Genomic DNA, 72,089 nt, shown 5'->3' on the forward strand with positions numbered 1-72,089 from the left:
ACTTTGGCTTCAGTGTTAATTAGGAGATGTAATCATATTTTTGCCCCCCACCATCAGAATAATGCATAAAATCTATATTGTACAGTGCATAAATCCAGACTACTCTTTTCCCCAGTGGAAATTTGCTCTTTGGCTACAAATCTGTCTTTGAAAAGAAATTGCATAACTTTTTTCATACATACTTTTAGTGGTGCTAAATAATTCTTCAAGAGGACCTGGTCTTTAATTCATGAACTTTGCTTCTGAGAACTGACTGATAACTTTATCTGGAAGCCAAACAATAATTTGCATTGGAGGAGATCACTATAGCCTTTTGTCCATCAGAAATATGTTTTTCTTGATTGTAGGAGTCAAGCAAGACCTTTATTGTCTTCTCATCTAACCTGTGCCCAGGAACCCCACATTCTTTTAGCCACTAATATGGATATATGGTCTTCTTGCTATTGTTGCTATTTCCTATTTTATTTCCATTATGATTATGTCTTCATAGTAAGATGGCCAAAGTGGTTTACAGAGGAGAGCAAAGTCTTACAGGCTATAACAGTGGTTCTCAACCTCCTAATGCTTCGACCTCTTAATACTATTCCACGTATTGTGCTGATCCCCAACCATGTTTCTACTTCATAACCGTAATTTTGTTACTGTTATGAATCATAATGTAAATGTTTGATATGCAGATGGTCTTAGGTGACTCCTGTAAAATGGTCATTTACATTCCTGAAAGGGTCAGGAGTCACAGGTTGAGAACAGCTGGAGTAGATTGAAAGATCTATGGCCTTCTAACTAAAACTGTCCAGAGTTGAGCTTAATTCAGTCTTGCTAATGAGACCTGATAGGACAAAATAGTGTCTCTGTGGGATTTACATACAATACTGAAGTCTAAAAGCACAGAGAAGGAGATGGTAGTGAATACATTCAAGTTATGCTGTATAACATGGTACTTATAATTAACAATAGGATATTGTGTCTTGAAAATCCTGAAAGGGAAGAGCTCTCATGTTACATTTTCCTTCAAGTAAATAATACATAGAGAGGAACACAAGGAAACTTTAGAAGGCCTTAGATGCTTCTATTCTTGTGATGGAGGCGAGGGATCCACAGAGGCTTGTGTTGAAGCTCATTATGCCTTCACTACCCACAGCTTTTTGTTTAACAAATAAATATACCTCAATAAAACTATAAAAGTATGTCCAATCAACAAAATGGAAATAACAGGAATGTTTACATGATTTTAAATTAATTTCTGATCATAACGAAAACATACGGCTTTCAAAAGAGACCACTATTCTGTTGTAGCTACAACATAATTTTTAAAATACATTTTAAAGTTTTAAATTTTTTTAGCAAAATTGAATCCATACAATAATTACTAAAGGAAAATGCTAGTTCTTGGTAAAGTGCTTCACCTGAAATCTTACATTCGTTATATTTTGGATTTTGGAGAGTAAATAAAAGTAGCAGGACCACAGAGATAAGTCAGCATCTAAGAGCACTTGCTGCCCTTGCAGAGGACAAGATTTCTGTCCCAGCACCTACATCATACCCCTCACACTAAGTATAACTCCAGTCCCGAGGGATCCGACTCCCACCTCACGTTTTCTCAGACACTGCACACCCATAGCACACATACAGACAGGAAGGCACACACAATACACATAAATAAAAATAATCAAAATTACCTTCATAAGGCCTTCACTACCATAGTATATTTATATGTAAGAAACACTTCATAGAAAACCAGAAATTTTTATTTGGAAAGTATTTTTATTTATATTCATTCTAATTCACAGTCATGTGTCCAAGGTGCAATAGGTATATTATAGCATCATTTTGAAATTGATTTGGAAAAATAGACTTGTCCTACCAAAATATATGGTACGTGAGGCAAATTACTGATTTGTAAGAAGACTAAGCATTGTCAAGTGCTTATGGCAAAGATGCCATCTGTGAACACGTGCTGCTATGCTTTCCACAGATGAGCACACTGATGCCTTGAGAGGCTAATCCCCTCACACATAACCACACAACTAGCGATGAGCAATATAACCTGAATTGATGGAGGGGCTAAGTTCTGTACATAATTACGCAGTTGGCAGCAACCAAGCAATTTGGACTTGATGGGGAGACTGAGTCCCTCACATGTATCCAGGCAACTGGTAACAAGCAGTGACTCTCCTGGTGGAGAGTTTGAGTCTTTTGTGGCAACCAAGTAGCTAACGATGAGGGGCAAATCCTGAATTCGTGATCTGTACAGCCTCTGAATTTCCCAAATCATCTTGATATGGTTCTGTCTTTTTTTGTTACTTTTTGACAGTTTATTTTCTTAATCGATCTCTTTACTTTAGAATTTTACATGGAGGAGCAACAAACCATCAAGGACACTAATAACACAGTTCTCAAAAAGTACCCTTTGCCCCACTGGCCAGCACCCGCTAAGCCCTTTCGTACTCAGTAATTGTAAAAGTCCTCTGCTAATTCTTCAAGTTCCTTGCTAATAATGTGCTTCTCAAAATGCGATTCAATCCTGCCCAATTGTGCCCCTGTGCACCAAAGCTCTTCTTTCCTCCAATTAACTTTAACAGTTCTTTATTTCCTTCTGAGCCTCTAAGGGTAGTACTTCTTATAACCAGGTTTTATTTCAACCAACTAACTTTTTATGGCAATGTACACATGTTTCAAGGGGACACATATAGTTGGCTCTACTATGGTGGTCATTTCCTTCTGTTCTCACATAGAATTAATAGTATTTCTATTGTGGACATAACAAATTTTCACTAGTTTAGTGGCTTTAGGAATGCATAATTTTTCTAACCTGTAGGTTTTAAGTCCAACAAAGATTTGACTGGGCTAAATCCAAGAAATTTATAATTTATATTATTTATATTATATTATATTAATTTATATTCTATCTGGAAGCCCCAGGGAAACACATTTCCTTGATGTGGTCATTGGAATGGGAATGTACCTCACAGGCTCAGTCATCTGCACAAACAGTCCCCTGAACTGTTTGGAAGGATTAGGAGGTGTGGCCCTGTCGGAGACCAAATTCTTCTGTCAGCTTGACATTTAGCTTTCCCTCCTCCAGCACAGTTACAGTGGCCTCTGAATGCCTAATTGGGTGACTTGAAAAGTCATTTCTTTTTGGTGGACTTGTCTAAGCAGCATACTCTGCAGTGCTGTTTTCTTTCGAAATGAATGTCTTTTAAATGGATTTTCATTTGTGGAGGCTGGAGCATCCCCCAAGCGGCGTCTTGTTCTCAAGTCTTGCTATCAGCTTCATCCGAAGGGCACAGTTTCTTAGTAGTGGCACTGAACTCTTGAACGCCATAGGCATTTCTCTGTATCTACTTCGCCCACAACTTGCCTTCACTTATCTATTGACTTGAGATGAAGCCTCCCTCTGTAGTTTAGGTGGCCTGGGGTTCGCCGTGTAGCCAACAATGAACCTGACCCTGTGCCAATCTGCCTGCTCCCAAAGCACATTCACTGTTTAGCAAATGTACCATTCCCACATCATCCTGTTCTGCCTTCTGTGCTGGATTCTCACTGTGCACATGGCTAAGAGCACTGAGAAACAATTATACCAGGATTTGAGTGTTCTTTTCAGGGTATGCACAGAAAGGAGCCACATTAATGGGCATCATATAACACTAATGTCTTCTAACAGAGTTCCCAATACAGTCCTGTTCCTCTCTGAAACCTATTAGTCACAGTCTGTCTGCATTTCCCTCAGCATTCTGGTCTTTCAAGCTTTCATCAGAATGACCCTCTTAAACTCTGCTCTCAACGTTCTAGGTATTTTCTCCTCCATAGCTGCTGTAAGGAGCAGAGGAAGCCCTGGGTGTGTGAAGCCTTGCATGGATGTGTACTTGATGTGGGCATTACCCCTTTTTAGGACTGCAGGAATCAAACCCATTAGACATTTGGCAAAGCCAAATAGTTCCTTATATGGGGTAGGCTCAAGAAGGGTGGTAAAGTTCTCCTTGGGAGTCTGTGTGTCCATGAACAACTGATCAGTGTATGCAAACACTGACAACTGCAGCTTCTTCTCTGTGTAGCCAGAGACTGCTTGCCTACAATCTCTTCTAGTCAACCCCATGTTGAGGTTCCAGATTACAGCTGTTAGAGAAGCCCACCCAATCCTGGCATTACTGTGCCTGTGTTTATGTGTCTGTCCCATTTTCATCCCCTCCATATCCCTAGTCAGGGTTCCAGGGTTCCAAGTTGCACAAGGCATGGCAAGTTTCAAGCTGGTTCATAATGCCATTACATACCAGTTCCAAAGGCCTAAAACCACACAGCCAGGTTTATCATAAAAATTACTCCACTTCTCAGTACCATTTTGTGTGTCAGGTGCCTTTTTCATCATTGTGATTAAAGTACCTAATAGAGCATCTTAAGATTAAAAAAAGGCTTATTTGTGACTCACAGTTCCAAAGGTTATAGTTCATCATGGTAGGAAAGACATGACGTCTAGAAATGCTTAGTCCACAGTGGCAAGACCTTGCTGTAGTGTTTGTTGACACCTTGTTGGATCAGGCAGCAGAGAGCAAGGGGCCAGAAGCAGAAGTGCATGCCATCTTCAAGGCTTCTTCCCAGTGACCTACTTCTGCTCCACAGCCTATAGCCTGAAAACTCTCTCAACTTAACAAGACATCATAAACATCGTCATGGGGCCAAGTATTCAAACACACGAGCCTGTGGGAAACATTAACCCCTCACATGCATGAGGTAATACATTTTCACCAAATTGATTAGAAAGGAAATTTTTGTCTAGAAAACACAATATTTGAGAGCATATGTGGATAAATTGTCTTATAGCACAGATGAATATAAAGTGTTTCTAAAGAATTAAACAGTATTTTATAGTGAACATTAAAACATTAAGAAATGCATTTTAGCCAGGCAATTTCATGCCTTCTAGGTCTATTTTGAGCTGCCACAATATTCTTATTGTTATGAGACTTTTACATAATTACACACTTTACAAATTAAGACTTTGGTGATATTTCCAGATAAAGAGACGCTTAGTAAATAATGGCGTGCCATTGAAATTAATAAACTATTTGAGAGACCCTTAAACAACATTGAAACATACCTATGATACATTCAACTAATAAAACAGCTAGAAAAACATACATCATAGACTCATATCCTTATTAATGAAAGCATGCACATGCCCCAAAGTGACAGAAACAGTGATTTTTGACATGAAAACAGCATAAGGAATGATTCTTATTTTACCTAATTTGCATTTCTGCATTACCTAATGTTTCTGTTGCATTCTGAGTTTCTTTCAACAATGGAAAATAAAATATGGCTGGTACATAACTAATAAACAAAAAACCCATAAGGTATGTGTAGCTGTTTATGTCTCAACATATATTCATCATGTATCTATTGTGTGCCAAATACCCTCTTAAGGACCAGGAGTAAAATGCGGTATGAGATAAAATCTTAGCTTTACATTTACTGTTTGGTAACATATATAGATATTGCACAAGTATATAAGTGGAATTTCACAACAATCAGAGATAATGAGATTTACAGCGGGGGAAATGAGCAGGTGAGAGTTGAGCTGAGTCCTGCGGGGAGAGAAGGAGCCAGCATGAGAAGGGAAATGGGATGTGTGCATCATCAGAAGACAGAGGAGGAAACCAGAATCAGCAGAGGATGAGGGGAGAGAGGAGCCAGCCAGTCAGCCAGAGCAATGTGTGATGGTTTCCAGAGGTTAAGCGGTTGCTAAGGACAAAAAAAGTAAAGACATGCATGTGTTTGTAAACACTCCATTCTTTTCCAAGTTAAAAGCAACAACAATAATGAAAATTAAACAGTGATGTTTCTGCTGCAATGAAGTGTGTATTTTAATTTAAAAAATTAAAATAAAACTCTTCCTGTTATTGAGGACTGGTGTAGATAAGACACAAAAGGTACAAAGAAATACGTGAAAAGACAAAACTAATTCAGGAAGTGGGTCAAGGAATCGGAAGAAGAAATTTAAGTTAGAAACAAAGAACAATGTTCGACTGCACTGGCTAGTAAGCAGAGCAATGAACTCAAAGTTGTTCTCACTTCTTAGGGTCTCAAAGTTGAGGAAAACAATTGAGTGTGTGCTGAGGTTGCTTGGAGACAGCCATGAGAGAGTGTGAGCTGTGCACAGATAACTTCCCTACTGTTTCAAGTGTGTCTGCCTCATACTTCCCCTATTGGAATTGTCCACCTCACCATTCCTCAACGATGTCAGGTGTCTACTGCTGATGGACATGCTAAGCCAAGGGCTGGCTAGAATATGTCTTTAAATGGTGGTTCTCCTTTATGAAAGGAAAGACAGATGTAACTAATTCTGTTCTTTTTACCACTGTAATTCTCCAAAACTCCACAAATAAAAACTATTCATTGTACAATCAAAAGAATAGCTGTTGAAAAGCTAGTTATGGGTGAGTTCAAAACAAACTCACTATAATAATAAAGAGATGAGATAACACTGGGGAAAATGTTAAATATTTTTGAATTATATATTCACTTCCCAATTTTTTTTATTTATTTTTGAGATTTTAGGAACATGGATTTTAGAGATAGTTCAGGAGTTAAGAGCACTTTCTGCTTTTCCAGTGAACCTGAGTTTGGTTCCCATCATCGACAGCACATGGTTTGTAACCACATATTAACTGAAACTTCAGGGGATCCAGCAACCTCTTCCAGGCTCCATGCAGACACTACATACATGTATCATGCCCTTCCTATAGACGCTCAAACACATACATATTTAAAAAAAAAGAATTTGGGAGAACCAGAACTCATTGCTGCCCTCTGAAAAATGGAGACACGATATACCTCAGAGTACTTTGTGAGGCCTAAAGTACATTTTGAAAATTGTTTTACATGATATTAAGGTTATTGTACTACTGTGTTATTTATTATAATTATATAATCAAAATAAGCAATGCTTTTCCCATAGTAAGTGATAACCACTCTACTCTTTATTTTACAAGCGTGTCTCCTTCAACACTTGATATTCACAGAATAGCAAATGCATAGAACCACTGAGATTGAAGTCTTGCAAATACAAAATTTAGCTAATAGAAAAATGTATTTGTCAGAATTCTTAACCCAGCAAATGTAATCATACCCTGCTATGATTCCCTAATCCAAAGAGTACAAATGCTTGGACATTTTAGTGTTCTCCACCCTTCCCTTTGATGCTCCCAGTTACTCTTATCTGTACATCATCAATGTGCGTTGGAAGAATGATAGAGTTCTTTCACATCATCAATGCATGCTGGAACGATGATGGAGTTGTTTGCACTAAGAATGTAGATAGACTTCCTGAGGAGGCCCTTTTGGACAGATGTTAAATAATGGTAACACAGGAAGTCAAAACTGAAAAGTATAGAAAATAAAAGGCATGTAACAGTCTAGGCTCAGCACCTTGGTTTGATATGAGTTTATGAAATATTCCTTATCAGAGATACAGAGAGTAGATGTAGGGCAGAACTCGGCTAGCATGGGGCCCATACATGTTTAGATGGAGTGTCCAAAAGCATTTTAGAGTGGAAAACAAATTACCTGTCTACTTAAGGAAGATGATTATGCCAACTGTAGAGAGAGCTGAAAGTGCCAAGACCATAGCAGGACATAATTCAATAGTGAGTACCACAACCTTTAAGGAAGAGTCACTGAGGAAATAGAGCTGTGGACACGTGGGAAGATGAAAGCTGGGGGCTTTGGAAGTGTTCTGAGTACTAGACAGCAAAATGTCCATCTGGGTCACAATGAGCAAGACATAGTCCCTAGTGAATAATTTGTAATGTTCAGTTTTACTGACAATAAGCAGAATTTTAATAAATCAAGGCGAAAGGGAGAAATTCCTAACCTAAAGGTTCAAAGGATTGGCCACTCTGATGTCAGGAACAGGCCATAACTCAGTTCATATCAGACATCAATAATTAACTCTTGCCAGACTGTTGAAAACCTTTCAACCTGAACTACAGCAATGACTGTAAGGACTATTTCAATGTCTTGTCTGTAAGGAATATTTCAATGACTGTAATGCTATTTCAATATCCAGATTTATTTTCATTTTCCAAGCAAACTATGTAGTTGTAATGATCTACTTTCTGGGAATCTATCTTACCCCAGATAAACTTGCCACTTGAAGTCATTAATCTGCATGATGGTAAAAGGGGGTTATTAAGTCTCTTTTATACCTTAGGGCTGACCTATTGATTTACGTGTGACATTATCAAATATTGGTTCTGGTAGAAAGTTTGGAAAAGAGTCCTTGCTCTGTCTATATGCCAGGGGACTCTTAGGATAACAGCTGAGCAGTTCTGATGTCCCTTTTTAAAAGAGAAGGGTGGTACAAATCAATCCAGTCTTATCTCCTTATACAAAGCTCAAGTCCAAGTAGATCAAGGACCTCCACATAAACCAGATACACTGAAACTAAAAGAAGAGAAAGTGGGGAAGAGCCTTGAATACATAGGCACAGGGGAAAATTTCCTGAACAGAGCACCAATAGCTTATGCTCTAAGATCAAAAATCGACAAATGGGACTTCATAAAATTGCAAAGCTTTTGTAAGGCAAAGGACACTGTCAGTAGGACAAAATAGCAACCAAAAGGTTGGGAAAGTATCTTTACCAATCCTACATCCAATAAAGGACACCATGTGGGTAAAGATAGTCAATCAACAAGAGACACAAATGGGCCTGACCACTGAGCCATCTCTCTAGCCCTAGCAATAACTTCTATTGAGTATTATTTCTCTAACTTTACAGTTTTCAAAGGAACAAAAACCTTTTAAATTGTAAGAAATACAATTTCCCTTCCTTGGTACTGAAGGTCTAACACATAAAGTGAAATGGCGAGGGACATTATTACTGAAGGGCTTGCAGTATCTTGCTTTAAGAGTAATCCAGATTGATCATGAGGAGTGAGAAATCAGTAGCAAAAACTTCAGGTAATGCAATATTTTTCATAAAAGGCTGAGCCCATTTCAAAAGCAGAGCACATTAATTTCAAATACAAGATCAATTATAATTGGCAAAATGAACTTCCATACAAAGTATATCCAGTGCAATTTCGGGAAACATGTGTCTTGAACCAGTGGTTCTCAGTGGCTGTCAACCTTCCTAATGCTGAGACCCTTCAATGCAGTTCTTCATGTTGTGGTGACCCCAACCATTAGATCATTTTCATTGCAACTTCACAACTGTAATTCTGGTACCATTCTGAATGTAATGTAAATATCTGTGTTTTCTGATGGTCTTAGTGACCCCTATGAAATGATCGTTTGGTCTCCAAAGTGGTCATGACCCACAATTTGAGAACCACTATTTTAGATGGGTAGAGGATGGAGGATAGAAGGAAAGCTAGATGGTTAGAGAGACAGACAAAATGACAGACTTACAAAAACAAACACATGTGCTTGACTTATTTGACTCATAAAATAAATGGTTAAAATGGAAATGGTCTGACGTTGAAACATTTCAGGCAAACACGAAAGTCGCTGTGTATGTCATGTACCATAAGGCTGGTTAGAAAGACCACTTTCATACTTTTATTTTTGACAAAGAGGGCCTTCAGTAAATGTTTTCATCAGAATATGAGAAATGGAAAGCCACGACAAGCCACCATATTTAAAGACACATTCACACTCGTATGCTATATAACATTGGATAGCATACTATCTTTCTAAGTCTCAGTACTGTTGGTAGCTTCTCCCGTTTCCTCCATCAAGGATTCCTGTGTGGGATTGTCTGCACTTTTTCTACATCCCAAGTTTTCCCCACTTGGGTTTTGAGATGCAGGTTCATGGACCAACAGGCCAGATGTGTTTATGTCCAGGTTGCGTTTAGCTCTTAGGCCATAGGCTTCCTGGGGTTTGACTTTCTTTTGGCAGAACTGGAAAGCATCTTGGAAACCACTGCGAAAATTTTCATTAAAGAAACCATAAATGATGGGGTTGACACTGCTATTGCAGAAGGCGAGCCAGTGGGCAAAAGGGTAGACATAAATATTGATGACACGTAGTTTGTTAGGTGACAGGTCAGCATAGTCTGAGAGCATCATCAGAGTCCACAGGGGAAGCCAGGAAAGGATGAAAAGGAGGGCCACAGTCAGCAGCATCTTGATGACCTTCTGTTTCTTCTTGGATACATGCCACTGCTCCAGGCGCTGCTTACCTGTGCTGTGTGCTGAGGTCTTGAAGAGGGAAGCCCCAATCCTTGCATACATGATAACAATGAGGGAGAGTGGAGCCAGGTAGATAGTGGCAAAGAGCACGGTGGTGTAGATCCTCCTCATTTCCTGGTTTGGCCAATCCTCCCGACACCAGTAGACTGTGCTGGTTTTATTGTGGGAGCTGAGCCTCACACGGTAGTATTTTTCTTCCTGTACATGTAACATGATTGCAGATGGGGTCATAATGGTGATGGCCAGGCCCCAGATGATCACGATCATGACAAAGGCTGTCTTGACAGTGAGCTTGGGCTTAAAGGGGTAGACCACACACCGGAATCTGCAAGGAGAGGTACATGTCAGTGAGGCACTGTGCCAACAAGTGTGAGGACATCCATCTACATTGTCTTCGAAGACACAGGAAGTTGGCACCTGAGGTAATGCAGCGCAGCTCGCCAACCTATGTAACTGACAGAAGATTATGCTTTAATTCAGAGAAAACGAATGCTGTTTCATTTCATGAGATCTCATAAATGCAAATAACCACTCAGATGCTATTCATGAGGAAAGGCGGGAATCGTATCACATTGGAATATCTTGACTATTTTATATTTATCTATAGACAGCCCCTTAGAACTCTGTCATAGACTTAGTGCCATGGGCTTGCATGAGATGTTCTTTGAAATGTTAACATCTAATATTTAAATAACAAAATTAAAGTGTGAAGATGTGGAGTCAGGGAAGGTTACAATCTTGCTTATTGTTATGCATTATTTCAACCCAAGCGGTTGGATTCCAGAGAGATAGGTGCCGCGGACAGCCAGATCTACTGCACTGCTGTAGAGAGCTCATCAGTAGCAATCCATGAACTGATTCCCCCTCGGGTTCCTAATGTTCCCAATATTTCATTTCTGGGCTTGGCCATGGAGTGTGCTCTGACATTAACAAGACTGTACATCGGGGCTGTCCTTTTGGATGCCTCTTCTGCAAACACAGCTTCCAGGTTCTAAGAAACTTAAATTGGATGAGAAGCACATGGGGATAAGGCTCTGGGGAACATTAGAGACAGCAGTCTCAATTTAATTCAGAGTAACCCTACAGCGTAAGTGACCTAGGGAGCAGGAGACTAAGAGTGAAGCCCACTCAACCCCTAGAATCACAAGAGTAATACATTATTCATCTAAAAACACCAAAAGGTGGTTTTAGATATTTCACAATTACATGAATCTGAGAAGCACCATTACGAAATCTGATGGGGACTCCTGCTATATTCCCCATTGAACATGGCAATTCAAAATCTGTTAAGGAATTAGACTGCTTTTGTTATTGTGATTCTTATTATTGTTATGTGTGCATTATAAGGAATTGTAATGTGCATGTGCTTGTATGCAGTATTATCATTTTAGATATGATCACCTATGTAATATATGTTCTGGTTTTGTGAGATTCTGAAGTAGATTGTATAACTTGGCAGACAGATGTGGAGATAAAGAAAGCAAGGGCTGAATAGAAATTCCCAATTAACTTCTGTGACACACCCTCAGAGCATCCCTATACAATGATAGGATAAGACTCTGTTGCTGAAGATGACGTATACCTTACATGCAAGATAAAGAGAAATGAGGCTAGAACAGATCCGATGCTTCCTCCCTTCTGGATAGCTTACACAGTGCCAGATGGTACTCTGCAGGGAGCCAGAGGAAGTTAGGACCTAAATGTTCTCACTTGGCTGTGAACGTTATTAATCAGTCTGCCAGACAAGATGTGCTCATTGGTAAAACCGTGACACAGCTGGTAGGGGTGAAACCAGTTCCCCTCTGGAACGGACTCTGAAGTCTGTTCCACAAGATGGAACCTTGCCTAGAACCAGGTTCCCTCTGGAACTGACTTTGAGGTCTGCTTCACCAGACAGAACCCTTGCCTAGCACCAAGTCAAAAACTCTGCTTAGAAAGGTTGCAGGCCCAAGGGAGGAACCTATTAGTGCTGCTTAGCTGAAGTGAAATAGTATCAAGCATCCTTTTGAATACCTTCATTTACAACCACAGACAATGGCTATCCTCAACCTTAACTTTAGATAAGGTTCTCTTCAATGAATGTCAATGAACTCAGATAGCCATAGCTTCACAAGATGCTAAGAATAATTGATAGACTCAGACCTAAGAAGACCTTTGCTTTATCCCCTTAAGGCTGAGGAGACATAGAGAAAGGCTGTGAAATGCCATTTTCAAAGCATGATATAGCCACAGCAATTAGGAGCTCACAGCAGCTTAGTCTAGTAGCATCGGACCTGTACAAGTTTGACCCATCCAGCAATGAGCTGTGCATGGAGAAGGGGCTCATGGGGCCATGTGACTTACTGCAGAACATATTCTACTAACATGTTCTGGAAACAGGGAGAGTTGGTATCCACTTGTAAACCCACTGGTGAGCCTACAAGGCTCTAAGATAGTTGCAAAGCCATGGTCGCACAGTCTCGTCAACACAAAACAAAACAAAATAGCATGTCGCAAGTATGGCAAAGAGATTTGTATAAGATTATTTGTCTAGAAAAGAAGAAACGGATGCTGGTAGTGGTGGGAGCAGAGATAAGAGAGGCTTGTGAGTGAGAGTCATCAGAATAAATTATATGCATGTATGAAATCATCAAAGACTAAAATATATTAATAAAGTAAGGGTGATTTAATATTATTATGTAATGTCGGTACCTTCTCTTGATTAATAAAAAATGAAATGAATGAAACTAAAGCTATAACTATAAAAAAAGTTAGGATTTCTATTGACATGATAAAGATAGTGACCAGGACAGGCCATGGTGGTGCATACCTTTAATCCCAGCACTCAAAATGCAGCAGCAGATGGCTCTCTATGAGTTTGAGACTAGCCTGGTCTACATAGTTAATTCCAGTCCATCCAAGGCTACCTACTAAAACTCTGTCTCAAAAAGTAACACAGCAGACAAAAAAAATCACAACCAAAATCAATTCAGGAAGATAGATTTATTTCAGCTTATAATTCTCAGGTCACACTCCATAACGGAGGGAAGTCAGGACAGGAATCCTGGAGGTAGAGGCCGTGGAAGAGTGCCGCATATTGCCTTAAACATTTTTTTTCTTAATCATCCCAGGATGACCTACTCAGGGATAGTACCACCCACAATGGCCTGTCCCCTCCACATCAATTATTAATCATGAACCCCCTCACACAGACTTGCCTACAGGCTGAGCTTATGAAGGCCCTTTTTTTCTTAGTTGAAATTCCTTCCTCTCAGATGTCTTTGTTAGCTTGTGTAAGGTTGACAAAACATTACACGGAACACACATAAAATACACAATCAAAAAGTCAATAACTTGCTGAAGATCAAGGCACCGTGCCATGCGAAAGAATAAAACAACGTTGCATTCATTTATTAATTAACCTCATTAAACTTTCACGCATTAAAAGTGGAAGAAAATACATGGTGTCCTTCAGGGGCATTGTTCTCCAGACCAAACAAATGTTATTTCTCTTCTCTCCAGCATGCTGTCTTGCAGCAAACATTACAGCTGTAATGTCCTCTTGGCAGCCCCCAAATTCACTTATCTTCCTGTTTGCAGAGACATTCTGATGTTGCTAGTCACCCCTCCTGTATATGCATTTCTGCTTTTCCAACATTGGTCTGCATCTGGAATGTTTGAGATTTCACACTGTGGCACTGGATTGTGGGTATGATTGTGCAATCTCTCAGGCAGTATATGGTTTTGAAATGTACACCAGTTGAATCACTGAATTATGTGGTCCTGCTTCATTCATTTTAATTTCCCTATCATTACCCACTAAAAACCAGCACAAATTGCTTGATTTTAATCTCATTTAACTTTGAAAATAAAGACTTTTCAAGGTCTTTTAAATGACTTTTTAAATTTTTTTTCAAGCGTCATGTCATAAACATTGCTCAAAGCATTTAAGGACATTTAAGTACCAATTGTAAGTGGGAGTAAATTTTTTAAACTTAAAGATGAAGTAGAAATACAGATAATAATATAGCTCTCATTCACTGTAGAGATCCCTAATCAATATAGAACATTCACTTGTAGGGGACGCCCTTGTTTTTAATGTGTTTCTTAAAAATGTGATGTATATTTTGAGTGAGCACACACACAAAAACCATGAATCTCTTACCAAAAACCTGATGTGGTTTATAACTACAAACATGGAAGGACCAACTGGCCTTGTTATATAATTTTTGCAAAGACTAGAAGCAATGTATCAGTGAGTCTAAAATTAAATACCCAATAAATTCATATTCCCAAGCTGTAACTGCATGGAAAATATTAACCATTTAAGAACTGAAAAAAAAAATGTAACTACATGAATTACATAATTTTTTATAAATATTTGGTGAAGCAATAAATTTGGGTGAAGCAATAACTCTGAGTTGCAGTAGTACCAGCAGGTATGCAGTTGCATGAGCATGCTCAGGACCATTTAGAAGTGGTGACAAGATGTAGGAACTACAGATTAGATTTAGAGCTGACTTACCTGTCCACGGCTATGGCAACCAAGGTGAAGACAGAAGCGGCAACCGATATCCCTTGCACCAGCCCGCTGATCTTGCACATGCTGCTTCCAAACGGCCATCCTAGATTGGGGATGGAATAGGTTTTGACTCAATTCTTTCACCTCACTATACGGCAAATATTAACAAAAGACGAGAAATGAAAGCAGCCGTGGAGTAATACATCCCAGCATGCTCAGTGATTTCTCCACACAGAATGTGCATCCTCAGAGCAAGACTTCCGCAGCAAAGCTTACATACATCCCAGGGACTACAAGAAGTACTTCACTCCTGGTACTATATTCAATCCCCGGGAGAAGATTCTGAACGCTCTGTTCTCTAAATCGTGGCAGCTCTACACAAGGATAAAACCAGAACTGTACGCCTTGCTCCAGTCACCTTAAAAATATTTAAACCTAGGTAAGTATCTAGAGTGCACACCATCAAACCTTATGCTGCAATGCCTTAAACAAGTGGTTTCAACCTTCCTAATGCTGTGACCCTGTAACACAGTTCCTTATGCTGTGGGGAACCAACCATAAAATTATTTCCATTGCTACTTCATGACTTAATTTTGTTACTGTTATGAGTTATAATGTAAATGTCTGATATTTCTAATGGTCTTAGGTGACCCCTATGAAGAGTTGCTCAATCCTTCAGGGAGGTCACGGTCCCCAGGTTGAGAAACGCTGCTTTAAATGACTAGAATAGCCAGGATATTAATTTACTAATTTGGAAATACATGCCATAATTTGTGAGGAAGTGGGAATTACATATGATACAAATACACACAGTGCATGACCACTGTGATGGTGACACCAGAATGGAGACACCTTGGCATGAATGACAGTCATCTATTTCAGTTACTTAACTAAATCTCAGGGACCAGGGCATTTCTCTGAGAAATCAATACTATCAGAGCTTTAGAATACACATTTGCTATTAAAAAAAAATAGCTTCTCCTAACCGCTGTTTTTGTTTAGATCTTAAAGTATATTTTCTGTTTAAACAAAAACACCTATAGTTTCTTTAAAAAAACCAACTATTCATATCTGATCTCAATTAGCACAAAATACCACAAATGAGTGTATTTTAACAGCAACCCTATTTGAATTTCTCACTGTTTCACTTTGCTCTCAGAGACAAGGTCTCACCATGTTCTTCAGGCTGGCCTCAAACTCACACCTCATTACTTCAGCCTCTCAGGCAGTCTAGATCATGAAATGAGAGTCCTCGGTGAGTCTATAGAACACATAGGGGTCCTCACTAAATGGTCCTTAATACTAAGGAAGTCTCAAATATAAATGAAAGGGAATATAAGGACTGCGTAGTGGAAAACTCACACAGAACCGGAATGAAGATGTTACTAGCAATCTCAAAAATGTAAAATGATAGCAGATACACATGCAGAAAACAAACAAAAATAAGGCTAAGTAATCTAAGATAGTAAAACGGAAGAACCCAAGGTGAAAATTGAGGAAACCCTTGTCTGCCACACTGTCTGCACTGACCCCAGGACTCCATACAGGCTGGGCAAGCACGCTGTCACTGAGGTACGTACTTAGCTCTTAGATTAAAAGAAAGATTTATTATCATTTTAAAATCACGAATATGGGTGTGTCTATGTATAGGTACACATGGGTGAGTTCAGGTGCCCATAGAAGCCAGAAGAGAACATCAAATCTCCTAGAAGCTAAAGTCATAGGCAGTTTTGTGTCATACAACAGTGGGTGCTGGGAACTGAAACTAGGTCCTCTGGAACTGCTCTTAACCATTAAGCAATCTGTTTAGTCTCAAATCCTTGGATTTTGGGTACAGTGGCTTTATGGCTTTATGTAAACTAGGCTAAACTTTAACTTGCAGTTCTCCTACCTGGACTGCTAATGTGCTGATATTATAGTTATATACCGCACTCCAACAGACAGACAGACAGACAGACAGACACACATGCACACACGCACACACACACATACACACACACACACTCACACACTCACACACTCATCTTTGGAAAACAAGAGGCATAGATTGAATGAGACATAAGAAAGGGGCCCCCTAATCTCTTCTGTGTTAAGAAAACATCAAAAGAAGAAGGGAAAAGACTTTGCCAAGAAAAATTCTCCAAGATTAAACGCATTGGTTTTCATATTGAAAGAAGCAGTTTGTATGCAGTACAGTAAATAAACTCCCAAAAAGCAACCTCCAACCCTAATTTTATAACATTCAGAACTCCGGGGGAAATAAAGAAAACTCAGCAAGCTTTTAGGATGAAAAATATAGAACCCAAATAAAAGACAGCAAGAGTCAAATTTTTCAGCAGTTACTCAAACATTTCCCAGAAGTAATAAGAAAGCAATTCCTTTAAAATCATGAGAGAAAAAATGTCCAGCCCCGAATGGTTCACACAGCGAACTATAATCGAGTGTGGGAGTGACAGAAAGATGTGTAAGTTCTCAGAAATGGTTCATCACGATGCACTCTTGCTTGGGAGGGAATAAAGTAGAACAAAGTTGTGCATCCAGAAAACACAGGACCAAGGACAAGGGGAAGTGAAGAGCCCTGAGAGTTAACAATCACCAAGCGAGTTCCATTCTGGACCAAGAGAGGCCGTGAAGCTTGTGAACGCATGTTTGCGTTTGTGTGGTGTAAAGTGGATTACCAAAATGAAATTTCTGTCTTATGCAGCTGAGAAACATAAAATTACACTAGTTGCATGTTTACTTAAATTTATGGTCCTAATTACCAAAACTTAAGGCAGGAGGTTCTGCAAGTGGCCTACCATTGGGAAACAAAACCAAGGGCATGGTGAGGTGAGTTATGTGCAAAATATTAAGGTAGTCATTTAATGCAAAGTAAATATGGCAGAAAAATGAGTGTCGTGAGCAGATATGAACTTTGATATGGCCTGTCCTACTTTGAATAACTCTAATATGCTGAGATGATTTAATTGTGAACATATCAAAGGTTGTTTCACAATTAATACCACAATGTTAAATCAATGAACACCTTACTGGGTTTAGGAACTACACTCCCCCTGCACCTCTAGAAATGTAAGGTGAAAGAAAAGATAACATGGGCTCAGACGCGTCAGAGAGAAGTTCTTATTCTCAAGCCTATATGTATATCTAGGTGTTTATTACATGTTTTGTTTAGAATATTCATCTTGTGAAGATAGGTATGTGGAACACTTCTGGGAACTCAATAAGCATGTGCGAGTGAATGAATGACTCCACTCTGACTCTGGGTATATGTGGGAAACGTTATCATCTTTATACAAGACACAAGCCAACATACCTGCTATGATGTTGTCCAGCAATGTGATAGGCATGCAGAATATTCCAACCAGTAAGTCACTTATTGCGAGGTTGAAGATGAAGAAATTAGTGACCGTGTGCATGTACCTATTCCTTATTACAACAAAGCAAACGACAGTGTTTCCCACCATGCACAGGAAGAAGATCAGGAAGTAGGAGCTAATGAAGACAGCTGTCACGTGGGGCTGGTGGAGATAGTAGTTCATGTATGTGATGTTGATATCTGAATACCAAGGATGCTGTGTGTCATTGCCACTCCAGATGTGATCCCAGCTTCCTGAAGAGTTTGAGTCCCATCTCTTGCCCATGGTGGACCTTATCAAAGGAGAGGCTGGAAAAAAATCAACGAAATATTGGTAAAATGTAACATCTGTGTTTACGTTTAATAAGAGAATCCATTTCTCAACATCACTGAATTTCAATGAGTTCTCAGAGTCCATCAGTTTTAAATGGACCTGAATTTTAAGTATGGTACTTGTCTTATTTGGATTTCTACTGGAAGCATTTGAAATTACTCCTCTGTGCCATACATAATGATCATTACAGTTGCTTCCCTGACATACGATATATTTCACTTCTGAACATAGTTGATCTGTCAAAACCCACTTGTTCTTGTAAGACAGGAGGACATCAGAAGAGCATCTATGTTGTCTAGTAATCTAACAAGGGATTATTTCTAAGTGTGTTTTGAAAATTCAGAGCCACCTCTGTATTCCAATTATTTTATTTAAACATAAAATTAAGTTCCTATATTCCCAACTAAGAGTAATGTTAGGAATTTTATGTTGGTAGATGTAAATTTAAGTGGATCAACAACTAAGCTGATAGAATCACATTTTGAAGACCTTTGAGTCAATTAGTGACTTCACAGTCTCTTCTGGATGTTTAGCAAGTATATGTGTTGTACTATGGTGAGGCATGTTGGTCCTATAAATATTACAGTAAGAACTGAGTTATGTATTACATATCTGATGCTTGATTTTGAATGATATTCATTTGTGTGTTCTTTAACTAAGCAATCCTGTACTTTCACTTGCCTCTACTTAACTCTGAACCAATTCTGATTTGAGAGTCACACGGAACTTAAATGAATAAGCTACTTATTCATTTCCTAACGGAGCTTTGTTACTGGCGACACTTCTGAATGAAATCACTGAATGGGTGAGATCCTGTTAATCGATTTCCTTGGTCACCCAAAAGAGATGTAGCTTTTTATGGCTTTCAGGAAAAGGGTGTATTTGTAAATAAGCTAACATTTGTACAATAAAGTAGTCTTAGGAAAAGAACCAAAATATATAAGATATAACAGCTTGTGTGTGTGTGTGTGTGTGTGTGTGTGTGTGTGTGTGTGTGTTTGTATGTAAGTTTTTTTGTAGTTTAAAGCTTATGCCTTTATCTGGGACTGTCTCCAGCTAGTTCATTTAACCCTACTATGACTATCTTGTCTACCATCTCACAGCTAGCTCTACGCCTTTCTCTGTTCCTCTGTGGTCTATGTCTGCTCCCCTCTGTGTCTGCCCTCTGAATCCCCAGCTTCAACTTTCTTCCCCTGCATCACTGTCATTCTCTCTGCCCAGAAGTTCTACCCTCCCCTTCTTGCCCAACTATAGGCTGTCAGCTCTCTATTATAACCAATCAGCAGTGAGACAATCTCAGATATAACTCTAGACTGATTGCCTTAGGCAGTTGAGGAAGAATCAATATTTACAAAAATAAAAAACCCAATGATGAGCCATAGAAATGACAATACCAAAATTCTGCCAGCATTTAGTTCTCTGCTGATACAGAGGTTACAATTGAAAATACAAAGACACACCTCCCCACGGTGTGAAGAAGAGTTACCCCAATACTTCACATTAAGATTAGGAAAAGAACATGGTAGCCCATCACTTAAATGAGCGCTTCCTTAATACCTGCATTTGGCAGGCGCTCCTTAGCTTTAGATTACACACACTAGAGTTTATCCAAATCGTACCTAGTACCTATCCATAAAATGTGTGAACTGAGTTTATAGTTAGTCCATTTTAGACAGTTCGAAATGAGCGCATTAAATCTAATTAATTATATTCTTTATTTATTTTACAGATGCAGTGATATGGAGAGGTTGGAATGTTGCAAGTTCAGAGATTAATTACATTATCCTGGACTGGGTTGAGCCTCATGGATAGCCATTCTTTGCCCATAAAACTTAGAAACATTTGGAATCATTTAACTGAGAGCCCCAGTTTATCAATCAAACACCTAAAAATATCACTAAATACCACCTGAGGCCTATAGAAAAGTGTCCCCCATTTTGCCGTACCCACTTTTCTGATGTGCTCACCAATGTGTTTAAACATACATTGATTTACTATTTTGTTCTATATTATTAACACTATAAAATTCTACTGGAGTTTCCACACTGGAACAATGAATTTGAGATAACCTAACGCTCTGATTCCAGAGCCATGGCCACTCAAATTTGGCTCTAGGATAAACTCTCAATTCCCTTTAGGGTACTGTGCCTTGTGTCTCCATACACCTAGCAAGTGTGATGATTCCAAAGCAGAAACAAAGTCAGTAGAAAAAAGACATTGCTATGAGTATTCCACTCTGCTATTTCATTCCTATTTAATAGATGTGCAAATAAACTCAGCATACTAAATCATGTGTTTTTGGAATAGTATAGCTGCATTGCCCCTATAAATATTGAGACTCATCCCATAGTATAATGGCCAATTTCAGTGACTGGCTCGAACATGGGTAATCTCTTTAACACATTTTAGTTGCATGCTTTCCACATCCCAAAAACGCCTCAATGCTGGGGCTATTGGCAGCTTTAAAGTTTTGTGGTTATAGGCTTTCTGAAGACTAGGGAAATACTTCGATTACTGTTTCTGACTAGGGCAATAGAAGGTGCTGAAATCAGGAGGAACTACTTCTTCTCTTGGTCTCTTACATAATCCAGCTCCTGGGAAGACAAGAAAATAATGTTCAGGAGACATAAATGGAATTACAGACTCCGGGAAAACATAAGGGGTTACTTAATAACAAATGGTCAGAGCAAAACAAAAAGAGAGAAAGCGATGTGAGGAAAGAAATGGGACGAGAGGGAGGGGTCAGCACCCATCCACTCAGGAATGTAAGTGGTATTAAACATAGTCTGAACAGTTCCCCCTGTCCCCTCTCCAATCCCTTCATCCTTTCTTTCTTTTCAACTTGATACTTTCTTTCCATCTTATACACCTAGAGGAACACTGAGCTGAAACCCCAGCATGTCAAGTACAGTTCCAGAAAGAAATAGTGCAACAACATTAACATTTGGAGGGCGAGGTATTGTTCTGACCTTCCCATCCCTCTTGAACAGTCATGGCAACTCTGTAAGGGTTATAGTTAGGAAGAAATAAAATCAAATGACAACAGTCACAAACAGAAGCCCTGAATGGATTCACAAGCAGAACCAGCCTGAATGGATTCCTATGGATAAAAACAAATATGAATGAGATCGGATGAACAATGCTAAAACTGCTGAAGCAAGACCATGGGCTCTGTGAGTGTATTTGGGTAACATTCTGGGACTGCCTGGGGTAGTTCCCCAGAATTACTATACGAGAGAGAAGTTTCCCATGTTCCAGAGCACTCATGGGAGACAGTGATGTTGTGAAATGGCCACAGGGTAACTATGATGACTGGAAGATGCCACGAGGAAGGTCCAACATCAGGCTGAGGTGAGAAGCAGAGGGTGAGATGGGAAGGGTCATTATGGAATGTCTTTCTGTAGGGAAGTACCCCAGGCCAAAGGGGACCCCTTGTCATAATCTAGGCTAGTGCTTTCCTTTCTGTGATAATTTTCAAAAGAAGTGGGCATAATTTGCCCTGCCACTTCAAAGAAATCAGTGCAAATGTACTACGTTGCCAGAGTATACTTGAATTTGCCAATATAACTGTTGTAGTTTCACGAAATGAGACTTTGATTCAATAAACATTCAAAGCAGGCTAGTAAATTGCTTGGACTATTATTATCAGAGATCCTCCTCTGAGGAAAAGGTCAGAGGAGTTAAGTACTACAGCAGCTCACATGATAGATAGATAGAGGCAAGCTACTAATTCCAGCTAAAAGTTGGAATGGGAATTACATAGACTGGAGCAATTAACATCATTCCAAAATATATCTTACTGACACTTCCAAGAAGCAGGGTGAATCTGGATGCTTTGGCTTGGCCATGGGGTCTATTAATTTTTTAATCTAAGAATCATATTGATTTCTAGTCACCAAAGCATGACCAAAAGTATTTGAATTTGAGTAGGGGACTAAGAGGAGACATTTGTTAAAAGACTCAAAGGATGATGACCTACAATGGCATACTACGATTCTAATTTGTTTGCTCATACAACATTGGATATCTCTGTGCTCATACAACATTGGATATCTCTGTGCTCATACAACATTGAATATCTCTGTGCTCATATAACATTAGATATATTTGAGACCAGAAATACACACTGTGACTCAGTGTGACTCAGCTAATGACAGCAATGAAATAGTTCAATAAGTAGTTCTTATGCCTGAGCCCAAAAACCATCTAAGAGATCTATTCCTCATAAAGTATTGGAAGCCATTTGGTAGCATCTATCTGTGTCCTGGCCTATCCTATAACTTAGAAGACTATGGGGCAATTCTGGAGCTAGACACCAAGGTAAAGTCAGAGGCATTCAAATATATCAAGTCGTATATTCCAAATAATTAGTGAATTAAAGAGTAATGCACTGAGTAATAGTGAGGGATGAGCACATCCAGGGTACGCCGTCACTATATACAAGAGCAGGTTTGCTTCAAAGGCTATAGGATCAGCAGTGAAACATCCAGAGGGCCTCTCTGATCCCATTTCTGCATGCTCTTTGTCTAAAAATTGGCTCACAGCTGAGTATAAGAAGCCACGTGGCTTGTTGCTGAACATTTCTGTACCTGTTACTATGAGTATGTAAGTCATCCATGACATATGATGCACACACAAGAAAAGCCTAAATAGAATCTGCAGCCAGTGGCCTTGCTATATATCTGAGGAAAAGAGTGTTTCATTGAAGAGAGTTCTCAGGAGAACTGAGATTTAAATTATGTCATGTACATGATTGCCTGTCATAACCAATTGCCACGTAAGACTAGGTTTTCAATAAGGCATATGCTTTAGTCAGATTTCACACACACACGCACACACACACACACACACACACACACACACACACACACACACACATATGCATGCACGCATGCACACACCCTATTCAGTTGCCTTTCACTGAGGGCTCTTGTACTGGCATCCTGGAGAATCACTGAAAGGCAGGACATTCATCACTCCTACATTATTCCTGCAGTATTTAGTATTCTTAAGCTTCTTTATTCTCACTACAACCTAGCTGTTCATTAAAAATTCCGTCAATAATGCTAATCCCTCAAAACATTATCACTTTCTTGGTTGAGTGTTAACTCTTCTAGCGCAATTTCATAACACTGTGTGATGTTTTGCTTAATATTTGGTACTTACAAAAGCCTTGTCTGATTTAATTTCTTATATAAAAAATACTGTATTCCTTGAATGGTTTCAATAAGATAGATTTGTAAGGTGATTTTTTTTTCTGATGGAAACAAGCCAAAATATATACTATACTAGGCAATATTATTGATTAGCATAATTGAAAAGTTTCACAGCAAGGTCCTTAGGTCCTTTTTATTTAATGTCCTTCTTATTTTTCTAGTTCCTACAGATTTTTTTTGTTTGACTTTAATTTTGAGATTTTAAAATAACCATTGGGAGGTCTACAGGAATGAGGTCCTCTGTGTTTTAAGAAATAGCAAAGAGGGAGCGGTCCTCAACATTTGGGGGATCACAGTGCAGAACTGGCTCATAAGCTGTTGCAGCTGCCTAAGTAATTACTTATGCAGATAGCGGAAGTGGCTTCAGTCTGTCAGCATCCATATGTATATATGGAATTTTGTATTTCCCAGTCATAAGCATTATTCAAAGACCTTTCTCTGATACCATGAAATCCAAACTCATTAGCCTGGTAGTTAAGCTCAGCCACAGACGGGACCCAGTTGAACTCATCAGTTTATCTCCTTCAATTTGTGATGCTCAGCTATTTCTATGAAGACTGAAATTGCTAAGGAGAATGAATCTGTACCCCTTTGAGCTGGAAGGAAGGAGTGAAAGGACTATAAAATTACACAGAGATGTCACTTCATAATGAGAAAATCTGAGATTTTTTTGAGTCATTTTAAAAACATTTTATTGGATATTTTATATATTTACATTTCAAATGTTATCCCCTTTCCTCCTCCTCACTCTCCCTCCTCTATCTACCAGCTTCTGTGAGGATGCTCCCACTCCTACCAACCCACTCCCACCTCAGTGCCCTGGCATTTCCCTACACTCGGGAATCTAGCTTTCACCGGACCAAGAGCCTCTCCTCCTATTGATGCTAGACAATGCCGTCCTCTGCTACATATGCAACTGGAGCCATGGGTCCCTCCATGTGTACTCATTGGTTGGTGGTTTAGTCCCTGGGAGCTCTGGGGGTGGGGGTTCTGTTTGGTTGATATTGTTGTTCTTCCTGTGGGACTGCAAACCCTTTCAGCTCCTTCAGTCCTTTCTCTAACTCCTCCATAGCGGTCCCCATAGTCAGTCTGATGGTTAGCTGCAAACATCCTCAATTCAAATAAGTGAATTGTATAGTATCCAAGATATCTAAATAGGTCAGGGCTGGTTGTGATGGAGCAAACATGTAATCTCATCATCAAAAGGCTGGAGCAGAGGTTTAGTGTGTCCAGTGCAGCCTGGGACTCATACTGAAGCTCTGTCTCAAAATGAAGAAAGAATGGAATAAGAAGCAGAAACGAAGATATATTTTCACAATCAAGTATTTTGTTTGAAATGAAATTTTCATTTTTAGTATGTAAATATAAATAGCATTGCTCTTTCCCCTCTAAAGTGAGAATTAATTCAAACTGCTTTTCAAGCAAATTACATTTCAGTATCATACCAAGAACAGAGAGTTATTTCTCTCACTATAAACTTAAACCATGAAGAATACAAAGATAGTCCTTCACCCTTCTACCAAGGTGCTTTGGAAGGATAAGACTCCTTAAATAAATCAACTTCTTCTTGCTATTCATTTATTCAAAAGTAGTTTTTCTAACATGGCATTTTCAAAGTTTATCTCACTTCATGTTTTAGCTTTGTGTCCAGTGACATTACTTTTTAGTTTTGGATGTGTCTGATGACATCACCTTTTAGCTTAGGATGTGTCCAGAGAAATTTCCTGCACTGGGCTCAGAGGACACTTTTTACTCACTTTCAAAAAGTTATGTCAGTTTTCGTACTACAGTACTAAGCAGCTTATCAATGGTAGGTGAAAACCAGGATCATGTAAGCTTGGCTGAGCTGTCAGCATCCACACATGTTCTCTTCTGAACACTATTATGAATAGGTTTTTCCACATCAACAGTCATTGCTAAGCTCTTCAGATAGAGACTGAGAAGGAGATGAGACGATGAGATTCCAGCAGGACTGAGGCATATCACCTTGGTACAGTGTGCTTTCTATTCGGTTTACTGACACCATCAATACTTTTTAGTATAATGAAAACACAACTTGAGATGCAGCACAAGTGGAACATTTTAAATTACATGCGTTTACTCCATGACTACTGTACTAAATACTACATGGTAAGATCACTTTTGTATTTTTTTCTCCTAGGCTGGTAGGATGAGTGAACTTCTAAACTCATGCATCTGGAGAGAGAAGGAAGACATTGGTAGAAGGAATGTTGCTACAAGAGCATGTATCTCTTTCAAAGCCTGACCTCACTCGCCTACTCACTCACTCACTCACTCACTCACCTACTACCTCCCTCTCTCCCTCCCTCCTTCCCTCCCTCCCTTCTATCCTCCCTCCTATCCCTATCTGGAAATGACCCAAACACTCTGAGTAGTTGACACGTATAGACTAAGCCATGCCTCCTGTGTCATATTTGCTGAGAGTAAATAAAGTTGCCAGACCCACATCAAACAAGAAATAGTAGGAAGCACAGCCTTACGAAAGCTGGGAAATTTGAAGATGTGCTTCTTACACACACTGGCCTACCCTCTGGTCCAGAACTACACTGATTAGTTTACCATCTTCTCTCTCTTTATATATTGTCGTGGTTTGGATTGTAAACACCACGATAAAGGCCATATACTAAAGGCCCATGGCAGCACTGGGCAGTGCTGGAGCCTTATGACACTACAAGATCCATATCCATCAGCTTTAGAGATGCGAGCCATGCAGTACAGTGCTCTACGGTATCCACAACCCCGGGTAACTCAAACAACTGGCAGAGTTCCAAAGTGGGGGTTTTCTCTAAATCATAATTTTAGTCTGATATACATTTATTGTATCCATTTATGCACATGAGCTATGGAAGGCTGTGTGCCATGGAAGGCTGTGTGTGTGTGTGTTTCCTGGGGAAAGCACCGGGAGTTCAGGATATGTCTTTCTGGATGTTTTCTTTGGGTTTTCATTCCAGCAAGTTAGCATATTATCCTATGATCAGGCTTTTGGAAAGCAATTCCTACAATCTCTGTTAGACTACAACTTGGATTGGTTTTTTTTGGGGGGGGATGTTCAAGGGTTGCTATAAGCTAACATAGAGAACACTGTAGATGGCAAAATAGGCTAGATAACATAGCTTTTCTGCCGAGAAACACAGGATCCTGAAGAGTATCCATATTGTAGATGATCAGGCTATGACCTAGTAAGGAGGCTGAGGACTTCACAAAGCTGAAACATATATCACAACACAGAGCTAGAACATTGAAAACTTTGTGTCCAGCTTGCATTAGTTATTAGGTGTATTTTAGTAATTTTTAGTTTCTGATAGGGGTCAATGATTGCTCACTGGATCATCGAGTAAGAATAGAGAACATTAAGGAAAATATACATATTTATTTTAACTATGTGCTTGGCACAGAGTATTTTATATGCATAATTGAATAAGAAAACTGCCCACAGTGACCTTATCAGAGCACAGCCCTTAGCAGCAGACAGAGCATTTTCATAGTATGTATCAAGCAAAGTATGTTGTAGACTCTGCATCTTTTTGACGAGAAAAAAATCTGCATTTCCATAGTTCCATATTTCATTGTTTCTTTTGGAGTTTGCATTATTTTAAAAGCAAGTATTTATGTAACAAATCTGTACCATTAGAATTACCAGAAGACCATTTACACTTTAGATATTAATTTCTTTTCACAAGTTTGGTAGTCAACAAAAGCTTCAGTGGTTTTTTAGACATTTCCTTATGTCTAAATTTCTCCCCCCACCAGTAACCTAATTTATCAAATGAGAAATAAATAATTGCTTTCCTTAATCACCAACGATGCCAATACAAACAATAACAACTTGATCATCAATCACTGCTTTTTGGGCAGTTTCCCAAGGCTGACTCTAAAATGAAATGTATTGTGCTGTGATGAATTTGAAAATCTACATGTTTAGTCAAATAAAAGAAAAAAAACAGATTAAGGTCAGCTATTATTTAAATGTGAAGTAGCCCCTGGAGGCTCACAGCTATGAACACTTGGCAAATGGTCCCTAGCTGATAGTGTTTCACAGGAAAAACCGTGGAAGATTAAGTTAGAGCCTTGCTGGAGTTATTGAGTCATTGGGTCCCACCTACAGGTTTTGTAGCCTGGCCCTCATTTCTTTTCATTCTCTAGTTCCTGAGTATGGATTTGATGTGACCATGGCTGACACCATGGCTTCCCTGCCTGCTGCCATGTCTTCATCACGCTGAACTATGTCTAGAACCATAACACAAGACAAGCCCTTCCCTGCTCAGGTTTCTTCTAGTGGAGTATTTTATCACAGCAAGGAGAAGGCAACTAAGATAAGTATGTAACAGGAAAATAATCAAAAAACAAACATGAAAAGCCGATTCATTTTAAAAATTCAAAACTTAAAATGAGAACTCACATCTTTAGTCCTTGGTTCTAATACATTTTCCTTCTCCTCCCAAACGAATACTATTTCAAAGAAGGTTCAGATAGCAATGACATAAAGTATAAGGTCAAATAATGTCATCAACTCTTCAGTTTCCCAGAGGGTCACCTCTTATCATTTATAATAAATAGATAAATAAATGCTGTGTCTGTCAAGTGTGGAAAGTGTCTATAATTGTTGAAGTCTTTTTTTGATCTCACAGATTTATAATTGTCCTTTTCAGATTTTTTTTATCATGAAATGACCGAGTTTGTGTGTGTGTGTGTGTGTGTGTGTGTGTGTGTGTGTGTGTGCATGAATTGCATGCATGTGTGTGTTTGGCTGCATATGCAAATATGAACATACACTGTGTTCAAATCCATAGCTTTTTATACTTATCTTGAACTGTCTTGATGACTCTATTTTAGTACAATGCTCTTAATAATTTTAAATAAAGGAATAAGGGATTGTCACTTTTAAATTTGACCTTTAAGAGAAACTAAAGCAAGGAGTTTGGTGGAAATAGTATATTTGAGAAGGTCTATGATGAAAAAAATATGATAAGCACCATGAACACATGTAGGAATAAAATGGAGTTGGGCACGGAGGGCTTCTGGGTAAACATTTCAAGATCGTAATGTGAGACCAGCACATCTTACCCCATTACTGTGACATTCATTTCAGTGCAGCTGAGTGGCCTAAATTTCTGACTCAGAGATCTATACCTTCCAGGAAAACCCTGAAAGAGGGAAGACGGGAGTTGTCTTTGACACAGAAGCTGCAGCTGCTGCACTTGTGATACTGCACAGTCCCCAGTAGAACTGATGAAAGCACAAGACTGCCCAAGAGGAACGGGTAGCCTGAAATATCCATTGATGAAATGGACCTCAGCTCTGCTTAAAATGTTGTTATTAGAGGTCAGGTTAAGTGTACTTACAACCCGTTGCCTTTTAGACTCCTTGTGTACCCTTTGATCTAGACGTTTTATTGGTCAAATGCTTTGATGAAGATCCAAGCCTCTAGTTCTTGAGCCTTCCCAGTTTGTTCCTTCCTTTTCAGTTTTTCAGATGAAACAGTGTTAGTTTTAGATGAAGCTTCCTAGTCTCAGCCTTCATGTCTTCAAATAGCAAGCAGCCCTCGTCCTCGGCCACAAGGAAGCCTTTTCCTTTCCTCTCCATAACACAGGTTCCTGTTCACATTGGAACTGAAGTAAAAAGCCAAATCAGGTGAACTCCTTTATGCCATATTTAAAAGAATAAATTTTAGGCTGCCGCTGCAGAGAGCCCCTGGGCAGCACCCCACGAGCGAACCTGAGCCTCGGGACCACAGGTAAGACCAAATTTTCTGCTGCAAGAAAGCTGCCTGGTGAGCTTGGGACACACGGAAGCAGAATTTCTCTAGGACCAGGCACGTTCTGTGTTTACCTGAAGTCCCACACCCGAGGATCCCGGCCCGCAGCAGCTCTCTACTCCCAGACCAGGTGAGAGAGAGACCCAACCGCCTGGTCAGGTGGGCACTCCTGAGGCTGCAGAGCAGAAGAGACCACCAACACTGCTCACCCCTGCCCACATCCCTAGCCCAAGAGGAAACTGTATAAGGCCTCTGGGCTCCCGTGGGGGAGGGCCCAGGAGCAGCAGGACACCTGCCAGAGACACCGCCAGACCCTGAAGGAAAGAGACCGGATAAACAGTTCTCTGCACCCAAATCCCGTGGGAGGGAGAGCTAAACCTTCAGAGAGGCAGACAAGCCTGGGAAACCAGAAGAGACTGCTCCCTGCACACACATCTCGGACGCCAGAGGAAAAAGCCAAAGACCATCTGGAACCCTGGTGCACTGAAGCTCCCGGAAGGGGCAGCACAGGTCTTCCTGGTTGCTGCCACTGCAGAGAGCCCCTGGGCAGCACCCCACGAGCGAAACTGAGCCTCGGGACCACAGGTAAGACCAAATTTTCTGCTGCAAGAAAGCTGCCTGGTGAACTCAAGACACAGGCCCACAGGAACAGCTGAAGACCTGTAGAGAGGAAAAACTACACGCCCGAAAGCAGAACACTCTGTCCCCATAACTGACTGAAAGAGAGGAAAACAGGTCTACAGCACTCCTGACACACAGGCTTATAGGACAGTCTAGCCACTGTCAGAAATAGCAGAACAAAGTAACACTAGAGATAATCTGATGGCGAGAGGCAAGCGCAGGAACCCAAGCAACAGAAACCAAGACTACATGCCATCATCGGAGCCCAATTCTCCCACCAAAACAAACATGGAATACCCAAACACACCAGAAAAGCAAGATCTAGTTTCAAAATCATATTTGATCATGATGCTGGAGGACTTCAAGAAAGACATGAACACACTTAGGGAAGCACAGGAAAACATTAATAAACAAGTAAAAGCCTACAGAGAGGAATCGCAAAAATCCCTGAAAGAATTCCAGGAAAACACAATCAAACAGTTGAAGGAATTAAAAATGGAAATAGAAGCAATCAAGAAAGAACACATGGAAACAACCCTGGATATAGAAAACCAAAAGAAGAGACAAGGAGCTGTAGATACAAGCTTCACCAACAGAATACAAGAGATGGAAGAGAGAATCTCAGGAGCAGAAGATTCCATAGAAATCATTGACTCAACTGTCAAAGATAATGTAAAGCAGAAAAAGCTACTGGTCCAAAACATACAGGAAATCCAGGACTCAATGAGAAGATCAAACCTAAGGATATTAGGTATAGAAGAGAGTGAAGACTACCAGCTCAAAGGACCAGTAAATATCTTCAACAAAATCATAGAAGAAAACTTCCCTAACCTAAAAAAAGAGATACCCATAGACATACAAGAAGCCTACAGAACTCCAAATAGATTGGACCAGAAAAGAAACACCTCCCGTCACATAATTGTCAAAACACCAAACGCACAAAATAAAGAAAGAATATTAAAAGCAGTAAGGGAACAAGGTCAAGTAACATATAAAGGGAGACCTATCAGAATCACACCAGACTTCTCGCCAGAAACTATGAAGGCCAGAAGATCCTGGACTGATGTTATACAGACCCTAAGAGAACACAAATGCCAGCCCAGGTTACTGTATCCAGCAAAACTCTCAATTAACATTGATGGAGAAACCAAGATATTCCATGACAAAACCAAATTTACACAATATCTTTCTACAAATCCAGCACTACAAAGGATAATAAATGGTAAAGCCCAACATAAGGAGGCAAGCTATACCCTAGAAGAAGCAAGAAACTAATCGTCTTGGCAACAAAACAAAGAGAATGAAAGCACAAAAACATAACCTCACATCCAAATATGAATATAACGGGAAGCAATAATCACTATTCCTTAATATCTCTCAATATCAATGGCCTCAACTCCCCAATAAAAAGACATAGATTAACAAACTGGATACGCAACGAGGACCCTGCATTCTGCTGCCTACAGGAAACACACCTCAGAGACAAAGACAGACACTACCTCAGAGTGAAAGGCTGGAAAACAACTTTCCAAGCAAATGGTCAGAAGAAGCAAGCTGGAGTAGCCATTCTAATATCAAATAAAATCAATTTCCAACTAAAAGTCATCAAAAAAGATAAGGAAGGACACTTCATATTCATCAAAGGAAAAATCAACCAAGATGAACTCTCAATCCTAAATATCTATGCCCCAAATACAAGGGCACCTACATACGTAAAAGAAACCTTACTAAAGCTCAAAACACACATTGCACCTCACACAATAATAGTGGGAGATTTCAACACCCCACTCTCATCAATGGACAGATCATGGAAACAGAAATTAAACAGTGATGTCGACAGACTAAGAGAAGTCATGAGCCAAATGGACTTAACGGATATTTATAGAACATTCTATCCTAAAGCAAAAGGATATACCTTCTTCTCAGCTCCTCATGGTACTTTCTCCAAAATTGACCATATAATTGGTCAAAAAACAGGCCTCAACAGGTACAGAAAGATAGAAATAATCCCATGCGTGCTATCGGACCACCACGGCCTAAAACTGGTCTTCAATAACAATAAGGGAAGAATGCCCACATATACGTGGAAATTGAACAATGCTCTACTCAATGATAACCTGGTCAAGGAAGAAATAAAGAAAGAAATTAAAAACTTTTTAGAATTTAATGAAAATGAAGATACAACATACTCAAACTTATGGGACACAATGAAAGCTGTGCTAAGAGGAAAACTCATAGCGCTGAGTGCCTGCAGAAAGAAACAGGAAAGAGCATATGTCAGCAGCTTGACAGCACACCTAAAAGCTGTAGAACAAAAAGAAGCAAATACACCCAGGAGGAGTAGAAGGCAGGAAATAATCAAACTCAGAGCTGAAATCAACCAAGTAGAAACAAAAAGGACCATAGAAAGAATCAACAGAACCAAAAGTTGGTTCTTTGAGAAAATCAACAAGATAGATAAACCCTTAGCCAGACTAACGAGAGGACACAGAGAGTGTGTCCAAATTAACAAAATCAGAAATGAAAAGGGAGACATAACTACAGATTCAGAGGAAATTCAAAAAATCATCAGATCTTACTATAAAAACCTATATTCAACAAAATTTGAAAATCTTCAGGAAATGGACAATTTCCTAGACAGATACCAGGTATCGAGGTTAAATCAGGAACAGATAAACCAGTTAAACAACCCCATAACTCCTAAGGAAATAGAAGCAGTCATTAAAGGACTCCCAACCAAAAAGAGCCCAGGTCCAGACGGGTTTAGTGCAGAATTCTATCAAACCTTCATAGAATTCATACCAATATTATCCAAACTATTCCACAAAATTGAAACAGATGGAGCACTACCGAATTCCTTCTACGAAGCCACAATTACTCTTATACCTAAACCACACAAAGACACAACAAACATTCCCCTCCCCCCTCCCCTTCCTTATGGGTGTTCCCCTCCCAACCCTCCCCCCATTGCCGCCCTCCCCCCATAGACTAGTTCACTGGGGGTTCAGTCTTAGCAGGACCCAGGGCTTCCCCTTCCACTGGTGCTCTTACTAGGATATTCCTTGCTACCTATGGGGTCAGAGTCCAGGGTCAGTCCATGTATAGTCTTTAGGTAGTGGCTTAGTCCCTGGAAGCTCTGGTTGCTTGGCATTGTTGTACTTTTGGGGTCTCGAGCCCCTTCAAGCTCTTCCAGTTCTTTCTCTGATTCCTTCAACAGGGGACCTATTCTCAGTTCAGTGGTTTGCTGCTGGCATTCGCCTCTGTATTTGCTGTATTCTGGCTGTGTCTCTCAGGAGCGATCTACATCCGGCTCCTGTCGGTCTGCACTTCTTTGCTTCATCCATCTTGTCTAATTGGGTGGCTGTTTAATTTCTGTTTCCATGATCTGTCCATTGATGAGAGTGGGTTGTTGAAATCTCCCACTATGTTGCTTCTTCTGACCATTTGCTTGGAAAGTTGTTTTCCAGCCTTTCACTCTGAGGTAGTGTCTGTCTTTGTCTCTGAGGTGTGTTTCCTGTAGGCAGCAGAATGCAGGGTCCTCGTTGCGTATCCAGTTTGTTAATCTATGTCTTTTTATTGGGGAGTTGAGGCCATTGATATTGAGAGTTATTAAGGAATAGTGATTATTGTTTCCCTTTTTATTCATATTTCGATGTGAGGTTATGTTTGTGTGCTTTCATTCTCTTTGTTTTGTTGCCAAGACGATTAGTTTCTTGCTTCTTCTAGGGTATAGCTTGCCTCCTTATGTTGGGCTTTACCATTTATTATCCTTTGTAGTGCTGGATTTGTAGAAAGATATTGTGTAAATTTGGTTTTGTCATGGAATATCTTGGTTTCTCCATCAATGTTAATTGAGAGTTTTGCTGGATACAGTAACCTGGGCTGGCATTTGTGTTCTCTTAGGGTCTGTATGACATCAGTCCAGGATCTTCTGGCCTTCATAGTTTCTGGCGAGAAGTCTGGTGTGATTCTGATAGGTCTCCCTTTATATGTTACTTGACCTTTTTCCCTTACTGCTTTTAATATTCTTTCTTTATTTTGTGCGTTTGGTGTTTTGACAATTATGTGACGGGAGGTGTTTCATTTCTGGTCCAATCTATTTGGAGTTCTGTAGGCTTCTTGTATGTCTATGGGTATCTCTTTTTTTAGGTTAGGGAAGTTTTCTTCTATGATTTTGTTGAAGATATTTACTGGCCCTTTGAGCTGGGAGTCTTCACTGTCTTCTATACCTATTATCCTTAGGTTTGATCTTCTCATTGAGTCCTGGATTTCCTGTATGTTTTGGACCAGTAGCTTTTTCCGCTTTACATTATCTTTGACAGTTGAGTCAATGATTTCTATGGAATCTTCTGCTCCTGAGATTCCCTCTTCCATCTCTTGTATTCTGTTGGTGAAGCTTGTATCTACAACTCCTTGTCTCTTCTTTTGGTTTTCTATATCCAGGGTTGTTTCCATGTGTTCTTTCTTGATTGCTTCTATTTCCATTTTTAATTCCTTCAACTGTTTGATTGTGTTTTCCTGGAATTCTTTCAGGGATTTTTGTGTCTCCTCTCTATGGGCTTCTACTTGTTTATTTATTTTTTCCTGGAATTCTTTCAGGGATTTTTGCGATTCTTTCAGGCATTTTTGCGATTCCTCTCTGTAGGCTTCTACTTGTTCTCTAAGGGAGTTCTTCATGTCTTTCTTGAAGTCCTCCAGCATCATGATCAAAAATGATTTTGAAACTAGATCTTGCTTTTCTGGTGTGTTTGGATATTCCATGTTTGTTTTGATGGGAGAATTGGGCTCTGATGGTGCCATGTAGTCTTGGTTTCTGTTGCTTGGGTTCCTGCGCTTGCCTCTCGCCATCAGATTATCTCTAGTGTTACTTTGTTCTGCTATTTCTGACAGTGGCTAGACTGTCCTATAAGCCTGTGTGTCAGGAGTGCTGTAGACCTGTTTTCCTCTCTTTCAGTCAGTTATGGGGACAGAGTGTTCTGCTTTCGGGCGTGTAGTTTTTCCTCTCTACAGGTCTTCAGCTGTTCCTGTGGGCCTGTGTCTTGAGTTCACCAGGCAGCTTTCTTGCAGCAGAAAATTTGGTCTTACCTGTGGTCCCGAGGCTCAGGTTCGCTCGTGGGGTGCTGCCCAGGGGCTCTCTGCAGCGGCAGCAACCAGGAAGACCTGTGCCGCCCCTTCCGGGAGCTTCAGTGCACCAGGGTTCCAGATGGTCTTTGGCTTTTTCCTCTGGCGTCCGAGATGTGTGTGCAGGGAGCAGTCTCTTCTGGTTTCCCAGGCTTGTCTGCCTCTCTGAAGGTTTAGCTCTCCCTCCCACAGGATTTGGGTGTAGAGAACTGTTTATCCGGTCTGTTTCTTTCAGGTTCCGGAGGTGTCTCAGGCAGGGGTCCTGCCGCTCCTGGGCCCTCCCCCACAGGAGCCCAGAGGCCTTATACAGTTTCCTCTTGGGCCAGGGATGTGGGCAGGGGTGAGCAGTGTTGGTGGTCTCTTCCGCTCTGCAGCCTCAGGAGTGCCCACCTGACCAGGCGGTTGGGTCTCTCTCTCACCTGGTCTGGGAGCAGAGAGCTGCTGCGGGCCAGGATCCGCGGGTGTGGGACTTCCGGTAAACACAGAACGTGCCCGGTCCTAGAGAAATTCTGCTTCCGTGTGTCCCAAGCTCACCAGGCAGCTTTCTTGCAGCAGAAAATTTGGTCTTACCTGTGGTCCCGAGGCTCAGGTTCGCTCGTGGGGTGCTGCCCAGGGGCTCTCTGCAGCGGCAGCAACCAGGAAGACCTGTGCCGCCCCTTCCGGGAGCTTCAGTACACCAGGGTTCCAGATGGTCTTTGGCTTTTTCCTCTGGCGTCCTAGATGTGTGTGCAGGGAGCAGTCTCTTCTGGTTTCCCAGGCTTGTCTGCCTCTCTGAAGGTTTAGCTCTCCCTCCCATGGGATTTGGGTGCAGAGAACTGTTTATCCGGTCTGTTTCTTTCAGGTTCCGGCGGTGGAAAACACAATTTTTATAAGACTACATTTTAGCTAATACTAGCCCCTACTAGCTGAAGCATCAACAGAGTAGACAAGTGCATTCAATGAAAACTAAAACCCTGTAAAAAGTTTGTGGAAAAAAACAAGACCCACCTTGTAGGGTTCAACTTGAACAACAGGGCTCAAGTTTGAGGAGCAATGGGTTTTAAGGCCAGTGCCTATCAAGATTTGTAACAATTCTAATTTCAGTATTAATGATAGAAAATGAAATGTTCTTTAATTTTGTTTCTTTAAGTTTTAAAAGATCCTTAAAGGATGCTTATAAACTTTTTGTAAAACTCTTTATAAAGCTCATACAAACTTTACAAAGTTTATGAGACTATTTTAGTTTAAAATCCCGTTTCATTTATTCTTTAAAAATTTTAAGTTGAATTTTGATTTATTTATTTAATAAGGCTTCTTTAAGCTGGAACTGTGCTCATGAATGAGGTAGGCACTCTGTGCTTCTTTCATTTCCAGGTCGTCTGAGGGGAAGAAAGCAAGAAACCTCAGATCTGCAGATCAGCAGAGTGGCTGCATGTGCCTACTTATATTTAACTCTAGCTTTCATTAAAGTTTGTGGCTGACCTGTTACTTCCAACCCACAGTCCTGAAGAAGTGGAAAGAGGTAGCACCAAGTATTTACATAAGAGTTACACAGGGACATTTACTTCTGGTGAGTTTGTGTCATGAAACAAACACTGATAAGCACAGAACACTGGTCTAACGTGTGCAAGTTACACTGGAGGACACCTGACCTGGGGGAGCTTGAGGGAACAAGTTGAATTATGAGCATCAATATAGTGGTAGAAAATACCAAAGTGTTTTTTGGGACACAGTCCTGTTATATGGTCCAGTCCAGTTCTCAAGCTCATGATATTGCTCCTGTCATAGACTCCTGAATTCTGATTGCAAACATGAGCCATGACATGGACCACAACAGATGTTATAACAGTATTTTAGCCTGAATACCAGAGTTGTCCTCAGTCAAAAGGGGAGTATCTTGTCTAACTTTGAGTAACGGATGGCAAATATGCATTTCAGTAGTTTGTTTTCCAAAAAGAACGATCTTTTGTCACTCTTTGGAAAGTGCTATGGCTGTCAACACTAGTCATTATGACATTACACGCTATAGTTACATAGACAGGTTCTTCTATGTCTTCTAACATCATATTACATATGTACTAGTTGTGCAGCACAAAGTGAGAGATGGCGTGCCAACCTTGAAGGATGACTAGTGCATGAACCGTCATGTTCTCACAACTTCTCTACACTATGTTGAGTTTATGCCATGTGACCTGGTCACCCTCAAGCTCGCCTCCTTTCCCGTACTCAGTCATCATTCTGATAACGAATGGCTTTAGCTCCTCCGTCTCCATCTTATCTTTGATGTGCATCAATTTGCCTCATATCTCCACACAGAGTGTGTCTTGCTAAAGTCGCTTGTTAGTAGTCAAAGCTTATATTCAAGGCTGCCCCCTGCTATTCATATTTTACATTAATACACTATTTCTTTTCCCAACTAATTGTGCTTTATTAATAAAGCATGAAGAGGGGTTTTAGAATGTGTCCAGTGCTTACGATCCAGCCTGAAAAATGAGCATGAGAAACATAAGTTGCTGATAATTTGCAGAACCATCTAATCGCCGTCCTCTCTCAGCCTTGGATAGTCTTCCTACTTTCTATTTTACGTAGCATATGAACAAGGGAGGAGGGATAATTCAGGCTAGGGACTATTACATTATTCAAATTTTTAAATTACATTTGTAATTTCCTATTGTGGTTAGCTCATGATATAAGAAAACACCTTAATCACTTGTTAAAGATGAATACCTCGGTTCCTTTCTGAAAATTAAAAATGCATTTTGTTCGTCTTCCCACAGAGTGAGCTCAAGCCAGGCTTTATTCATTATTTATACGAATAGAAGACTGTCTTTGCAGAAAACCTGATTCAATTTCAGTTGAAAGATCTTTTTCAATGATAGCACTTTTACATCAGGTTGACCTTCAGTCCTGTCAGTGATAGAGAGACCCCTGTGCTGGCCTGTGACAATGACTCGGTGCACTTTATGATGCGACAATCTCATCATCCCTCAAAAAGCATAAAGTGACAGAAGAAGAAATATAATTTTTAAAAGTTCTAAACAAATGAACTAACTTTATAATGGGCATTTTAAAATTTTCCTGAATTATCTCCTATTTTTTTTTCAGAGCTGAGGACCAAACCCAGGGCCTTGTGCTTGCTAGGCAAGCGCTCTACCACTGAGCTAAGTCCCCAACCCCGATCACCTATTTTTATACAGGGGTGAATGGCTGCAACAGGGACAAAAACAGTTACACAGGACTTCAGTGGCTTTCAACACAGCAATACCACACTGCCAAAACCTAGTTCTTTTAGCCTTATACTCTTTCTCACAGAATTTCCCCAACCTTTATCTGGGAATTTAATCCTATCCAAATTATGCCTATGAAAATCCTAAGTTACCCCAGGTTTCCGGATGCTTAAAGCCACTGTCAGTCATGACAATACCAAGAACATGGTTCTACATATCCTGAGGACACAGTACCATGTTGGTTTACACGTTAAATGAATGTAACTCCACAACTCTAAGACCAGACTACAAGGTGTCTTCAGACATAACACTAACGGTGTGAAACAAGATGAACCATGTGCCATTTTCAGTGACTCAGATGTCAGGTCTCTGTGATTCATCTGATAAGCCACCAGTAGACATGTTGTTCTATTGATTTGGTCCTTGAACTCTAAAGTAATCAAATTTAACTGCATAGTACAGTTAATCACTGTCAAACTGATGAAACTGAATAGAAAACTCAGATAACACAAGTAAAATAATGAACAATCCAAAAGTTTGGTTTAAATTTATATCCTAAGATTATTCATAACCTGACAAAAATTATAGTTATAAAATTTTCTACCCACTGCTACGTTAGAAATGTTTAGACCTACAGCCAGAGGCCAGTGTATACACATAAACAACATAAGTCATACCAGAGCCCCAGTTACAGTAACAACCTAAGCTCTGACTCCCCTGAGCTTCTAGTTTCTAATGTATTTTTGCTTAGATTTATTTTTACTTTTGTTTACTGTATGTGTGTGCATGCCATGTATGTTCAGGTCCCTGCAGATGCCAGAGGATGGCATCAGAAGAGGGCTAGATTTACAGGCAATTGTGAGCCATCTGATATTCGATGTGCATGTGCATGTATGTGTATGCATGTGCCTGTGTGTAAAGATGCATGGACATGCTGAGAACCGAATTTAGATCTCTGGAAGAGCATCATGCACTCTTAACCACTGAGCCATCTATCCAGAAACTTACTACCTTGTAGTAATTTCAAACCTACAGAAATTATAAAGCAGTAATACAGTGAATTATCATATGCTATTCTAGTGGAATTTCTAAAAATGTACTGTGAAATGACAGTTACCATGTTTTCCTACATTCCTGTGAAGTTTTTATTTTTCCCTTGTCATTTAATATGAATCTTTTACGGTATGGTTTAAGATAATGTATCTGAATTTCACTGTAGTGAGTTAAATTAACTGAGAGAAAACGTTATCTTAACACATTGAAGATAGGAATGTGACCTTAGTTAATAAGAAAATCTTTGAAAACAAGAATAAGTATCCAAAAGTAAAGTCATCTGATTTTTTAGGATAAACCCTAAATAAAAGGACGGGGGAATTATGGGAAGGACAAATAAAACTCAGACCCAGCACAAGGGGAGAAAGCCTGTATGAAGACCTAGACAGAGGCTAGAGTTCTGCTAGCAAAGTCACAGAATGAGCAGACTCAGACAATGGGGGCATAAGAAGGGCTCTCTCCAGTGGTTTCTGGGGGTACAATGGACATGTCTTTATCTTTGATGAGATTTCTGAACTCCAGACTATGGAAAAATTCCTTTCAGCTGCTCTTTGTAAGCCTCCAGATTTGTTTTCCCAGGGCTAGGATCTGTCAAGGCAGCAAAACACTTCAACCTTCACTAATGTTCCTTGCCTGAGCCGATTATGATATTAGTAACAAAATGATGAAATTTTAATTCCACATATTTTCTGTACTTAAAAACTAACCTTTACCAAAAGGAAGAGTATTTCTGGCTTGGATTTACAGCTTATATTACTATTCAATTATAGTTAATTGCATTTTAAAAGTTCTATTTAGGTAAATTTTTCATGTAAAACACTGATTTATAAGTGTATGTGTTGCTCCACTATGTTCATAGCAGCCTTATTTATAATAGCCAGAAGCTAGAAAGAACCCAGATGCCCTTCAACAGAGGAATGGATTAAAAAAATGTGGTACATTTACACAATGGAGTACTACTCATCTATCAAAAACAATGACTTCATGAAATTCATAGGCAAATGGAATGAACTAAAAAATATCATCCCGAGTGAGGTTACTCAAATACAGAAAAACACACTTGGTATGTACTCATTGATAAGTAGATATTAGCCAAAAGGCTCAAATTACCTAAGATGCAATCCACAGACCACAGGAAGCTCAAGAAGGATGACCAAAATGCAGATGCTCCCACTCTTTCTTAAAAAGGAGAAAAATATCCATAGGAGGGGATATGGCAGCAAAGTTTAGAACAGCAACTCAAGGAACAACCATTCAGAGCCTGCTCAACATGTGTTATATATATACAGCCACCAAAACTAGATAAGATTGATGAAGCTAAAAAATACATGCTGAAAGGGACAGGACATAGATCTCTCCTGAGAGACACATCCAGAGCATGTCCAATACAGAGGTGAATGCTAGCAGCAAACCACCGAACTGAGAATAGGATCTCCTTGTGGGGAATTAGAGGAAGTATTGAAAGAGTTGAAGGAGCTTGCAACCCCATAAGAACAAAAATGCCAACCAACCAGAGCTTCCAGGGACTAAGCCACTATATGTGGACTGACCCAGGGCTCCAACTGCATATGTAGCAGAGAATAGCCTTTTTGGGGCACCAGTGGAAGGGGAAGTCCTTGGTCCTGCCAAGGTTTGACCCCCAGTGCAGGGGAATATGGGAGGCAGTAAGGGGAATTTATGGGGGGGAATACCCGTATGGGGAGAGGGAGGGGATGGGGGCTTATGGACAGGAAACCGGGAAGGGGAATAACATTTGAAATGTAAGTAAAGAAATATATCTAATAAAAATTAAAACAAAAAGAATTATACAGAAAATATACTAAGGTAAACAAAAAAATAAGTCTATGTGTGATAAATTGAATGATTGGCACTTCATATCCTCAGATTCCTCACCTCCAGGGTCAACCAGTCATGGATCTAAATATTTGAAAATAATTGCCAGCACTGGGCATGTAAGGATTTTTATTAGTGCCATTATTCCCTAGATAATATGGTGTAACAACTGTTTCCACATTATTTACATTGTATTACAATAAGTAACCTACAAATAATGTAAAGTGTGTGGGGAGATATTACTGCAGGTAACACAGAATAGACTTTAGTATTTGCCAGGTATCCCAGAAAGTCTCCTGTACATGCTGAGCAATGAATGTATAATCTCTTATTTCCTAAACACACACCTGTGGTGGTGCTCAATTTATATGTAAAATAATTGTGGGATGAGTGACAATAATAAAACAATTATAACACAGTATAAATTTATTTTAGTTCATTTTTTTCTATTTTCCACTGAATGCTTACAGAGCATGGTTGACTCCAGTCAACTGAAAGCCTGGGAGGCAAGAATAGAGATGAGGAACTAAGGCATTACGTAAGATCATGACACTCAATTTTCAAGTTTAAAGATCATTTCTTAGGCCGTTTCATGAACTCTTGCTTGGGTTAGAGGAGTATGTCTGTGTTTACTTGCATGTGCTCATGTGGCAGTCCTAGCTCAACACTGCGTGTCCTCAGTCACTGTATATCTGGGTCAAGATCTCCCACTGTAATTGGAGTTCTCTGATCTGTAGACTAATTGGCCTATGAGACCCCATAATCTGCCTGTCTCAACTCCCAGTGCTGAGAATCTAGGCACGTGTTACTCTGCCTGATGTTACATGGGTCCAGAGATCAAACTCATGAGCTTTTCCTGTATTACAAGCCCTTTATGAAGCAAGCTATCTCCTCAGGCTCCTTTATAAACTTTCAATGAAATAACTATCCTCAAAAAAAAATCACATTGCACTATAATCTTAAGAAGATAAAAATTCTGCTCATACTGAATGAATTGAAATACTTATGCTGTTTTTATGGGGGTGCTAAATTAAAACTCCAACTCAGCCTTGAAATTGAGTTTGAACTACTGCATTTGATAAATGTACTTTGGGTCTTGTATCCAAATAATATTTTTGAGAGGACATCCTTGGAGTTCCAGTATTTCAATTTCTGTAAACTTTTATTCATTCTATCTGCTTATATACAAAATAAAACAATCAGGGTGTGTAATAGAGCATAGAAATTGTTGAGTAGTAGGTTAAAAAGATAGATTTTAAAAATATTTGAATATAACAGATAACTGTTTTCAGCATTAGAAACATGTTCAACAGAGAACAAGTAACTCAGCCCCATAAAACTGTCACCCATAATGCTTTGCTCAGAGGTTTGTTGGAGGATGAATTCTTCCTTTGTTCCTACATCTTTTGTTACAGACTCGGATTTCTTCCTTTACGGGATTTTCAAACATTTGGAACTATGATAGCTGACAATTTTCTGAAGCTAAAATACATCAAGCAGTGAAAGAAATTTGACCTATTATGTCGGCTCTTACCAAGCCACATGACAGTGTACATTTTGTTGATAATCTATTGAATTTGGTAGAAAGATAAATTTATGTTCCTTCTAGCTCTAAACATTTACAATAATGCTAAAAAACCTCTTGACTAAATGTTAAGATAAAAATCCTATAAAAAAGCAATAAAGGCAATGGTTAATTTTTTTCTCATTCTGGACATGTTATCAAAATATCATAAAGAAGTCTTGGTACTCACAACTTTTGGCACCAGTCATTTTACCTAAACCACAACTTTCTCATTCAAGTGGTCATTTCTAGGTAGTTGTAAATAGTTAATGTAAGTTTTGCCCATTTTAAACACCCTATTCATTTTCAATTCTATTAGGTATTTGTTTCCCTCAGGTAAAATACAAATCTGATATAGATTGTGACAACAGGAATAGTTAAGAAAAAATGTAGTTGCAACATGATTTACAAATGACTCTTTCTTTTCTAAAATAGGACATAACTATTGAAAAATATAGCCCATGCAAATGAAAATTAACACCTACATTATGACCTCTAGAGAGAACCCATGCCCTAACCCTACTATTTCCATAGTGAGACACCTTCAGGTAATCAATCACCCTGACTCTCCATTCTCTCTTTTCTGTCAGGGACTGTGAGAGAAGAAACTGAACGTGAACATTAGGACCTTTCTTTTATTGTCCCCTTTTATGGCCTACTGCTTATAAAGTTCACTTACTTTTTAATCTAATCACTTAAAAACGGAAAAAGAACTCAGTGTCTTCTTGTAACCATGAGATCATGTAGGAAATTCTGCCCACTATAAAAATAACATAATTGCAAATCCTCTTGTCCATAGCTTCCAGTCACACTTTTGAAGGTAGTTTTGTTGGTAATAAAGCTGGCATTTTGATGTCTTTATATGTACATCTTTTCTAAGTGTACCTATCTCTAGGGAGTTCCAAAGTTGGGTGATAGAAAAGATACAACTATTAATTACAAGACAAACTATTATTCTATAGTATGTATCCATCTTTGAGCTTTATTTATTCATTCACACATTCACTATGTCCTGCTGTGAATTCAACATAATACTCAAGCACTCTGATCTGCCTCAGCTTAACAACCTTTAAATAAAGGTCATTATTCAAGCACATATTCACAGGGATGGTAAGCTAATTCATTGGTGAAACTGGACAGTGGGGAACAAAGTATATTTATAAGTTTTAATGCAGATTTGTAGGGTTCAGGAGTAAAAGTTAAGTCAAACGACTAATTGGCTGGAGGCCTAGTGGGAATGGGTTGGAAGGGAAGGTTAGTGAGTGAGAATTTTAAGCATAATCGTGCAGCAAGCTAGGCTTGGAGAAAGGATCCTGAAAGAGGCGCTCAGTGGCTATGGCCTGGAGATAGACAGATCAGAGTGTGCTGAAAGGAAGGCTAGAATATAAGTATTGACCAAACTGAAAAGTGCATTTTAAGCTATTATAAAAAACAGTGCTATCCTGCCAGGAGCCTGCCTGGCCTGAAATAGGCTGAAGCAGGACACAGAGTTGGATATAGGGCTTTAAACTCTATGCTGGATGCTGACGCTGATAGTTCTAAAAAAAAATCTAAAAACTTTCTTGCTTATTCTGTGATTAAAAACTTCTGGCTTGGGCAATTAACACCTGTTGCTCAACAGCAAGAAATTAAGCAAAGAACTAATTGCTAGGGCTTCTTTCTCCCTTGCCCAGAAGCCTCACCTCTTGCTTGCTAGGCAGGAGGGAGGTTTGGAACAATAAACTTTTATTGAACCATGAGAAGAGAATCACACTCACAGAAGGAAAACTTTTACACTTGCAAATATGCATAAACACATACATTCATATACATATTCATGCACGCATACTCATACACCTGCACACACTCATGTTGGGCTCAGCTTCTATCTAATATTTACATATACACATACACACACATCCAAACACACGCACAGGGAGCAAAAGCTCAAGCACCAGTGTATAAAGAATTCACTCATTCCGGGTGAAAAAAATAAGCTTCAACCTTTATTGCATAGCAAACGAAAAAGCTACCCTTTATTACTAAATGAATTAGCCCAAGACTATAAGAAAGAACATCTTTAGTAAGACTAAGTCTGCCTGCCTTGTTGTGAAGAAAAACACTGTTCCATTCCATGTAAAGAGAAGTCTTCCCACTCGTCCTACCCTCTCTGAAGTTCCTTGTTTGTGTCTTTCTCTCTTGCATTCTGCATACTGCTCTCTTCTTTCTCCTAACTCTCTCTCTTCTTCTGTCACCTAATGGCATTGTTTCTAATTTTTTGTATCTTTTCTTTTTTAGGAGAATAGATCACATGCTATTCTTTTCAAAAGCTCACCATAAGTTTAAACATAATTAAAATCATAATTTAAATAAGAAGTTTAAAACAGACATGTTTACATGCATTCTCTTTAAGACTAGTTATCTAGCTAGATAATCATTATCTGTCACTAGTTCCACAGATTCATTGAGAATCTAAAACTATAATTTTTTGTGTTGAAATTAACATTGAAGTTTTATGTAGATAAGCCCAGTGAATATTTTATCTTCTGTCCTTGTACCTATAATAAGTCATTTGTTCTCTTTTACGACTTTTGGTTAATTGTTTTACATCTCTAAAGGAAGTTACTTCTAAATTGTAAATTTGTATCAATGCCTGTTTTCTATCTCAGAAGCAATTAACTCATGACATGTGAAGACTGGCAGAGTTCTAATTACAGTTTTTGTATCAAGGAAAACTCTAGTTGCATCCCTAATTATAAAGGACTTAATATTTACTAGCATAATTTTAGGAATTCTTACAGAATCATCATTAGGAATATATATATATATATATATATATATATATATATATATATATATATATATATATCTTAGCCTCTCCTAGATGTCTACGGACAGTATCCTATGGGCAAACATACTTTAAATCTGGTACGTCATTGTAGATCAACATTTTTTGACAGTCCTTTAGCAACTGTTCTCACTCAGGCCCTACGCAAATTGAAATATTTTTTTCATGGTGCTTTTGTGAATAGGCAACAATACTGTTATTAGATTAAAAAATAAAATAAAAATATAGTTAAGACAAAGCAACTAGATTCATCCTGCTCCTTTGCAATGCCTGTCAGATATGCATTTGTAAGGAATGATGTTTGTAGTTTCAGTTCATGTAATTCCCAGGTCTTTGAATTTTAGCTGGAATTATTAGTGTGCCTTAAATCTGCTTGTTATCATTTTTGCCCCGCCTCTGAGTCTGGGGATTATATGATTATGATTATGCATAAACATACTCATCTATCAATTCTTTAAATCAATTATTGGAAGATCAATGATTTTGAGGTTTTTCACAATAAAGAACATACATTTGATTATTGATTAAGTGACAGCTCCTTTACTAATATTTTAAAGCTCTTTTACTAACATTCTTTTTTTTCTTCCCCAATATCTTTTATTTTTTCCTTTATTTTTATTAGATATATTTCTTTATTTATATTTCAAATGCTATTCCCTTTCCTGGTTTTATGCCCCTAAGCCCCCATCCCCTCCCCCTTCCCCATATGGGTGTTCCTCTCATTCACCCCCCTTGGTAGGGTCAGATCATTCTTATTCTCACTACTAATAATAAACATTCAGCATCCTGTGAGTTTGCCCTGTGTGACATCCAAGCCATACTTTTAAACGTTTTCTGTGTATTATTTTCTTCTGTAGTTAATCTCTGAAAGCATTTTTTCTACATGTTACAGAACAGAAACATAGAAGGGATGCATTACTGAAAGTTATAACAGAGCCACGGTATAAAGATCATCCGAGGACTTTCTATCCAAGGACAGCAGGCTTCAATAATGAGATGCAATACTCATCAGTAAAGACAACACACTGGAGGTACCCTTCCCTTAACTAACTGCTTTCATTATAATGTCAGAAATAATGTTTTATGGAGCATGTGTGTCATATGAAATTTTAATCATTCAGTGTAAGTTTTCATTCCACTAGAAGCATACTAAGTTCAATATGTTCCACACTGTCACTTGGTCAGAATAGACTTCCTAAGAGATTTCCCAACACCACATGGTAATACCTTGTTTTAATTTAAATGGATGCTTCCCTCAATTTTCATATTGGTCATTTGATCATCAAAGAACTAAGTAATAAAAATCTGAAATAGCATGTCCTAAAACTTAAACATTAGCAAGACTCTTTAAATCAACCTTTGACCAAATAAAACATCAAGAAGAAAAACATGAAATTATTTAAAGCAAAGCAATAAAAACAAGAACATCAAACCTAAAGAAAATATAGAATTATTTCTCAAACAACATGTGCAGTTTTGGGCTTATGAATCTTATTTTAAAATAAAAGAGCTCAATATTTAATTGAATACATTTGAAACTTACCAGCAAATTTTAAAAATTATAAGACAAACTGAAGCTGGTAATCCCCACAGAGACACTTCTGGATAGAGATCTACCTAAGTAACTAAAAAGGTAAGCAGGTATGTAAATATATATCCATAAATGGACACATATGCACATGCTTAAGTTAACCACTCTAGAGTATGAAGGCTTTCAAAAAGAATCTAGGAAACTACATGTCCAGTAACATGAAGTACAAAATTCATATTAATCAACACTAAAATCTCAATCAAATTAAAACTAGGTGTATTGATCACAAAAATAGTTTGAATGTGTATATCAAAGTATGGAAAAGATGGCAAATAAATAAATGTTTACATTATCAGAATAAATGTAGGCAATATGGAAAGAACACAAATTTATCAGAGAGGATAAGTAACAGCAGAAATGAAGATTGTAGTTGTTAAAGAAGACATGAGAGAAAGTTCAACCATGGAAAGGTCTGAGATTCAAATTAATGTAATAACTGCAAATAGTCCTTACACTATATATATATATATATATATATATATATATATATATATATATATCACATATATAAATATAATATGTAATGTATTGTATGTGTTATATATGATATATTACATATATGTGCTTGTTAAGTAATTATTAAGTGACTAGACCAAATAAAAACTTTTCACAACAAAGTAAGTAGTTATCAAGCAGAGACTAGCTAAATGTATTATGCCTTACTAGTCATACTATAGACTAATATATAGCTATATCCACATGGACATCATGTATAGCAGTTGCCACCAAGGCTTCTTAGAAGCTGGTGATGAGTAAGGGAACAAAGGACACCTTCTCTGAATGGTATCAGTGCATGGATACACGCATGCACGAGAGTAGTCATACATGTATGAGTAGCTCTCAGAGCAGGAAAAGATATAAAATAATATAGCCCTGATGCGAGTATCCATTGTCTGTGATGTGGAAACAGAAAGATGAAGAGAGCAGTGACAATTAGTAAAGAAAATTAATAAATTGAAAATAATGGGCTGGCAGTGAGCAAAATGTACTGACTGCCAAGACTGACGACTTGAGTTTGATTCTGGGTACACACCTGGTAGAAGTTAGCACCAGGTCCCACAGATTGGACCTGGCTTCCATATGTTTGCCATGGTGTGCGTGCTTGTGAATGAATGCACACAAAGTAACTATACACCTACATACACAATAAATAGATTATAATTTAAAATTATTTCTCGAGGAACATGCTATAAGTTAGTTTAAGCCCTTGTACAAAATTCATATGTATTTTAATATATGGCACTATTAAAGATGAAAATTCCAACTGATGAAAATAATAGAATAGAAAAAAAAAACAAAAAAGAAAATAATAGAGTAGACAGATTTAGCATTACTAAAAGTGACTGTTGTAGCCATTTATGTCTAGCTCTAGCTCTGGCATTCGTTTCTCGTTCACCATACACAGGCACTGCAGAACACAGGCAGGCACTAACAGAGCATGGTTAGCCATAAACAGCTTCTTCAAACTCTTCCCCACACAATGGAAAGAATAAATAGTAACTGAACTGTTAATTGGGGTAGGATTGTAGAAAGGAAGGGGGAAAGCTGAAAGGAAGGATGCAAACAGACTAAACCTTAGCATCAGGTCCGGGTATGGAAGGGCAGAAGTGGCTCCTGGGATTGGAGTGCCTTGCTTTAGGGTGGCTTTTTGCTGAGTTGATGTTTTGCACCAGAATCCTCTAAGTACTGATGCGGGAGCAGATAACATGGAAGCACACAGGCCCATCTCTTTGGAGTTCCACTTGGGGGAGGAAAGCCAAAACCAAGTTAACACATTCTGGAGGCAGTTTCAATGATGGTTTACCATCAGATAATACTGTGATAACCTGGGGCATGGAGCAGATGTCAGAATTCATGGAAGAATCTTGCCTGGGGACTAGATATCCAGGCAGGGAACACAGTAAGTGCAAACGCTCTAAGTAGGAATGGCCTTGCTTGACCTAGGATGAGAGGTACCACAGAGAGGGCTACAGCTAAGGATGGGTCCTGAGCGTCCAGACCTTTGACTGCTGCAGGAGTATCAACCAGTAACAATTTTGAATAATATTGCAAATTAGAAGAAGTTTCTAAAATCTCCATAAGCAAACTACCAAGGAAAACAAGTTAGAGGTGCATGGTTGAACCCAGGCTTCTGAGTTCCTTTAGTACTTGGGTCAAGCCCAGGGCTGCGGCTATATAAGGAAGCAGGGACTACTACACAGGTCAGAAAATACTTAAGGAAGCTTTTCCACTTGAGGAAAATTGACTCTAAGGCATGAAGGAGAACCATGATAAACTGAAAAGGCAGCCTAGAAACAAAATTGTCCTGTAGACCTGTGGTGCACAGGTTCCAGATAAAACTCCTTGTATTATGTGGATGGCAAGATTGCAGGGAAAGGCTGAGGGGGCTGCCCATTACTAGTAACATACTTGCTCTACAAGGAGTTCTTACCAGAAAGAGCTCAAACCCACTCTAGAGCCAGTGTACACTAACTACCCAAAGCCAAGACAGAAAGAAAAAGGTAGAAAAGCGTTAAATGAAGTAAAAAATTTCAATTAAAAAATGTCTACTTCAAGGGAAAATTTAAGTGGAAATTTTCTGAGAAATTCTGGGTGCTTTGGGCACATGTTTACTTGTCTACATTTAACAAAGTCTCTGAAAATATAGATAATCGGTTAAGATTAAGAGTCACTCCCCACTCCCCAGGACACAAGAATCACAAGGTCATGAGCAAACTTTTAATTTGAAAGTTTTCCTTATTGAATTTTGGTTCTCAGAGGGTAAAGTCTAATATAGACAACTATTGGATTTTACTGGCTTTCTGGTGAGACTAAATTAAAGAAATGTTCATCCCGGTTTTTAGCTTTCCTCTAAATAAACAGCCCTGTGCCTATGTTAGGAAGAAAATTCCTTGTGCCAATTAACTTTGTAGAGCTTACTTGAGCAAAACAAAACAATTCATGAGTCAGGTACCTCCTAGAACAAAAGCCCTTGAGACAGTTCCAGCAAAAGGCATCAGGTAACATTTGTAAGAAAATGGAAGTTAAGTCACACATAGAAAATAACTTCACTGGCTACAGCCTAGTCAACCAACTAGTTAATTGATTACAGCTACCCTAGTTGTTTAGCGCCTGCTCCCCTGGCAGAGGACTGTCTACAATCAACAGAGCCCAGCTACTATGATAGAACTTGATAATTGTTTTAGTCTCTTGGCGCTGTTGTATGTGCCCACTTAAGACTTCCCACAAAAATCTCACTACCAGACACTGTCTAAGAGTCTTCTGTGGATGGCTACAAATTATCAGTGTGAACTGGAACTGTTACTTTTAACTTTTGGGAAAGCGTGGACATACATATGCTCAGTCCCAACTTTCAGCCCAGTCTATCCTAGTGTGAGCTGAGTGTTTGCAAAGGCTGCACCAAGGGCATCTTTTTTTAAAAACAAGAATATGATTGTTTCTTAGCCATACAGTTTTCACTTAGAAATGCCTGCCAGACACATACAGATATCAGTACTTGTATTATAAACCCCAAGCTGCTGTAAGCGCTACAGTTTAGAATTTAAACGTGGCTGGGAGAATCCATGACTTCATTAATCCTGGTCCCTATATTGGGAAACATGTTTGCTTTGGGCAATCTTTGAAACCTTAGTCCAACAAATGAAGAAGACTTGTGTTTGTTCACAGTCTCTAAACTCACAGAGCTGAAATGAGATCATATACAGGGAGTCATTCCGTACAGCTGGCTATTACCTACTTCGTTTGAGTTTGGGCAATTGCTAGTGTTTTCTGACTCTTGAGAGATTACTAACAGCTGTAAACACATGGGTCTGTTTGGTTAATCCTCTTGAGATCTAAGAAAACAGAGATTTGGGGGACAGATGAGAGAAATGGAAAGTACTTCAGGCCAGAGATGCTGGGGAGGGGCCCAGACATAAAGCAGCTGCACACAGGAGGCCTCTTCCGAGGCCACAGAGAAAAATAAATGAGAAAGTGCCTTGATAATATTTAGAAATTAAAATTTAAACGGCAACAATTACTTAAAGGAACCTTTTGGGTTGGGTTTTTTTTTTGTTGTTGTTGTTGTTGTTGTTTTGTTTTGTTTTTGTTTTTGTTTTGTATTGTATTTTTAAGCCTGTTGGCACACCCTCTTTTCAGTTGTGGGTTTATGTGGTTTGGACTGTCTTGTCATTCCTGACAGCTATTACCAATCCTGTCTGGCTTGCTTAGAGGGAACAGAAGCTGAACTTGATTTGAGAAGCTGACTTCAGACATATTTTCTCAGTTCTGTGTATCAGTGAAACAGATTTAATATTTGTGCTTTCCAGACCCACTGTGGCTTCTTTCTCTCTCTCTCTCTCTTCCTTCCTTCCTTCCTTCCTTCCTTCCTTCCTTCCTTCCTCTCTTTCTTTCTTTCTTTTATTTGTGGAAGGCAGGGGAGGAACTCCTGGGTGAGGTGGCAATAAATACACACTCAAAACACAATGAGGCTCTGGCCTGCTCCTTTCTGGGACCCAATGTACACTGTCGTAGCTAGTGAGTGTCCTGGTCATGAGCCCCCAGTACCTGCAGGAACACCTCTCCATTTTGCCTGAGGCTGAGATCTCCTCCACTTTGTCAGAGATTGGCTCTCAGGAGAAGACCACAGTGCATCTGACTTGTACCAGAGGCTGCATCCAATCAATGTAGCCAGATAGATCACCCCATTAGCTCTTCCCAACAGACCATTCTACAAAGAAACTAATGAATTTCAGGACCTCACCTAAGGGCATTGAGGCCAGGTTGGGAGCCTTCTCATTCTGTATTCTCTGCCTTTTTCCCAAGGAAAACCAAGGATTTCTAAAGCCTAAAAGGGCTGTAGTGGTCTGATTCTAACCTCCTTGGGTGTTTAAACAGCATTAGAGACACCAGGGTACTTGCTTGGGGCAGAAAGCTAATGGAGGGGGTGGCAGGGGCAGTGTGTGAGACTGAAGTGAGAGAGCTTGTCTCTACATTTGGAAGTGTGTGTTTCAGGCTGCACAAGCCACCTGAAGGATGTGAAAATCTATCTGCTCTGGTGACCCCTGCCACCCTTGCCAAGGGTTGAGGGGTTTCTTGGGTCTTTAATATTCAGTTTCAGGGCAGCTGGAAAAAAATTCTTTCACGAGTCATTTTTTTTTTTAATCCCACAATGCTAGCATTTAAAAAGCAAACGCAAACAGAAAAGAAAATCAGCTATTATCAAAGTAATATTAAGCAGGGAACTGTCCAGAGAACAATTTGTCAAGATTACTAGCGTTCTATAGAAGAGTAAAGACGGTGAAATCCCATTTGATGTTTTCAAACACGCAAGACAGTGCTCATCCAAAATCAACTCCGCCTCTCATTAAGGGAGCATGCTACAAAATAAATAACTGCTGGCTTATGAGGCTTCTGGGCACTGAGGTCTTAGTCCATGTCTGAAATACAGCTGAAAACCCTTAATGCGATACAGGGGCATTTGCAAGCTTGCCTCTCCAGCCCCACCCCAGAATCCCAATTCAATAACAGCAGTAAAAGTCAGAAGTTTTCCAGGCACAGCCACTCCTGCCTCAGAGTGAATTCATATCTGTATACGCTACAGTTTTGACATGTGTGGAAGCTAGAACCGCTGAACAGGGTAATACAGGAAGCTGTGAGCCGAAAGAGACATAAAAAGCAATTATTCCCATTATACAGACTCGTAGGTTCTTCACAGTACATTTACAAAATGCAAAAAAAAAAAAAGGTCCTAGGGGCTATAGATGAAGGAAAAGTAATAGGATGTTCAAATATATATATATATATTCCTGACCTCGCCTACTGACATAAAAGGGGGGGGGGTGGTAGAAACATGGGATTAAGAGAGCTGTATTTGAAGGGAAATGACAGGAAGCAGGTAATAGGGGAACTCCCACGTTAATGGTAAGCAATAACTAGGACACATTTCAGGCTAATAATATCTACGTTTTAATATTGACACGTGCCTTTAAAGATAATGAGGAGAGCACTGATGTCGGTATTTAATTAAGCCAAGCGTCTGCAACCGTTCTTAGAAGGAAAACCTGAAGTTTGCGAGCCGTGGCCTCTCAATTGTGCTTTCAATAAATCTTTTCTTTGAGCATTCTAAGGAAATGTTGCAGTTCAGCCGTTAACCCTGTGATGCTATTAGTTTTACCCAACTTGTTTCCAACTGCGATTCCAGCAAGAAACAAAAATATATCCTTCACAGCTTATCACACATTGATGTGTTCATCCTTTCTCCGGTTATCAGTTGGAAATGACTTGGACATGTGCTGGAAAGAGATGTTAGATACTTGGCTCACAGAAATTTGATTAGCTCGATTTAAAATAAATCCTTTCATTGTTCATGTTATATTTAATATTGTTTAAAATGATTGTTCGAAAAATCACCATCCTGACTTGAGAGAAGCGGGAAGTAAATATATTTTTGTACCTCGGTTCTAATTTTCCTTTGCGTCACTATCTCAGTGTCCCAGGACAACACTGGCACTGCTTGTTGTTCTGACACAAAAGAAATTCCATCTTTCAATGTCTTCACTTAGCCCTGGGTGTTGTCCTGAGCCCACTGTAGTTTTCCTGGCGAACCTAACCACACAAGACCAAGCCTGGTCCACAAAGGACATTGGTAAGCATCATCCTGGTGAAGCAAATGAATCGTTTAGAACATTTTTCTTACATCTCCAAGGAGATCCACTTACCTTCCTTAGGAGATTCAACAAGTTACCAATGTTCACCTGGAGAGGGGTTGGGGGACTTCAGAGGGTGAGAAAGCAAGCCATCCCAGCCAGGTGCCTTCTCTCTGAAGAACGCAGACGCTCAGGGGGCGGGGCCGAGCAGCGCAGGGAAACCCCCAGGGTAAACTTGGGCTTGGGACAAACCGAAGCTCCTGGGACAGTATCCAGAGAGCTCAGGGAGCCTAAAGGCTCTAGGGAAAGGCCAAGAGTAAAAGGAAAATCCAAGCTAACTTGTGTCACCCAGGCTTGCGGTGACCCTGGGAAGGGGGTATCCCACCCACACTGAGAGTCCAATCAGTCTCTCCCGTGTTCTCACCCGCTCCTGAGGAAGGGCAGAGTCCCAGTAGTGTTGAAAACAGGAGCCGAGCGGAGCCTGAGCAACTGGTTCTGTCTGGGTCACCGGCACCTCTGCTCTACCAGGTGACCTAGGTGAGACTGGCTAGCCATCTCCCCTGGCAGCGAGGCTGGCGCGGCGGCTCTGCACTCTCCTCCGCTCTTGCTCCCGGGCTTCACTCTCAGGATCGCAAGGGGGCCAGCTGCTGGTTAGTCACAGAGCAGCTGCTGGCTAAGGGGCAACTGGGTAGCTAGTGAATTCAGAATCCCTGCACTGCAAAGGAAGGGAAGCTGCTCTGATTACCGACTCCTGGGATGGCTTGGCTTAAAATCCTGGGCAATCTTTTAAAGCTCTTAGAGTCTGTTTGTTTCCTTCTGCTGCAAAAGAGAAATGATGATAATCTTAGTAGGTTCTTTAAGAACTAAATGGGTAGCTACAGTTAAGTATGCCAAAATGGTCGTGGTATATATTAAGCATTCATTAATTTTTGTAAGTACTCATAACAGTGAGAATTCATTTTAGATTCAAATTAATCCATTCCCTCATCCCCACTGCTCTGTTGGTCCTTGCAATGGCCTCTTAGTTTGAAAGACCTCTCTGAGGTTATGGATGTTTGAATTCTCATAGCTGTCAGTGAGAGAGGAGAGTTCTGCGGTGACTCTAATGCGATTTCTGTGAAGTCAGAAATGGCTAAGAGGAGTCATTAGGATGCAAAATAGGATATATTAATTCAGAGATTCACAGGGTCAGTGAATAAGTTAGACTCTTTAAAGGAATAACAAGGACAGGGTCAAGGGTGCGACTCTGAGCTTCAGGGTAGGACACTAACAGCGGTGAGAAGCCATAGGGAATTCTCCAACCACATGATACCAAGGCTTTTGTGCAAGATCATGGGGTGACATTTAAATCATACCTCCAGAGATTGTCTGTAAAGGAATTCTAGAGTCTGACTGTAAAGGAATTCTTGGTGGGGTAGTAACAACCTCCCCCTCCCTCCCTCCCTCCCTCCCTCCATCCTTCCCTCCGTGTGTGTGTGTGTGTGTGTGTGTGTGTGTGTGTGTGTGTGTGTGTGTTTATATCTCAATTGTGAGCAAATCGAGGATCCAGGTAGGAATAAGTCTTTTAAGACTTTACAAGTTCAAGATCAGGGTCTGAGAGAGTTTAAAAGCCATCTGAGGAACTGGCAGCCATACTAAAAGGCAGATCAGCAGATAGCTAAGAGGAGGCGGGTCTTTGGAGAGCTAACATCGAAGAGGAATGAAACTGGGAGAGATGACCTGTCTGTCAGTCTGAGAATGTTGAGACGCAAAAGGTGATGAGCTGGAGGAAAAGGTCCGTTCCACACGAATCCCTCTACCACAGAAAACTAAAGCTCCCCAAAGTAATAGACACCACCAGCCAGGCTCGTGTATCTTATACAGCAATGCAGCATAAGCCACACCCCTGAAGCCCCCACAGGAAACCATAGAGCATCTCCATGAAGCAAACAGGCCTGTGATGGAACCGTCTCTGGCTGTGCCCTTCTCACGCACCCCACTGGCCAATTCAACTACTTTGCCTCACGGTGTGTTGGAAGCCTGAAGCCCATCCCCAGGGCTTCCACTTTGCTCTAGGCTCTCCCCTTTCCCCTCTGTTCTTACTGCGGTGGAATGAATTATTCACCCTAGCTTTCAGATGGGCTCATTCTCTCCCACTTAAATAAAAATCCAAACCAATTCCCTGAAGGCCTTAAATGTGATACCACCACAGACTATTCTGTGGTTCCCGTTTGTTTCCTTACCTCTCACTCCCTCATCGACCAGCTCTGGCCAAGCTCTTGAACCTGTAAGGAATGATCCTGTGGGGATGATCACTTAGCTAACTGTTGATAAATGCAACGGGCTTTTTTCACTCCAGGCTTTCTTGGCCTTAGTCAGCTAGATTTTCATAAGAGTTTTTACTCTTGGCCTGGCTTTGACAATACTGACTAGTTTTGCTTGACTATTTACTCTGAATCTCTGGCGACTCCGTTTCTATCCTTTGGAGTTTTCGTTGGTTCCTTCACAACCATGTAATACAGAAGCTCCTTTAAGGCCCAGTGTCAGGCTTGCTTCTCTCTCTCTCCTAATTCTGTATTAACTTTCTGAGCATTATTTTTATTTTATTTTATTTTATTTTTAGATATATGGTCTCCTGTAGCCCAGGCTGGCTTCACTTTCACTATATAGCTGAGGATGACCTTGAACTCCTAATCCTCCTGCCTCCACCTCTCAAATATGTGACTGAGCATTCTTACCTAGGTCAGTGGCCTCCGGTAACATTTGGAAGTGCATGCGGCTCTCACCATCGTAACTCTTGGTAAAGGAAGTCTATTCTGCATAAGAGACTCTTCACATGGACAATGTCTAACTCAACATCACGAAAACTCAGTACATGTGAATGGCAGATTGCAGGCTTCACAAAGTTCATCTGTCAGCTCTTTCATGACATTACAATCTGCCCTTCTTAGTGCTGGGTTAAATATGAACCACTCCTGTAAAGCAAAGGACACTGTCAATAGGACCAAATGGCAGCCAACAGATTGGGAAAAGATCTTTACCAACCCCACATCCGATAGAGGGCTAATATCCAAACTACACAAAGAACTCAAGAAGGTAGACTCCAGAGAACCAAATAACCCTATTAGAAAATGGGGGGCAGAGCTAAACAAAGAATTCTCAGCTGAGGAATGCTGAATGGCTGAGAAGCACCTAAGAAATGTTTAACATTCTTAGTCATCATGGAAATGCAAATCAAAACAACCCTGAGATCCCACCTCACACCAGTCAGAATGGCTAAGATCAAAAACTCAGGTGACAGCAGATGCTGGCATGGATGTGGAGAAACCTGAACACTCCTGCATTGTTGGTGGGATTGCAAGGTAGTAGAAATTAATCTCTGGAAGTAGAGGGAAAGAAGAATCTGTGAAGGAGAGAGGAGGGGGAGGGAAAGGGGGGAGCAGTTCAGATATGGGAGGAGATGTGGGGGAAGTACAGAGGGTCAAGAATTTGAAAGTAGGTGTGTAGCAGTGGGGGACAAGAAACTAGGGGTAGCCTCTAGATATCAGGGATCCAAGAGGTTCTAAGGAACCAATGGGGAGGACATTAGCAAAAATACCCAACAAAGGAGAGATAGAGAGAGATAGAACTTGGAGAGACCATATCCAGTGGATAGGTACAGCTCCCGGTAGAGAGATGGAGCCACTCACCCACCTCAAAATATTAATCTAGAATTCCCCCTGTCAAAAGGAAATGCAGGGTCAAGAAGTGGAGCAGAGACGGAAAGAAAGGCCATTTAGAGACTGCCCCACCTAGGAATCCATCCCATCTGCTATACCAAACTCAGACACTATTGCTGATGCCAAGAAGTGCTTACTGACAGGAGCCCAAATATAGCTGTTCCTGGAGAGACTCTGCAAGAGCCAGACCAATACAGATGCCGATGTACACAGCCAAACATTGGACTGAGTGCAGTGACCCCAATGAAGAAGTTAGGGCAAGGACTGTAGGAGCTGAAGGAGTTTGCAACCTCATAGGAAGAACAACAATATCCACCAACCAGACCCCACAAACTCCCAGGGACAAAACCACCAACCAAAAAGTACGCAGGGGATACCCATGGCTCTAGATGGGTATGTAGCAGAGGACTGCCTTATCTGGCATCACTGGGAGGGGAGCCCCTTGGTCCTATGTAGGCTTGATGACCCAGGATAGGGGAATGCTAGAGCACTGAGGCAGGAGTGGGTAGGCTGGTGGGGGAGCACCATCATAGAGGCAGAGGGGAGGGAGTAGGGGATAGGGGTTTGTGAAGGGGAAACTGGAAAGGGGGATAGCATTTGAAATGTAAATAAATAAAGCGATCAATAAAACAATGAAAAAATATGATGAGACCTAAGTCACCAAGTGAGAGCAAAGTGCAGAAACTGGGCACTAACAATAGTAAAGAAAGAAGATGAGAGACTCAGCCATTGACAGCTTCTCTGGGTCTGCCTAGACCTTTCACTTTGGGGGTGGGGAGGAGCCCAGTGTTTAAAAGTGGTGCCCATGTCTATTTAATAAAGACATATTGATCAATAAGGGACTGACTATAAGCCATCAGAGTATAATGGAACCAAAAATGTTAATTTCGGTTAACATTAATTTCTTTTTTTTTTTTAATTAACTTGAGTATATCTTATATACATTTCGAGTGTTATTCCCTTTCCCGGTTTCCGGGCAAACATTCCCCTCCCCCCTCCCCTTCCTTATGGGTGTTCCCCTCCCCACCCTCCCCCCATTGCCGCCCTCCCCCCAACAGTCTAGTTCACTGGGGGTTCAGTCTTAGCAGGACCCAGGGCTTCCCCTTCCACTGGTGCTCTTACTAGGATATTCATTGCTACCTATGGGGTCAGAGTCCAGGGTCAGTCCATGTATAGTCTTTAGGTAGTGGCTTAGTCCCTGGAAGCTCTGGTTGCTTGGCATTGTTGTACATATGGGGTCTCGAGCCCCTTCAAGCTCTTCGGGTTCTTTCTCTGATTCCTTCAACGGGGGTCCTATTCTCAGTTCAGTGGTTTGCTGCTGGCATATGCCTCTGTGTGTGCTGTATTCTGGCTGTGTCTCTTAGGAGCGATCTACATCCGGCTCCTGTCGGTCTGCACTTCTTTGCTTCATCCATCTTGTCTAATTGGGTGGCTGTATATGTATGGGCCACATGTGGGGCAGGCTCTGAAGGTGTTCCTTCAGTCTCTGTTTTAATCTTTGCCTCTCTATTCCCTGTCAAGTGTAGTCTTGTTCCTCTTTTAAAGAAGGAGTGAAGCATTCACATTTTGATCATCCGTCTTGAGTTTCATTTGTTCTAGGCATCTAGGGTAATTCAAGCATTTGGGCTAATAGCCACTTATCAATGAGTGCATACCATGTGTGTCTTTCTGTGATTGGGTTAGCTCACTCAGCATGATATTTTCCAGTTCCAACCATTTGCCTACGAATTTCACAAAGTCATTGTTTTTGATAGCTGAGTAATATTCCATTGTGTAGATGTACCACATTTTCTGTATCCATTCCTCTGTTGAAGGGCATCTGGGTTTTTTCCAGCTTCTGGCTATTATAAATAAGGCTTCGATGAACATAGTGGAGTACGTGTCTTTTTTATATGTTGGGGCATCTTTTGGGTATATGCCCAAGAGAGGTATAGCTGGATCCTCAGGCAGTTCAATGACCAATTTTCTGAGGAACCTCCAAACTGATTTCCAGAATGGTTGTATCAGTCTGCAACCCCACCAACAATAGAGGAGTGTTCCTCTTTCTCCACATCCTCTCCAGCATCTGCTGTCACCTGAGTTTTTGATCTTAGCCATTCTCACTGGTGTGAGGTGAAATCATAGGGTTGTTTTGATTTGCATTTCCCTTATGACTAAAGATGTTGAACATTTCTTTAGGTGTTTCTCTGCCATTCGGCATTCCTCAGCTGTGAATTCTTTGTTTAGCTCTGAACCCCATTTTTTAATAGGGTTATTTGTCTCCCTGCCGTCTAACTTCTTGAGTTCTTTGTATATTTTGGATATAAGGCCTCTATCTGTTGTAGGATTGGTAAAGAACTTTTCCCAATCTGTTGGTTGCCGTTTTGTCCTAACCACAGTGTCCTTTGCCTTACAGAAGCTTTGCAGTTTTATGAGATCCCATTTGTCGATTCTTGATCTTAGAGCATAAGCCATTGGTGTTTTGTTCAGGAAATTTTTTCCAGTGCCTAAGTGTTCCAGATGCTTCCCTAGTTTTTCTTCTATTAGTTTGAGTGTGTCTGGTTTGATGTGGAGGTCCTTGATCCACTTGGACTTAAGCTTTGTACAGGGTGATAAGCCTGGATCGATCTGCATTCTTCTACATGTTGACCTCCAGCTGAACCAGCACCATTTGCTGAAAATGCTATCTTTTTTCCATTGGATGCTTTTGGTTCCTTTGTCAAAAATCAAGTGACCATAGGTGTGTGGGTTCATTTCTGGGTCTTCAATTCTATTCCAATGGTCTATCTGTCTGTCTCTGTACCAATACCATGCAGTTTTTATCACTATTGCTCTGTAATACTGCTTGAGTTCAGGGATAGTGATTCCCCCTGAAGTCCTTTTATTGTTGAGGATAGTTTTAGCTATCCTGGGTTTTTTGTTATTCCAGATGAATTTGCAAATTGTTCTGTCTAACTCTTTGAGGAATTGGATTGGTATTTTGATGGGGATTGCATTGAATCTGTAGATTGCTTTTGGTAAAATGGTCATTTTTACTATATTAATCCTGCCAATCCATGAGCATGGGAGATCTTTCCATCTTCTGAGGTCTTCTTCAATTTCTTTCTTCAGAGGCTTGAAGTTCTTATTGTACAGATCTTTTACTTGCTTGGTTAAAGTCACACCGAGGTACTTTATATTATTTGGGTCTATTATGAAGGGTGTCGTTTCCCTAATTTCTTTCTCGGCTTGTTTCTCTTTTGTGTAGAGGAAGGCTACTGATTTATTTGAGTTAATTTTATACCCAGCCACTTTGCTGATGTTGTTTATCAGCTTTAGTAGTTCTCTGGTGGAACTTTTGGGATCACTTAAATATACTATCATATCATCTGCAAATAGTCATATTTTGACTTCTTCTTTTCCGATCTGTATCCCCTTGACCTCCTTTTGTTGTCTGATTGCTCTGGCTAGAAATTCAGGAACTATATTGAATAAGTAGGGAGAGAGTGGGCAGCCTTGTCTAGTCCCTGATTTTAGTGGGATTGCTTCAAGTTTCTCTCCATTTAGTTTAATCTTAGCAACTGGTTTGCTGTATATGGCTTTTACTATGTTTAGGTATGGGCCTTGAATTCCTATTCTTTCCAGGACTTTTATCATGAAGGGGTTTTGAATTTTGTCAAATGCTTTCTCAGCATCTAATGAAATGATCATGTGGTTTTGTTCTTTCAGTTTGTTTATATAATGGATCACGTTGATGGTTTTCCGTATATTAAACCATCCCTGCATGCCTGGGATGAAGCCTACTTGATCATGGTGGATGATTGTTTTGATGTGCTCTTGGATTCGGTTTGCCAGAATTTTATTGAGTATTTTTGCGTCAATATTCATAAGGGAAATTGGTCTGAAGTTCTCTTTCTTTGTTGGGTCTTTGTGTGGTTTAGGTATAAGAGTAATTGTGACTTCATAGAAGGAATTCGGGAGTGATCCATCTGTTTCAATTTTGTGGAATAGTTTGGATAATATTGGTATGAGGTCTTCTATGAAGGTCTGATAGAATTCTGCACTAAACCCGTCTTGACCTGGGCTCTTTTTGGTTGGGAGACCTTTAATGACTGCTTCTATTTCCTTAGGAGTTATGGGGTTGTTTAACTGGTTTATCTGTTCCTGATTTAACTTCGGTACCTGGTATCTGTCTACGAAATTGTCCATTTCCTGCAGATTTTCAAGTTTTGTTGAATATAGGCTTTTATAGTAAGATGTGATGATTTTTTGAATTTCCTCTGAATCTGTAGTTATGTCTCCCTTTTAATTTCTGATTTTGTTAATTTGGACATACTCTCTGTGTCCTCTCGTTAGTCTGGCTAAGGGTTTATCTATCTTGTTGATTTTCTCAAAGAACCAACTTTTGGTTCTGTTGATTCTTTCTATGGTCCTTTTTGTTTCTACTTTTTTGATTTCAGCTCTGAGTTTGATTATTTCCTGCCTTCTACTCCTCCTGGGTGTATTTGCTTCTTTTTGTCCTAGAGCTTTTAGGTGTGCTGTCAAGCTGCTGACATATGCTCTTTCCTGTTTCTTTCTGCAGGCACTCAGCGCTATGAGTTTTCCTCTTAGCACAGCTTTCATTATGTCCCCTAAGTTTGGGTATGTTGTACCTTCATTTTCATTAAATTCTAAAAAGTCTTTAATTTCTTTCTTTATTTCTTCCTTGACGAGGTTATCATTGAGTAGAGCATTGTTCAATTTCCACGTATATGTGGGCATTCTTCCCTTATTGTTATTGAAGACCAGTTTTAGGCCGTGGTGGTCTGATAGCACGCATGGGATTATTTCTATCTTTCTGTACCTGTTGAGGCCCGTTTTTTGATCAATTATATGGTCAATTTTGGAGAAAGTACCATGAGGAGCTGAGAAGAAGGTATATCCTTTTGCTTTAGGATAGAATGTTCTATAAATATCTGTTAAGTCCATTTGGCTCATGACTTCTCTTAGTCTGTCTACGTCTCTGTTTAATTTCTGTTTCCATGATCTGTCCATTGATGAGAGTGGGGTGTTGAAATCTCCTACTATTATTGTGTGAGGTGCAATGTGTGTTTTGAGCTTTAGTAAGGTTTCTTTTACGTATGTAGGTGCCCTTGTATTTGGGGCATAGATATTTAGGATTGAGAGTTCATCTTGGTGGATTTTTCCTTTGATGAATATGAAGTGTCCTTCCTTATCTTTTTTGATGACTTTTAGTTGGAAATTGATTTTATTTGATATTAGAATGGCTACTCCAGCTTGCTTTTTCCAACCATTTGCTTGGAAAGTTGTCTTCCAGCCTTTCACTCTGAGGTAGTGTCTGTCTTTGTCTCTGAGGTGTGTTTCCTGTAGGCAGCAGAATGTAGGGTCCTTGTTGCATATCCAGTTTGTTAATCTATTTCTTTTTATTGGGGAGTTGAGGCCATTGATGTTGAGAGATATTAAGGAATAGTGATTATTGCTTCCTGTTTTATTCATATTTGGATGTGAGGTTATGTTTGTGTGGTTTTCTTTTCTTTGTTTTGTTGCCAAGACGATTAGTTTCTTGCTTCTTCTAGGGTATAGCTTGCCTCCTTATGTTGGGCTTTACCATTTATTATCATTTGTAGTGCTGGATTTGTAGAAAGATATTGTGTAAATTTGGTTTTGTCATGGAATATCTCGGTTTCTCCATCTATGTTAATTGAGAGTTTTGCAGGATACAGTAACCTGGGCTGGCATTTGTGTTCTCCTAGGGTCTGTATGACATCTGTCCAGGATCTTCTGGCCTTCATAGTTTCTGGCCAAAAGTCTGGTGTGATTCTGATAGGCCTGCCTTTATATGTTACTTGACGTTTTTCCCTTACTGCTTTTAATATTCTTTCTTTATTTTGTGCGTTTGGTGTTTTGACTATTATGTGACGGGAGGTGTTTCTTTTCTGGTCCAATCTATTTGGAGTTCTGTAGGCTTCTTGTATGCCTATGGGTATCTCTTTTTTTAGGTTAGGGAAGTTTTCTTCTATGATTTTGTTGAAGATATTTACTGGTCCTTTGAGCTGGGAGTCTTCACTCTCTTCTATACCTATTGTCCTTAGGTTTGATCTTCTCATTGAGTCCTGGATTTCCTGTATGTTTTGGACCAGTAGCTTTTTCCACTTTACATTATCTTTGACAGTTGAGTCAATGATTTCTATGGAATCTTCTGCTCCTGAGATTCTCTCTTCCATCTCTTGTATTCTGTTGGTGAAGCTTGTATCTACAGCTCCTTGTCTTTTCCTTTGGTTTTCTATATCCAGGGTTGTTTCCATGTGTTCTTTCTTGATTGCTTCTATTTCCATTTTTAATTCCTTCAACTGTTTGTTTGTGTTTTCCTGGAATTCTTTCAGGGATTTTTGTGATTCCTCTCTGTAGGCTTCTACTTGTTCTCTAAGGGAGTTCTTCACGTCTTTCTTGAAGTCCTCCAGCATCATGATCAAATATGATTTTGAAACTAAATCTTGTTTTTCTGGTGTGTTTGGATATTCCGTGTTTGCTTTGGTGGGAGAATTGGGCTCTGATGATGCCATGTAGTCTTGGTTTCCGTTGCTTGCGTTCCTTGGGCAAGAAATGGCTTGCCTCTCGCCATCAGATTATCTCTAGTGTTACTTTGTTCTGTTATTTTGACAGTGGCTAGACTGTCCTATAAGCCTGTGTGTCAGGAGTGCTGTAGACCTGTTTTCCTGTTTTCTTTCAGCCAGTTATGGGGACAAAGTGTTCTGCTTTCGGGCGTGTAGTTTTTCCTCTCTACAGGTCTTCAGCTGTTCCTGTGGGCCTGTGTCTTAAGTTCACCAGACAGGTCACTTGCAGCAGGAAAGTTGGTCTTACTTGTGGTCCCGAGGCTCAAGTTTGCTTGTGGGGTGTTGCTTATGAGCTCTCCGGAGCGGCAGCAACCAGGAAGATCTGTGCCGCCCTTTCCGGGAGCTTCCGTGCACCAGGGTTCCAGATGGCATTTGGTGTTTTCCTCTGGTGTCCAAGATGTGTGCAGGGTGCAGTCTCTTCTGGTTTCCCAGGCGTGTCTGCCTCTCTGAAGGTTTAGCTCTCCCTCCCATGGGATTTGGGTGCAGAGAACTGTTTATCCCGTCTGTTCCTTCAGATTATGGCGGTGTCTCAGGCGCAGCGGTCCTCCTGCTCCTGGGCCCTCCTCTGCGGGAAACCAGAGGCCGTATACAGTTTCCTCTTGGGCCAGGGATGTGGGCAGGGGTGGGCAGTGTTGGTGGTCTCTTCCGCTCTGCAGCCTCAGGAGTGCCCACCTGATGTGGCGGTGAGGTCTCTCTCCCACGGTGTCTGGGAGCAGAGAGCTGCTGCGGGCCAGGATCCGAGGGTTTGGGCAACATTAATTTCTTAATTTCTCTTCCACTGTGATACCCGAGTATATTACTCATGTGCCTGTGGTACAGATGGTATGAGTAAATCCACTGTGCTTAAATAGTGCACACAATTACATATAGCACGGGATACTGACAATATGGACAGCTATGTTCCTGGTTTATCCATTAACTCTCTTACATTGCTTGTTATTAAAATTTATTCCTTCTATCTATTAAAAAGTCTTAGTGTAAAACTCTGCAATGCTATACTGACAGTAGCCTCATTTATCTCAGGCTTATGAACTCTCTTGATGGGGTCAAGGGACATGTCACAGACTGACCTACACTGTTTAAATTTATTTTAGTGTACTCTAAAGTATTCCCTCCATGTTGAAATTACCTAGCAATGCTGTTTTCTAAATCTGTGTAAACAACTCACATCTATCTATATTCTTCTGATAAGTGGAAAAATCAATGGTGTTTGGTACAAATAAAAAATGGATTATTAATATAGATATTAATATAGCAATGTTATAAATTTCCTGAAGCATTTGTCCTTATTACATTTAAAGGTTCATTATATTACTGCAATAGTACTTTAATTTGGGGAATATTGCCTGAGTCACATGAAGACAACCTTACGTAATGAGGCCCAGAAGAAAACAGAAGATTGTAAACCACACAGGGACACTTTGACAGATGGAGGGAAGAGAAATGGAAGGGAAGAGTAGACAGAACCACAACTCTAGTTGTGGTCATTTCTCATCCAGTGCCACTGTTTGTAACTCAGTTTGATGGCTGTTTTAAAGGGAAAATAAAATTAATTTTTAAACGATGTTAGAGAAGTCAAATAATGAATATGTTAAGAAAAACATGTATTGCCAAACCAGTAAAATACAGATTAATATGTGATCTAAGTATCATTTTCCTATTTATATTACCAATAATATCCTTTTTTCAGTTGGTAAGGAAAATAGCATTATACCTTTAAAAATAAAACTTTTGAAAAGCAGTCAGTATAGAGCAAATTTCAATTTTGTTAGGTAAGCTCACTCTTGGGAATATGCTCACTGGACAGTGCTACATCACAAATACTGGAAGCAGGAAGTCATTTATTAGTTCAAAGTAAAGGGTGAAAAAGTAGGAGAAATGTGGTATCCGAACACAATGATATTTATATGGTCATAAACAGTATTAGTTACAATGTCAATAGCAACAAAGAGAAAAAGACAGATAACAATAAGTGAAACATGTATGCTAATTGGGATAAACTGTGATTACAAGCAAAGTAGCACATTCTTAGGATACTATTTAGATGGGGATTTGGAAAAGCCTCTACCTTTTGTTGTGGTTATAAATGAATACATTTCTTGTTGATTATAAATGAATACATTTCTTCTAGTTTATAAATTATTATTCTAGCATCTACTCATTCTTACCTGTTTGATCCTTTACTTTCATGAGCTTCAGTGTTTTAAGTGTAACAAAGTATTCAGTTCATGTATTGCTACTTGAAAGCACAGAGCCTCACTCCCTGTTTAGCAAATCATCATTGTCCATTTGTCTACCCACCGATTTGTCATCTCTCTGTGTGTGAATAGGTTAGTTAGTGTTGTTCACTGCCTTTGGGAAAGTTGATGGGAGAAGGTAGTAAACATGGACTACAAGAATCCTCCTCTGCTCATAAGTACTCTTCTTTCCTCTTTAATTCTTCAGTTATGTTGAGACAGGGTCTTGGGGGTCAAACTCTCAAGTCTAAGCTGGCCTTGAATTCAAGATCCTCCTGCCTCTATCTCCTGGGTGTTAGGATCGTGGAGATGTACAGCCGTGCTTGGCACTTCAAAATGCTCTGAAGTAAAGTGTTGAGTTTGGTTTGTAAGACAGAAGCCTTTAACAATCAGTAACTTCTTTCGATCCTCTCTATTAGGACTCTACAGAGTCCACATCCAAAATTTAACATCGAAACAGGAACATTACTTCCAAAAAGAACAAGGACAAGGTATTTCAGTTGCTGTTTCTGTTACTCAAATAGAGAAAGTCATACCTGGGCATGTCAGACAGTGGGTGATGTCATTTACATGGTGGGAAAACATGGAGCTAGGGAACACTGAGGTTTGTGTGGAAACAGTTCTTTCCTGGGCTTGGCAACAGCAGCAACTGTGTAAGTCAGAAGAAAGTTTTAGGACTTGAAGACTTGTTACCACTAGGAAACTATGTAGTGTAACACATGTAACTGTGTTCATAGCAGCAAGGAGAGGAGCTTCAGCAGTTCCTTGTCATGAACCCTCAGGGCATTACAGCCAACACCACCGTAGAGGAACTGAGCTGATCTAGTAGACATAAGTGACTACACAAGTGAGTCCTGCATCTCATTCCCTAAATGCTGTAAGTGGGATATAGTGAAATGAAACTAATCCACATACTCACTGGGCAAAGGTAGACTTTCTGGGTATCTAGGTGAGGATAAGGCTTCTAAGAGTTACATAGCCACAGTCCGGACTTTGCCAGAGGGGATGGAGTATTCCTCTAACAGGCCACCAGAGGTTGGCCACCAGAGGTAGCAGAACTAATCCTCGTTGCCTGGAAGAGAGATATTACTACTTTGATCTCAAAATGCAAGATAGTATCATAGCTGGAAGCAGAAGAGTGAGAAAAACATATTGAACACACGGTTTAGATTTATTTAAACGAATCTAGACTGCAGTGTTATGAACACTTGGTGGCCAGACTTTGTCTCTCCAGCCCCTCCAATTATGAAGGATTTCCTATCAGTCATAGACCAGAGGGCAGTATTGTCTTGTCCATTTGTTACTGTATAAGCATGTAATTGTGCTGCTGGGACTGATGCCCTGGTGGCCTCCTCACTTACTAGAATGGAGAATCCCAAAAATCTGTCAAGTTTCCTAACACGTATTTTTCTTAAAATTGAAGCAATTTTTATTGCATTGGGAAGAAACTTAAAAGGTGCTTTTGAAAATTATTACTAGTTATTAATTTTTGGATGTTTCTTTTCTGAGCTATATTGAGCCCTTTATAATCATTCCTCCCATTCAATCCTAATAAAAGCCCTAAAATGGAGTCTTTTGAAAACCTCATATTACATTTTTTTTTCTTTTCTTTTTTTCGGAGCTGGGGACCGAACCCAGGGCCTTGCGCTTGCTAGTCAAGCGCTCTACCACTGAGCTAAATCCCCAACCCCACATTATTTTTAACAGATGAAAAACTATGGCCTGTAGTAATGATTCTCAAAATTTTAAGGCAAATTTACTGCAAGATTTCTCAGTATTTCTGTGGTACGTGGAGAGCCTTTGTCTCTTATAAACTCAAAAGTACCACAAAGCACTGCTCTATTGGTCGCATTTTGAGTAACAGGGTCTTTTAGAAGTTGGTAATTGCCCAAAGACATAACTTTGTTTCCTCAGATCTTGTTTGAGCCCTAATCCTTTGTGATGGTCTGTTGCAGTAAAATTAAAAAACAAGGTTTCTTTTATCCCGTAGTAGTGCTGGCAACGTAGGGCCACATGGCATCTGTGGGATATTCTCATCTCAGTCAGCAAAGCATCTCATCCGCTAAGCTCCATCCCACATCACACTGCTGAGGGCTACTCTCTGAGCTCAGCAGCAGTCTCTCTACCCATCTAGTTTCCCAGGCACATTGCCACCATGCCAGGCATACACATCCCAATTCCCTGGTGAGTCCAGTGTTTCCCGCCACCACACACTCTCTTGAACTCAATTAAGTCAACACATGGAAGAACACATTGCACAATAGCCTCTGATCCTATTGATAAGATATAATTGCCCATCAAAACAGCACAAAATCCTGTTCACATCCGTCCCTTAAGAATAGTCATAACAACCTGTAGATGTTTAGAGAGAAATCTTAACATCTGCTGCCATGTTCTTTCAGTTACTCCCCATCTCCTTTCCCTCTAGTCTCCTCCTCCTCCTATAAAACTTTTCTCCCGCCCATCCTTCCTTCTCATCCAATGACAGCCCTCATTCTATCCTGTACCTGCCTTCACCTGCGTAATGACATCAACCTACAATGGTCCATTATGCCTACCTAGTTCTACATAGAACAAAAGAAGTTAGCTCATATAGGGAGAATAGGGAAGGAGTGACGTAACTAGTTACAGTTTCATGAATATGTGGGGAACTAAGCATTAGAGTCATGTAAAGTTGCTGAGGTAATTTGCTATCAACACACTTCAATCTGGGGTTTGATGTTTTCCTGTATTTCTTTAAAGGATTTATTCATTTCCCCTTTTACAGGTCTATATTATCTTTATAAGATTGGATTTAACATCATTTTCTTGTGCTTTGGTTGTGTTAGGATACCCAGGGCTTGCTATATAAGGTAGCTGTGCTCTGACACGTCACATGGATTTTGCATTCTTTTGAGATCCTTTATTCATCTGGATGGCTTTGGTCCCTGGATGTTCCTGTTGTAACAGGTAATAGGGTCAACCTCAATGGTCCTGATGTGGCAGGCCTCTGATGAGCATCCTTGGGCTGTATGGTTCTGCATCAGCAGGTTTGTATGGTTCAAGATCTGCAGGTCTGATGAAGGTGGCCAGAGAGGTGGAGGGAGAATGGAAGTCCTTCGGGGATAGTGAACTAACTGCTCAGGGCAATTGGGGTACCCCCAAAGGATTCAGTAAGCAGAGGAGATGAGGGGTGAGGGAAACTAACCTGTATGGTTCAGGCTCTGTAGGTTTGATGAAGATACGTGAAGAGGTGAGGGTGACAATGGAGGTCCAGCTGGGATAGCAAGCTGCTCAGGGCAGCCTAAATATAGAAGTGGTTGCAGGCAAGTGCATCTGATTACCATATGCCAGGCAACTCACACCAAGCACAGAGGTTCCAGAACATCTGTCCAACCTCTGTGCATGCATGCGTATGCTTGTATATCTTTTCCACTAACCAATTCTCCACAGTTTTAGGAATTAGCTAAGTTTGGACCCATCTGCTACACAATCCATGGTGACCTTCTTTCTGTGTCTGAATCTGTTAGGTCAGGATTCCAGTAATTCCACACGTAGGCTGGGCAGATGTGTGCGTGTTTGCAGACTCACAAAGTTTTTCAAAGATTGGGTGAGTGTTTAACTAGATTTATTTTTTTAAATTGAAAAATATGTATGGCCTTATTTGAGGGGCAAACAGCATCAGCACATTAAATTCGGGCTTTAAAAGCTCTTGATTTTAATCTCTGAAACCTAGCAAAGTGCAAGGCAGTGACGTAATCTCTGTACCTTCGTGGTAGATAAGTCAGTACATAGACAAAGATGTCTGGTTCTTTGCTAATCTAAAATGTAGTTTGAGACGTTATCAGAAATCGGTGCTTTTGTGAACAGTAGCGAAGCCAGCGAGTTGTCTCCTCAAACTGTCAGTATCATTCACTCAGGAAAAATTCTTAAACATTTACCGGGTTTTACAGGACACAGTGAGCATGTTTCCCACTTAGTGCTCAGAAGTTATCACTGAGTAACTATCTCTCTCTCAGACATAATTGAGGCACTATGGACGTACTTAGCATCGTTCTTCCAGGGAAGACTCCCCAGAGGTACCACTCTGCCAACTGTTTTGTTATCCGAGCACTTAGGGCATCAAGTAAGGTTGATGGTGGATGTCGTTGAGTAGCTCACACCAACAGAACCGCTCGTTTACAGGAACACGGGAAGAAAGTAAATAATGGATTAATATTTGATAAATGCTAAATTAGTGCTGGGAATTTTGAAAATGGCTTGGCTCCCCCCCTCTCACTTTGAACAAGAGTAAGATTTGTTACAGAGCAACAGAGAATTTATGTGTAAAGGTATAGAGACCGCCCCAGTTTGAATATTAAGTCTACAGTCGTAGACTTAGTAAAAGAGAAAAGCTAAAACTATCCCACCTTCTCTGTAAAGAGCAGGAAAGCAGTCTGTCTAGTAAGGCTCTGACATCTTTATTCTCAGTAATAACTGTTTCTCAAAAACTTTACAGAAGTGAATGTAAGCACAAATGCAGCTGCAGAGTCTTCAATCTACAATGGTGACCTGCTCTACAACAGTGTCACAAAGCTTGTGGGAGTAGTCAACAATATCTGATGGGATTCAAGGCCCACTCCATGGGTGAGATAGAGATCTATGACACCGATCAGATAGCATGGTGCTAGATAGGCCAGGAACCTAGGGAAAACCAAATACCATCATTCTGATAAAAGAATGTAGCTATAAAATGACTTTGATTTCATAAATCAGGTTCTTACTCAGCCATCGTCAGAGAAGCTTCCTCTCACGGTAGATGGAAACAAACATGGAGACTCATATTGTGGGTCTGCGGGACAGTGTACAGAGAGCGAAAGAGATATTGAAATACTCATTCCTAAATGGGCTGTTTCCATCAAATCCCTTCCCTTGAGGCTCAGGGAACCTTGTGGAAGAATAATCAGGAAAGAATGTAGGAATGAAAGGGATAGAAGACGCCAAGGAGACAAGAACCTCTAGACACAGCAGGACCATAGCATACATGAACTCAGAGAGATAGCATGCACAGGGTCTGCACAGCTCTGCACTAGATGAGGACCTAGAGCTCATTAGAGTTATTGGAAATGAACACATCCCTAACTCAGAAGCTATCTCCAATTGATAACTACTTGCAAATGAAAAACTAGTTCTCTCCAATTGGAGTCTCATGGGGTACACAACCTACTCTTAAGAACAGGCCTTGTGCCCTGCAGTAAATGTCCAATGCAAAATAGATACAATGGTATCTTTGGAGGTGCTTTGTCTCATAATCTTTTGTCAGGTTTTATTTTTCCCCTTTGCCTTACAAGTCCTTTGGCTTTCAGATTTATGTTTTTATGGGATTCCTTTGTATAAGAATATGTGTGTCTTTGCATCTGTTTCTTGTGCTTTTTCTTGGTTTTTTTTTCTTCTTTTTATTTGTTTGCTTTGTCCTGTTACCCAGTTTGTTTGTCTTCTGTTTTGTTTTACTTGATTATTATTACTTAGATGCCTGTTTGTTTTCTAAGGAAAGACAGAAAGGGTGTGGATTTGGGAGACAGGATTTAGGAGGGGTTGGGATTAGGGGAACCCATAATCAAAATATAGTGTATGAAACAATTCTATTTTTAAAAATAGAAAAGAAACTCATATACAATGTTTAAATATCTTTTGTTTTTCAGAAGAAGGAAATGAATATAATGAAGAAACAAAGTTAGCTTAAACAATTTGGACTAAAACGTATATCCACAGAGCCTCCCCTATGAACTCTTCAGAGGAATATA

At 40.0% G+C, this 72,089-nt stretch overlaps 1 protein-coding gene across 3 annotated transcripts; it reads right to left on the reverse strand.

Moving 5' to 3' along the window:
- Positions 1 to 7,172: 7,172 nt before the first annotated feature.
- Npffr2 (neuropeptide FF receptor 2) lies at positions 7,173 to 54,491 on the reverse strand. 3 transcript variants are annotated; one of them, XM_063273651.1, is made up of 4 exons: positions 53,893 to 54,042; positions 18,011 to 18,361; positions 14,701 to 14,800; positions 7,173 to 10,521 (listed from the first exon to the last, which is right to left on the reverse strand). In XM_063273651.1, exons 2-4 carry the CDS (start codon positions 18,336 to 18,338, stop codon positions 9,696 to 9,698), a joined length of 1,254 nt encoding a protein of 417 aa, XP_063129721.1. In that variant the 5' UTR covers positions 18,339 to 18,361; positions 53,893 to 54,042; the 3' UTR covers positions 7,173 to 9,695. The 3 variants fall into 3 exon arrangements, with proteins under 3 accessions (XP_063129721.1, NP_076470.1, NP_001399325.1); NM_023980.2 differs by lacking the exon at positions 53,893 to 54,042 and adding an exon at positions 54,245 to 54,491 and having other exon boundaries at positions 9,539 to 10,521; positions 18,011 to 18,345; NM_001412396.1 differs by having other exon boundaries at positions 9,539 to 10,521; positions 18,011 to 18,345.
- Positions 54,492 to 72,089: the final 17,598 nt, after the last annotated feature.

Source organism: Rattus norvegicus, chromosome 14, assembly GCF_036323735.1.
Source record: "Rattus norvegicus strain BN/NHsdMcwi chromosome 14, GRCr8, whole genome shotgun sequence".
NCBI lineage: Eukaryota > Metazoa > Chordata > Mammalia > Rodentia > Muridae > Rattus > Rattus norvegicus.

Bases quoted from the DNA above. Each gene is read 5' to 3' on its own strand.
- Npffr2 (XM_063273651.1), bottom strand. From the start codon at position 18,338: ATGGGCAAGAGATGGGACTCAAACTCTTCAGGAAGCTGGGATCACATC. The intron at 14,801-18,010 runs GTATGTTGGCTT...TCCCCAATCTAG, and splicing joins GCTGGACAACATCATAGCAG to GATGGCCGTTTGGAAGCAGC. The intron at 10,522-14,700 runs GTAAGTCAGCTC...CTCTCCTTGCAG, and splicing joins GTTGCCATAGCCGTGGACAG to ATTCCGGTGTGTGGTCTACC.